Source organism: Bombina bombina, chromosome 3 (assembly GCF_027579735.1).
Source record: "Bombina bombina isolate aBomBom1 chromosome 3, aBomBom1.pri, whole genome shotgun sequence".
Classification (NCBI taxonomy): Eukaryota; Metazoa; Chordata; class Amphibia; order Anura; family Bombinatoridae; genus Bombina; species Bombina bombina.
Window position 1 is genome coordinate 836,692,697 of NC_069501.1, and position 72,089 is coordinate 836,764,785.

Genomic DNA, 72,089 nt, shown 5'->3' on the forward strand with positions numbered 1-72,089 from the left:
ACAATTTTCTGGGCGAAGTGGTGCATTATCTGACAGAAATGCAGGGGCAATATTTTTGGCCATGACTGTATATCGGTATATATGTGAGTGAATGTGTGTGTTTTATGTTTATAAAGAATAAAAAATGTTGGTTTCAGGGATTGGTGTAACAGCATTAAAGGCTCATAACCCAACTTTGAATTAATTTACTAATTAGTACACTATTTACCTAGTATTCACATATATCTATAAAATGGTGAAGAACATATGATGCAAGAATTACATATTACATAAAAACATAGAACTTAAAATGAGAAAACACTAGCATCCTTGAGATACTGCCAAGTCTACTAAATATTATACTATATAAATACATAACAAGACATAGGTTTCCTTGTATCATGCAGTTCATCTTTGGAGTAAATGAGAAGGGAGCCGACTACAACAGTGAAACTCTCGGCAGGGCCCTCTACCCAGTTGATCCCTGCAAAAGCTATCCTGTATATTGACTATGTTTACAGCGCTGCGGAATCTGTTGGCACTCTACAAATACCTGATAATAATAATAATAATAATAAAAGGGAGCAATCTTGCTTATGAGAGCCTGCAGCCACAAGTTAAGAAACAGAGATCATACAGACACTTCTTCCTAACCTTGCTGCTACCACAGAGGTGGCAGAGTTAAATCAGCCCATTCTGATTTATCCTGAAGGGTTAACAAGCCTTGCTCTGCACATTTGATTGAGTGAGAATAGGGGGGACGGCTGCACAAGCAATTGCTAATGCAATGTTTAGAATCTCAATGCAAGAGTACAGGTACCCTGGCGGATAACCTTGTCCAACTGAAAATTTGATAAATGGGGCCTGTAAACTGTTCACCATCAATAAATAAAAACTTGCAATACAATTCAGTTTTTGGTTCTGCCTTACGTAAAATGAAAAGAGTTGTACATACATCATTTGTAAAAATAAAATCAGCTATTTGTGAAGGTTCATACATGAAGGATGCTGAAATTCCAAATTAGCCAATAGAATGAGAGCTGCTTAAATCCTATTGGCTGATTTGAATAACCAATATGATTTTAGCAGCCCTAATTCCTATTGGCTGATTCACATTTTTCAGCCAATAGGAATGCAAGGAACGCCATCTTGAATTGCGTCCCTTGCATTGAAGATCCAGTGTACGGCGGTGACCATATGAAGAGGATGCTCCGCGCCTCCGGATGGACCCACTCCGCGCCTCCGGGATCAAGATAGAAGATGCTGCCTTGATGAAGATTGAAGAGGCCGTCTGGATGAAGACTTCTCGCCACTTGGATCAGGACGTCACCGCCGGGATGAAGATTGAAGAGGCCGTCTGGATGAAGACTTCTCACCACCTGGATTAGGACTTCAACTCTGGGATGAAGATTGTTCCACTTACAAAACTGTAAGTGGATCATCAGGGGTTTAGTGTTAGGCTTTTTTAAGGGTGTATTGGGTGGGTTTTATTTTTTTAGCTAGGACATGGGCAGTAAAAGAGCTAAATGCCCTTTTATGGGCAATGCCCATACAAATACCCTTTCAGGACAATGGGTAGCTTAGGTTTTTTTAGAATTAGGTTTTTTATTTTTGGGGGTTGGTTGGGTGGTGGGTTTTACTGTTGGTGGATTTTAAGGGCCATTGGTAGTTTATTGTAGGCTAGGGTTTTTTTATTTTGGGTGGGCTTTTTTATTTTGATAGGGCTATTAGATTAGGTGTAATTTCATTTTTTATTTTTGTAATTTATTGTTCGTTATTTTTTGTAATTCAGTATTTTTTTTTGTAATTAGATAGTTTGTAATTTTTAGAGTAGTGTTTTTTTAATGTGTAGTTTAGCTTAATTTAATTGGTAGTTAGTTTAATTTTAGTTTAATAATTATATTAGTTTAATTGTTAGTTTAAACTTAGTTTATTTAATTTGACAGGTAAGTTTTAATTTAATTTAAGATAGGGAAATTGCAATTTTAATATAAAGTTAGGGGGGTGTTAGGTTTAGGGGTTACTAGTTTAAATTAGTTTATTGCAATGTGTGGGGGGGGGGGTTTCAGTTAAGGGGCTAATAATTTTATTTAGTATATTTAGTTGTGGGGGGCTTTTGGTTTAGGGGTTAATAGCTTTAGTATAGTGGTGACTATGTCGGGAGCAGCAGATTAGGGGTTAATACATTTAAAATAGTGTTTGCGATGTGGGAGGGTCTCGGATTAGGAGTTAAAGGGACACTCAATCAAAATTAAACTTTCATTATTCAGATAGAGCATGTCATTTTAAACAACTTTCTAATTTACTTCCATTAACTAAATGTGCACAGTCTTTTTATTTTTAAACTTTTTGAGTCACCAGTTCCTACTGAGCATGTGCAAGAATAAGTGTGTATGCATTTGTGAATGGCTGATGGCTGTCACATGGTATGTGTATGCATTTGTGATTGGCTGATGGCTGTCACATGGTACAGGGGGAGTGGAAAAAGACATAACTTTTAAAATTGTCAGAAAAAAAATCTACTACTCATTTGAAGTTCAGACTAAGTGCTATTGCATTGTTTTGTTATCTTGCATTTGTTGATTATTCAAATCTACTGTGTTGTTTGGTCCTTTAATAAGTAGTTTATGGGTGTTTAGTGTACTTTGTAGCAGTTTAGTTTTGAGTTTTATGTTACAGCTTTGCAGTGTCACACTCATAACTACTGACTTTAGATGGCATTACAGATCTTGTAATTTTAGGCTGTAACGCTCGTTTTTTAGCCTCACCGCAAAACTCGTAATACCGGCGCCTTGGGAATCCCATGAAAAAACGTAATTTTTAGGAGTGCGGTACTGACGTTGTGGTACAGGCTAAAAGGCTTGCGGTACAGCTATACCGACAAGACTTGTAATGGCAGCATTAGGGAAAATGATGCGTTATGGGCCACAACGCTGCTATTTGACTCATAACGTAAAACTCTAGGTGATAGTCAGTAATCATAACACACAAATGCTCAGGAAGTTTATGAAGCTAAAAACTAAGGAGACAAAAATTATTTGTGATTGAAGATGAAAGAAAATATAAGTGAGGAGAGAGAAGACTTGCTTACATATTCCTCCAGGGCAGCAGTTTAAGAGTGTAGGATACATTGGTTGTGAAAGTTACCTGATTAATTGTAAATTTCCTTCAGATATGCTGAGCAGTGTAGGAGCAATTTTCAGATAATGGTAGGTGTAGGCGATATTTCAAGTTTAAATGGAACTTACATCTTTTTTTATTAGGCTGCCCGTATTTTATTTAATGAAAGGCTTTTATATAAAGTTCAGTTTTTACAGCCACATCAAATTAAAAATAATGTTCTATTAGAAATGGGAGAAAGTGGCTACTAAACAGTTTTTTTTTTTTTTTAATAAACACAAGGGTATCTTTAAAGTTGTTTAAATCAATATTAAAACAGTGGAAATGCATTTTTTGCCTAGTTTAAGAAAGAAAATGTTCATTAAGCTAATGTAAGATGTTTAATAGTGGGTGGAAAGCATTTCTCAAAAGTTTAGATGTTTTGGAAAGACATTTAGCAGTGTTTGGCATGCAGCCACATGAAATGTCTGCTAATTACAACAATATGACATATTAGCTATCCGTATAGTAGTACCAATATGTATTAAAATGGCACTTAAAGGGTCAAAATTAAACTTTCATGATTCAGATACAGCATGCAATTTTAAACAACATTCAAATTTACTTTTTCAATTTACTTTCATAATCAAATTTGCTTTGTTCTCTTGGTATTCATTGTTGAAAGCTAAACCTAGGTAGGCTCATATGCTAATTTCATAGCCCTTGAAGGCCGCCTCTTATCTCAGTATATTTTGACAGTTTCACAGTTAGACAGTGCTAGTTAATGGGTGCCATATAGGTAACATTGTTCTCACTTCTGTGGAGTTATTTATAAATCAGCGCTGATTGGCTAAAATACGTCTGTCAAAAGAACTGAGATAAAGGGGCAATCTGCAGAGACTTAGATGCAAGGTAATCACAGAGGTAAAAAGTATCTTAATATAACAGTGTGCATGGGTAATAAATGGATTATCTATTTAAACAACAACAATGTTGTTGTAGACTGTCCCTTCAAATAAACATTTTTTGTTTTCAAGATTTAGTTTGACATGTTGCAATAAATTAACATAGTCATTGAGTTTAAAATATTTTGAATGCAAATGTTTTTCGATAGCCAGTCTCCATTCACTGCTTGCCTTATTTGGAGGAGCCAATTCATACTTGTTACTTAAAGGGACAGTAAACATTTACATCTATTTCCCCTTAACTTAAATGATAGCTTATGTTAAATCCATTAGTCTAACTATGCAGAGCAAAATCGCAGTGTAAGCGTTTAAAAATGTATTTTATACTTACCCAAAAACGCATCTTCTGTCCACCTACGAATACAAACTTTTTTTTTTCAATACTTACCGTCATAGCCCCTGCAGCCAGGACCGTATTTAACACAGGGCAAAAGGGGCAGCTGCCCAGGGCCCAGTTTCTGTTGAGGGGCCCAAGAGTCCTAAAAATTTTTTTTTTTTTTTAGGTTCATACCAGACTGCTGATTTGACATGGGGAACACACACATTCAGTCCTAATACTGTCACAGTCAAAAGTACTTCTCTTATATATATATATATTTTTTTTAAACTGTGCCAGACCATGCCGGTGTCATGTGATATGCCAAGCTATTGCCATGTGCTGTTTTAGATGTGCACTGTGCAGCACTGAATGCAAAGCCCTAACTCAGCATCCAGCCATTCCCACTGCATCATAAAAGGTCCTACTGGGGTTACCACTGTTACCAGGTAACTGCTCTGGTGGTAGGGATTGTTTCTGGGTAGGGCTGACTGTAGGCGCATGCAGCAGAAAGCTGGAGCGGCAAGCATGTGAGGATTTGAGCATCTGTGCAGCTGAATACAGTGCTCTCTTCAGTCTTGAGGCTGTGTGACTCATCTCACACTGTATCCATGCAGCCTTGGACAGACAGCATCCAGTCTGCTGGTCCCCTTAGCCCTGCTCTTTCTGCTGTGGCCCTAAGATCAACTAACTGAAGTTTGTTAGGGGAACAGTGCTTTGTAGAAAGGTGTCAGTGGGAAGAATAAGTGAGCGCACACACACCCCTCCCCATGCAGCATTGTCTAGTGCAAGGTGAGAGGAAACTTGTTCCTAGCAAAGAAGTGACATGTGCTGCTGTGGCTGATGTATAGTGTCATGCTGATACTTCACACATTAATGTAAGGTTTATTTTTATAGTTTTTGTTTTCTCTCTGTCTCAGATTTTACAGCTTCCCATAGTAGTTCTGCTGTTCCAGTCAGTAAACTTATACTGCACCTCCATGCTTCCTCCTCAGTCTTTACCTTGCTTTGCTCCTGTTGGCTGCCCTAAATCTCTTTAACCAACTAACCTCACACCAGAATCACATTCAAAAGAATATTAAATGAATCCACAGTGGAGGAATTTATATATTTATTTACTTATTAGTACTGCTTAGGTTCAGTTTAACATATTGCAATTTATTTCATTTTTTAAATGATTAGCTCAGCAGTGGATAATCCACTGCTGGGCTAATAATAAAAAAAAATTGATTTAGTTGTTTTTTGGGATGTTGGGGTGGAGAGCGAAATTGCATGGGGGGGGCCCAAGAAAATTTTCGCCCAGGGTCCAGTCAATATTAAAGACGGCCCTGCCTGCAGCCAACAGCAGAGCGAACGTCCGTCTTCTACAATTTTGACAGAGCGCGTTCCCTCTCCACGTGCACATGCTCATTACACTCAACAGTCGTATACACATAATCTCAATACTTCATCGTGCATTGAGATTCTGCATATCTGAATGAGCGGTGAGTCACTCCTATTGACGAACAAGCAACTCAAATACTGTAATTAAAAAGAAAACTATATTTTCTTCTCTTTATGGAAAAAAAATATTTATTAACCACTACATGTGCTTACAAATTATTGAGAAGGAGAAAAATGGCTGTGTGAGATAATATATTTTATTTCAATTTATAAAAAAAAATTCTCATATAGCTATCTGAAATATATTTTAATGCAAAATATCTAAAGTATAATTTAACAATAATGGTATAAAATATTTATATATTGAAAAGATTCTTATATTACTTTTAATAGGGGTGATAGATGTAATCAGGGAAAGGAAATAATGAACATTCAGGAATGAAAACAATATGTCTAAATATGTATCAGTTAAAAATAATCGACTTACTAATTACAGTATTTTATTTGTATTTGCTTGTTAAAGTCTAGGGGGTTATAAGTGACTCGATAACTGTGTTCAAATTTGTTAGCGGTTAGCATCGCAATCCACTGCTTATATTGTGAAGCTGAGTGGTTCAACTGTGCATGTGCAAATGATGTGTAAATGTGCGCTCCGTATCCAAAAATGGGAGTTAGAATATGATTGATTGACAGAAGTGCCCTGCAGCACTGTCCATGAAAAAAAAATCTCGGGCTGCATGGGCGGATAATGGATTTGAAAAACTGTGATTATTTTTATAGATTTTAAAACGCTTCCGTAGTGCTTATACTCTGCAGACTGAGGTAAATATTTTATATATATATAGTGACTAAAACAATTATTGTTGTTGAGGGTTAACATTTACAGTCCCTTTAAAGGACCATTAAATACAGTAGAATTGCAAAATAAAAAGACAATGCAATATCACTTACACTGAATATCAAATAAGCAGTACATTGTTTTCTGACAAATTATTTTTCCCCATTTTCTGGCCCCCTGAATCATGTGACAGCCATCATCCAATCATGGACTAGTATAGCATACCCTGTGAAATTGTGCACATGATCAGTAGGAGCTGGTTCCTCAGAAAGTCTATATATAAAAATAATGTGCACAATTTGAAGTAAATTGGAAAGTGTCTTAAAACTGCATATTCTTTCTGAATCATAAAGTTTATTTTGACTTGAGTGTCCCTTTAAGAGAAGACAGGTCATGGCTATTATATTAGCAAAATCACACTTTTTTTTCTGTTCCTTATCTGATCAATTGAAGCCTGTCATGTGCTAATCTGGTTGCCAGAATTGAAAACTCATATAGTTTCAGACAAAGTTACTGGAAATGAGGATAACATATATTTTAAATAGAGTATAATAAAATGTTGATTTGCTACATAATAATATGTTGGTTTTTTTTTTAAATCAGACTGTTCACTGTCCATTTATATAGCTTATCAGATCAAGAAAATGTATTCAATATAATTATTTTATAGGATAGACCAACTATTCTCTTTGCTCACATACAGCTTTACATTATTATCACCTATTAACAAAGGTTTACTTGTTTAGTAGTAAGGTCTTATTTTATATAATTATAGGTATAAACCATGTGACCAATAGTGGTTTTAGAAATTAAACTATGCGGGTGAGGTACAGTGTGAGCAGAGGTGGAGTTATGGTTGCTCAAGGGTGTGGCTAGTGTTGTGATGCAAGTTTAGACAAGAAGATACATCAACAGAGATGTGCAATTTTTACCATTCTTTTTAATAAAGGAAATGGGAGGGAAATCTGACTAACTGGTATACATTTGTATCCACATGCAACCTATAAGAAGCAACAACTTCTGAATTCATGATCATAAAAACATATTTCCATATTTTAGATGGTCCTGGGAAAACAAATGGTCAGACTCTGTTATGTAATGTTGTGATGTTTTCCCCATCATTTTTTCTCCTTCTAATGTCAGTTTTAAGTGGATTTTTTTTAGTTTTTTGTTTTATCATTTTCTTAACACAAATAAGCCCTTTTAAAAGATAAAATGATCAAGAAGATTTTTTAAAAAAAAGTGAATCTCTGCATCATATTTATTTTAAAAATGCTAACTATGGTAAAAATACAATATTTCATTGCATATTTAATAAAGAAATACATTTCATAAAACTTAAATAATGTTATAAATGGAGTAAACAATATGCAAACAAGGCAAACAGCTGAAATTGTCTCATTAGTTATATTTCATGAAGTAAATTGAAGCAAATAATATTTTGTAGGTCAATTAAATCATTACAACCTGATGCACTTGAACAAGTGCCAGATGGTCTCCATAATGTGTTGCACTAAAATTACAGAATAATTCATAATGCATGCTGGGCTTTAGAAATAAAATGTGTGTTCGTTTTAAGTGTTTATGTTTTTCTTTTTCTTATGAATTAATTCATGCATGTTTGATAAACTGTTGCTCATCTACTGAAACAATAAAAATAGAGAATATTCCAGGGAAGAGCATTAATCATATGAAACTGTGGCAAAACAATTGTAAAAGAGCATTCTTTAGATTTCGCACTACCTCAGTTCACAATTATCCTGTCATTGGATTGGTAAGGTCAGTAATTTCAATGCTTAACATTGAGGAGGTTTTGCTACTCCAATAAACCTTAATTTGAGAGGGAGTTTTCGCTGCCAGGGGTTATGATTGGAATGCAAGATATATGCGTGATGACAGCTATGCATTTAGCTAGCATGTTTAAAACCATAACAAGCTACAACCTGAGGAGATTTTCAAATTGATTCTAGTTTACAATTGTGTACGTGTGTCTATGTCTGTGGCTGTGTCTATATACTCCTGTAACTCAAAACATACATGGTTTAAATGGAATAAATAAACAAAAAAATGTAATACTTATTAAGTTACAAGTAAAATGAGACATGAACAGTTAGAAATTAGGTACAGAGTTTTCATCTTGAACTTGAAAGAAATTGAGTTTATTTGTTTTGTTTTGTTTTGTTTTTCTGTGTACTTCCACTTTCATTTCAGTCAAATCTCTGTTCTTTACAAAAAAGCAGTTTAAACTTTATCCAGTGGAATGTTCTCTTAAAAAATTCCAAATAAAAAAACAAACAGTATAAAAAAATGCAAACCAAAAACAAATATAAAGTGCAAACTCTTGAGATACATATAAACCTTTTACAAAAACTGGATAACTAATCACATAGGAGGAAACCACCAGTGGAATGTAAAATAATTACTACATGGTACAAAAATATGCAAAGCTGACTCAGATAAATGATGTTTACATATTCATATCTCATGTCCAAGATAAAACAAATACTAACACATTGAGTGTGAATAAAAGCAAAAGTTTATCTGTAAGTTGTTTTTTCTTCCATAATTTAAAATAGTTTAAAAAACTTTAAACCTTTTACATCCTTACCCAGAGTCCCTTGCACCAGTGGAAACACTGTTAATTAAGTATTTCTTTGGAAATAATAATTTGCTTTGATGCACATATGTGCTACACAATACCTTATGTTATATAATTTAGTGATAGTGGGGTTGTTTTATTTTTTACTTTATAATAGTTGATAAGTAAATAATTTTAAACAAATACAGTAAATAAATAAAATATGTAATTTGTAAAGACTAATAAGATGTTTAATTAGGCAATTACTTAGCTAATAAAGCAATGAATGTGTTTGTTATATACTAGTTTTTTTACTTGAAGAAAAATATATTGTGACATGAAAAATATATGAATTTCAAATGTCAGTATCCATAAAACTTTGGAACACATTCACTCTCATTTGTTTAAGTATTGTCTGTGGTTGCTTTAGTGCTATAATGGTAGTGTTGAGTAGTTGCAGCAGAGATTGCATGTTGCAATCTAATTACTTTGTACTGCCACTTAGTGTACAGGTAGAAAACCCTTTATCCAAACTGCTTAGGACCATTTGGATTTTGGAATACTTGCATTTTAAAATCAATGGGACAGTTGGGAGACGGGATGAAACCAAGTGTAAGCAACAATAACATGTCATGTAGGCAATATTTAAATTTCATAATGCAGCTTATACATGTAACTAACGGCAGTTTTATATTTTTTTAAGACTTTTGTTACTTACAGGTAGGAAAAATAGTCATTTTGATCATTTTATTTAAAAAAAAAAATATTAGTGAAAAAGTTTGGATTTTAGAATTTTGGAATTCCAGATTTGGGAATATGTACCTATGCTACAATATATGTTGACAACACATTCTCAACTCAAAGGAGAATAATAGAAATGTTAAAAAGGAATCTTATCACAGCATCATTTCTTCACAACAATAAAAAAATGAAAATGAGACTTCAACCAATGTAAGTTTGTGAGTGGTTTGTTTGTCATTTATTTTAAATTTTGTTAATAAAGAGTTGTTGAAATTTGTTTTCTTTTGTGTTACTGATAATGTGCATAATATCTTTGATTATGCCTTTTGGCCATCAAAGCCTAAAATATTTGTTATCTGGCCCTTTACAAAAAAAAATTACAATGCTCTAGGGGAAAATTCATATGTGACTATTTTTTTACGCATAGGACACTCTATAACTAAAACAAAATAGTGTTATACTGATGCAAAGTAATGCAAGCTCCTACAACACATTTCAGCAACTTTTCATTTTTAATTTGTAAACATAATACCCTGAAATGTAAAAGTCCCTTCTACTCTGGTTTGAGTGATTTCTTATGTACTTCACCCTAAATCTTTATTGACAATATTCTCTATTATATACAGTAGGTAATTATTAAACCAATATACATATATTGGTAATTGTAATGATTGTTGGTAAATTAGACCTTTTTGGTTAGAGCCATCACATATAAAGAGCTTGCAAATTAAAAAGATATAGTTAAGAAAACATGATCAATAATTTCATTACAGTAAATCAGTCACTGAAACTTTGAAATAGATGTAATTAACTTTCAGTTTTTCAGAAAAAAAGGGCTGAAATGAGCAAATATTACATAAAAATAAATAAATAAAATAAAATTATAGATAGATAGATAGATAGATAGATAGATAGATAGATAGATAGATAGATATCAATTTAGGTGATAAAATAAACAAGGAAGTATGTTGAAAACTTAGACCGAAAAGTTATTTTAAAGTTTAGAAGAAAGGAGGCTAATCCAAGAGAAAAGAAACATAAATGTATTACTAACTACCGTAAGGAATATAACAAGATTTATTTACATAATTTGTACATTTCTAATTTTGAAGACAGATGATAAGTTATAAGATATAGTGGAAGAAGGTTGCTGTTTAGTGTATAGGAAAGCTAAAATTTTAGAGAATATGTTGTCACCTTCTATGTTACCAAGATATAAGAAAGAAAATTGGCTGATAATTAAATCAGGTTTTTACAAATGTGGTAGCAGTAGGTGTAAATCATGCACATTTGCAATATGTGGCACTGAATTTAAATCACATGTGACAGGAAAATAATATAAAATACAAATACAAATTTTGTAATATACTTTTTGACCTGCAGAGGGTGCTATAAGCAACATGTAGGTTTAATTTTTTAGAACATTTGCACGCAATAGTAGAGCCAGAATAAACCACACTGACATTGGTACATTTTAAGAAAGAACATAATTCAAGTAGCAGACTTTTAGCATTCCAGGGTATTCAGCATGTTCGAAAACACCCTAGAGGTGAAGTATTTTGGTTATTTCAACTGGATTCTAGAATGCTAAGGGACTGAATTCAGAATGGGATGTAAAATTGTTTGTGTAACATAGTATTGCTTAAATAATTACACAGTTATAGTACTCTGAAACCAGCAATTGCAGTTTTAAAAGCATATTATATTTATTTATATATATAAGAATGTCCAGAGAGAGCACTCGCCATAAAAAACAAAGGCCTAGATTTAGAGTTCGGCGGTAGCCGTCAAAACCAGCGTTAGAGGCTCCTAACGCTGGTTTTGGGCGCCCGCTGGTATTTGGAGTCAGTGATTAAAGGGTCTAACGCTCACTTTACAGCCGCGACTTTTCCATACCGCAGATCCCCCTACGCCATTTGCGTAGCCTATCTTTTCAATGGGATCTTTCTAACGCTGGTATTTAGAGTCGTTTCTGCAGTGAGCGTTAGAGCTCTAACGACAAGATTCCAGCCGCCTGAAAATAGCAGGAGTTAAGAGCTTTCTGGCTAACGCCGGTTTATAAAGCTCTTAACTACTGTACCCTAAAGTACACTAACACCCATAAACTACCTATGTACCCCTAAACCGAGCTCCCCCCACATCGCCGCCACTCGATTAAAATTTTTAACCCCTAATCTGCCGACCGCCACCTACGTTATACTTATGTACCCCTAATCTGCTGCCCCTAACCCCGCCGACCCCTGTATTATATTTATTCACCCCTAACCTGCCCCCCACAATGTCGCCGCCAGCTACTTACAATAATAAACCCCTAATCTTCCGACCGCAAATCGCCGCCACCTACGTTATCCCTATGTACCCCTAATCTGCTGCCCCTAACACCGCCGACCCCTATATTATATTTATTAACCCCTAATCTGCCCCCCTCAACGTCGCCGACACCTGCCTACACTTATTAACCCCTAATCTGCCGAGCGGACCTGAGCGCTACTATAATAAAGTTATTAACCCCTAATCCGCCTCACTAACCCTATCATAAATAGTATTAACCCCTAATCTGCCCTCCCTAACATCGCCGACACCTAACTTCAATTATTAACCCCTAAACTTCCGATCGGAGCTCACCGCTATTCTAATAAATGGATTAACCCCTAAAGCTAAGTCTAACCCTAACACTAACACCCCCCTAAGTTAAATATAATTTTAATCTAACGAAATAAATTAACTCTTATTAAATAAATTATTCCTATTTAAAGCTAAATACTTACCTGTAAAATAAATCCTAATATAGCTACAATATAAATTATAATTATATTATAGCTATTTTAGGATTAATATTTATTTTACAGGCAACTTTGTAATTATTTTAACCAGGTACAATAGCTATTAAATAGTTAAGAACTATTTAATAGTTACCTAGTTAAAATAATAACAAATTTACCTGTAAAATAAATCCTAACCTAAGATATAATTAAACCTAACACTACCCTATCAATAAAATAATTAAATAAACTACCTACAATTACCTACAATTAACCTAACACTACACTATCAATAAATAAATTAAACACAATTGCTACAAATAAATACAATTAAATAAACTAGCTAAAGTACAAAAAATAAAAAAGAACTAAGTTACAGAAAATAAAAAAATATTTACAAACATAATAAAAATATTACAACAATTTTAAACTAATTACACCTACTCTAAGCCCCCTAATAAAATAACAAAGCCCCCCAAAATAAAAAATTCCCTACCCTATTCTAAATTAAAAAAGTTACAAGCTCTTTTACCTTACCAGCCCTGAACAGGGCCCTTTGCGGGGCATGCCCCAAGAATTTCAGCTCTTTTGCCTGTAAAAGAATAAATACAATACCCCCCCCCCCAACATTACAACCCACCACCCCCCCAACATTACAACCCACCACCCACATACCCCTAATCTAACCCAAACCCCCCTTAAATAAACCTAACACTAAGCCCCTGAAGATCTTCCTACCTTGTCTTCACCATACCAGGTTCACCGATCCGTCCTGGCTCCAAGATCTTCATCCAACCCAAGCGGGGGTTGGCGATCCATAATCCGGTCCAGAAGAGGCTCCAAAGTCTTCCTCCTATCCGGCAAGAAGAGGACATCCGGACCGGCAAACATCTTCTCCAAGCGGCATCTTCGATCTTCTTCCATCCGGTGCGGAGCGGGTCCATCTTGAAGCAGGCGACGCGGATCCATCCTCTTCTTCCGATGTCTCCCGACTAATGACGGTTCCTTTAAGGGACGTCATCCAAGATGGCGTCCCTCGAATTCCGATTGGCTGATAGGATTCTATCAGCCAATCGGAATTAAGGTAGGAATTTTCTGATTGGCTGATGGAATCAGCCAATCAGAATCAAGTTCAATCCGATTGGCTGATCCAATCAGCCAATCAGATTGAGCTCGCATTCTATTGGCTGTTCCGATCAGCCAATAGAATGCGAGCTCAATCTGATTGGCTGATGGGATCGGCCAATCGGATTGAACTTGATTCTGATTGGCTGATTCCATCAGCCAATCAGAAAATTCCTACCTTAATTCCGATTGGCTGATAGAATCCTATCAGCCAATCGGAATTCGAGGGACGCCATCTTGGATGACGTCCCTTAAAGGAACCGTCATTAGTCGGGAGACATCGGAAGAAGAGGATGGATCCGCGTCGCCTGCTTCAAGATGGACCCGCTCCGCACCGGATGGAAGAAGATCGAAGATGCCGCTTGGAGAAGATGTTTGCCGGTCCGGATGTCCTCTTCTTGCCGGATAGGAGGAAGACTTTGGAGCCTCTTCTGGACCGGATTATGGATCGCCAACCCCCGCTTGGGTTGGATGAAGATCTTGGAGCCAGGACGGATCGGTGAACCTGGTATGGTGAAGACAAGGTAGGAAGATCTTCAGGGGCTTAGTGTTAGGTTTATTTAAGGGGGGTTTGGGTTAGATTAGGGGTATGTGGGTGGTGGGTTGTAATGTTGGGGGGGGGGGGTATTGTATTTATTCTTTTACAGGCAAAAGAGCTGAAATTCTTGGGGCATGCCCCGCAAAGGGCCCTGTTCAGGGCTGGTAAGGTAAAAGAGCTTGTAACTTTTTTAATTTAGGATAGGGTAGGGAATTTTTTATTTTGGGGGGCTTTGTTATTTTATTAGGGGGCTTAGAGTAGGTGTAATTAGTTTAAAATTGTTGTAATATTTTTCTTATGTTTGTAAATATTTTTTTATTTTCTGTAACTTAGTTCTTTTTTATTTTTTGTACTTTAGCTAGTTTATTTAATTGTATTTATTTGTAGCAATTGTGTTTAATTTATTTATTGATAGTGTAGTGTTAGGTTAATTGTAGGTAATTGTAGGTAGTTTATTTAATTATTTTATTGATAGGGTAGTGTTAGGTTTAATTATATCTTAGGTTAGGATTTATTTTACAGGTAATTTTGTTATTATTTTAACTAGGTAACTATTAAATAGTTCTTAACTATTTAATAGCTATTGTACCTGGTTAAAATAATTACAAAGTTGCCTGTAAAATAAATATTAATCCTAAAATAGCTATAATATAATTATAATTTATATTGTAGCTATATTAGGATTTATTTTACAGGTAAGTATTTAGCTTTAAATAGGAATAATTTATTTAATAAGAGTTAATTTATTTCGTTAGATTAAAATTATATTTAACTTAGGGGGGTGTTAGTGTTAGGGTTAGACTTAGCTTTAGGGGTTAATACATTTATTAGAATAGCGGTGAGCTCCGATCGGAAGTTTAGGGGTTAATAATTGAAGGTAGGTGTCGGCGATGTTAGGGAGGGCAGATTAGGGGTTAATACTATTTATGATAGGGTTAGTGAGGCGGATTAGGGGTTAATAACTTTATTATAGTAGCGCTCAGGTCCGCTCGGCAGATTAGGGGTTAATAAGTGTAGGTAGGTGTCGGCGACGTTGTGGGGGGCAGATTAGGGGTTAATAAATATAACATAGGGGTCGGCGATGTTAGGGCAGCAGATTAGGGGTACATAGGGATAACGTAGGTGGCGGCGTTTTACGGAGCGGCAGATTAGGGGTTAAAAAAAATATGCAGGGGTCAGCGATAGCGGGGGCGGCAGATTAGGGGTTAATAAGTGTAAGATTAGGGGTGTTTAGACTCGGGGTACATGTTAGAGTGTTAGGTGCAGACGTAGGAAGTGTTTCCCCATAGGAAACAATGGGGCTGCGTTAGGAGCTGAACGCTGCTTTTTTGCAGGTGTTAGGTTTTTTTTCAGCTCAAACAGTCCCATTGTTTCCTATGGGAGAATCGTGCACGAGCACGTTTTTGAGGCCGGCCGCGTCCGTAAGCAACTCTGGTATCGAGAGTTGCTTTTGCGGTAAAAATGCTCTACGCTCCTTTTTTGGAGCCTAACGCAGCATTTGTTTTAACTCTCGATACCAGAGTTAAATTTATGGTGCGGCCAGAAAAAAGCCCGCGGAGCGTTAACAGCCCTTTTACCGCCGAACTCCAAATCTAGGCCAAAGTGTTTAATAATAGAGTTAACGTTTTCTGGGAACAACCCCTGTCCTCAGACTCTTGTGAAAAAACAACAAGTATACATTTCACTTACCACACCGTGTCTAATAAAACCTGTGAGCAGTTCCAGCGCCATCGGCCCCCACGCTGCCGCACCGGGAGGAGCCCAGAAGTGTAGCCAAAGCATCACTACGTCATCACCTTAGCACTGGTAACGCTAGTACTGCCCCTGTGTGGTAAAGATACAAATCATTTAAAACAGTGCATTAGGTGATATTATACTTAACATACAATATTTACATATTGATAGCATATGTGTTATATGTAATATAGTACATGGGAATGTGTTGCTATGAACAATTATACTAGTGCTATAGAGGCTACAAAGGTTAAGAATGCTAGGGGAAAAAAGGGATCTGCATAGTATGTACGCATACACAGGGAAGTACGGATATTAAAGAAAACAGGCTATACTGTATATTTAGTCCATGCCGTATATTGAGTCTATATACTTAAAGGGACATAATACTCATATGCTAAATCCCTTGAAACTGATGCAGTATAACTGTAAAAAACTGACAGGAAAATATCACCTGAGCATCTCTATGTAAAAAAGGAAGATATTTTACCTCACAATCTCCTCAGCTCAGCAGAGTAAGTTCTGCATAAAAAGTTATACTCAGCTGCTGCCCAGCTGCAGGTAAAAAAAAATATATGAAGAAATGAACAGCAGCCAATCAGCATCAACTATGCTGAGGTCATGAACTCTCTTACTGTGATCTCATGAGATTTCACTTAACTCTCATAAGATTTCATTGTAAACTTCCTTACACTGCATAGGGAAATAAGTTGAGTGTGCATGAAAGCTCGCTCCTTCCGCTGTCCTGGGACAGACACACTGATTTGCTGTTTAGAAGTCCTTTACAATGGGATGTGGCTACTGAGAAACCTTTGAGGTAAAATATCTTTCTTTTTTACATAGAGATGTTCAGGAGATATTTTCTAGTCAGCTTTTTACAGCTATACTGCATCACTTTCAAGTATTTAAACATTTGGGTATTATGGCCCTTTAAGGCCCAAGGGTGGAAAGAGTTATCCTGTTACTAAGGCTATTGTAAACTGTATATACCAAGGTGATAAATGCATGGACTAGAGTTCAGATGTAGAGACTAGGGTTAATATACATGATGGACTGGAAAGTCCTGCACTTTTTTCATTAGACTAGATTAAATGCAGATAATAAAGACATGGACTGGACATTTTTGGAAATTTTGGATAGGAGCTAGCAGTTTAAGTCATGATGGAATATATAACTCTCATTATTTATAAATAACAGCGCCAGTCGAGATGGGTGTTTAATCCCTGTGGGGCCAATGTCCCCAATTCATAGGTCCACCTGGCTTCTAGCTGTAGGAGTCTATTACCCCTGTCACCCCATCTGGTGGTGGGTGGGACATGATCTATCAGAGTGTATTTTAAGTCCTTGACTTTGGAACAGCCAGTTGCCCATCATTTTCTCCAAGCTGGACACACAGTCAAGGACTTAAAATACACCCTGATAGATCATGTCCCACCCACCACCAGAGGGGGTGACAGGGGTAATAGACTCCTATAGCTAGGCATTGGCTACACCTCTGGGCTCCTCCCGGTGCGGCAGCGTGGGGGGCGGGGGGCCGAATGGCCCTTGTTCCCCTTGTTTCTGCACGAGCCTCCAAGCTCGTCGGAAACAGCAGTTAAGACCGCTGCTCCATAACTTTTTCGCTGCCTCTGAGACTGTCCGATCCTATATGTTCGGACTGATTGAAACCCCCTGCTAGCGGGGAATCTGCAGGGGGCAGCATTGCACAAGCAGTTCTGGTGAACTGCTTGTATTATGATAAATGCGGACAGCGTATACTGTCGGCATTCAGCGATGTCTGTCAGACATGATACGCTACAGTGTATCATGTCGGACAGACATTGGTAAATCTACCCCAGAGTATGTAATGTTACATGTGAACTTTTTTTACCTATAGCAAAGGAACATTTACATTTGTTTAATGAAAACAAAAGCAAATGTTCGACAAATATTTAGTATTTAATTAGTTTAAAAGGAAATTAATGCTGAATAGCAAAGCAAATATTTGAAAAACTACATTTTTCAAATATTCATTCCAAATGATTCGGATGAACCAAATATTTCTCCTTTGCATACCTCTTTTAAATTTGTTTAAAAATTATATTGTATATTTCAAGTTATTGAATGTGGAAGGGGTCAAAAGTGTTTATATATATATATATATATATATATATATATATATATATATATATATATGTGTGTGTGTGTGTGTGTGTGTGTATCTATATGTATGCATGTGTGTACATACATAATATACACATATATATAAATAAATACACATATACAGATATATATACACACGTATATATACCCCATACATGTATTTATACATATTTTTTTATATATATATATATATATATATATATATATATATATATATATATATATACTTTTGAACCCTTCCCAATAAAACAACTTGTCCAATACCATATTGCTGTTTTTAACATTACACTTTGTTTTAAGTCTCAGGCTATGCTAGTTCTTTTAGCACTATTTGGGCTTTCACTCAATTGCAAGTCATAACTTTTAACTTGTAATTAGTGGGTTCACTATTTCCATTAAAAAAAAATGGGTGTGCTAGAGCAATGTCTCCCATGCTAACCTTCTTTAGTAAATCTTTTTAACCATGGACTTGCAATATTAAGTTGTGCATTAATTTCAGCTCAGTCCAGCGATTCTGCCTATCAGGTCCTGTGATAACTTTAGAGCACGACTTTTAGTCTGGGCCTAAATGTTAAATAAATTATGCTTTTTATAATAATACATTATTATAATATATTCATATACATGGTTGAACTACTAATTATACTGATTATAAGCAAATTCATATTTTGGTTTGTCATTTTTAATTAATCTTCTTTTATTTATTTTAATCAACTGAGACCAACCTCTACAGAGCCAGATCCCCTCTGTCTAGGGCCAACATATTCTCCATCTAGGCACATGGCCCCAACTCCAGGGCCAAGGCTCTGGTCCAAGTCATATTTACTCAACTAGAGGTACAGTAGACAGCATGTAATTACAAAATGTTTCTGCAGTCTTCCAATAGATTCAAATATCAGCAGAATTTGAATTATATTTGAAGAAATGAAAACCTTGTTTGCTGAATTTCAATGGTCAAACTCCACCACCACTTTCCTTATTTGGAATAGCCATTCTAGAGTTGAGTGTGAAGATGATAAGGCATTCTACTGCCATTGTGTTAATAAAATCTCCATTGTTTGCCTTCAGCAGAAAGGGTTAGGTAACTGTAAATTAGAGACACACATGTGGAAAAGTTAGTCTTGTAAAGCCTGACAAGTGCATTTTGTATAAAGACACATTAAACTATATGTTTTATTGTGTCACATGAAGTACATTGAAAATATGTTAAAGTTTACAAATATGTGTGTTATTGGTAGGTATGTTCATTTGGGTCATTCTGCAGCTAATGATTGGGGAAGATGGCAGCCACCAGCAGCATTTGGCTCTTTTTTACAGCCTGTTCTTCTTATGACAGTGTAAAAAGCTATAATCTGTGCAAATCTTGATCCTAGTGTGTTGCATGTTCACAAAAAGAGATCATGCTCCAAAAGAACTGAATCCTACTAGCGGCTGCCATCTTCCCCAGTTATTAGCTGCTTAATGACTCAAAAGCACATCCTAGTCATTAGTTTTAAAGAAACATTAAGTATCTCTTAGATTTGTATAAAATAGTGCTTTGTTTCACACTCCCTAGAACATAATGAAAGATCTATAACCTAAGTTTTCAAAACACCTCATCAACATTTTTGTTTCTTTTCTGAGGGAGGCAGGACAGGTACAAATTTTACTAAATATGTAAAAGGTGTTTAATGTCCTTATAAAATTAATTGATTCACACGGGTCCAAATTAGAAGTGACTGAGAGATGGGAAAGGGACACATTAGAAACTTGGGAGACAGAGGACTGGAACGAGTTGTCGTTGAACTCCTACAGGGGTCTGATTAGTGCAGACATGAGAGAAAATTGTATTAAAGTAATGTACAGATGGTACCTGACACCAGTAAGGACGGCCCATTATTCTATAACGCACAACGACAACTGCTATAGAGGATGTCAAGAAAGGGGCACATTTAAACATATGTGGTGGGAATGTCAGGAAGTCCAAACACTATGGGGTAGACTCTCAGAATTGATAAGCACACTGTTGGAGGAGAGAGTGACCCTTACAATGTCACAAGCGTTACTTCATGAAAAGGTGATACCCTTTAACACAACAATTAACAAACTCATCAAAATTCTTTGCACATGTCTGAGAATCTGTATAGCCCGTCACTGGAAAGTAGGGGTACCCTCATGGCAAGAGGTAGTGGGGAAAATTACAGAGACGTACACTTTGTCAGAACTAGCCGCTTGGTCACAGGGACAGCCAGAGCAGTTTAATAAGATTTGGTTTTACTGGGTATTGAGGTCGGAGCACCATCAGAGACAGGCAGAAATAAGTTAGCAGCAGAGTTGTTAAGAATAGGAGAAGTCTATTTAGGTCGGATAGTAGAAACTAACCCAGGATGAATCCAGTACGGAAGAAGTTGAAGATAGGTACATACTGAGATATAATTTGAAGGTATTTAGCTTTTAGTACAGAAAACATGGCACCTCTTGGAGGGGGGGAGGGGGTGGATAATAGTTGGGGAAGGGGATTACAGGGTTAGGCATCTCTTGAATGCAATATGAGTACAAGATGTTATGGTTTCCGAAAAGGCTAAAGCACATATTAGTGTATAATATCAGGAGGTAACATCATATGTAAACTTTAATGTGTTTGATGTGGAATGCTAACCCTCAGAAGACACTTGTACAATTATGAAACTGTAAATGATGCTGTTTATGTTTACCTATATTATAATTAATAAAAATTATTTCAACATAAAATTAATTGATTCATGAGCACAAACATATACTTTCTGTTGGTTTTAATATCATGCAAAACAGTGTCAACATATTTTTTTATAGAATATACTTTTTTTTATTGATGCTCTTTTATGTCTACATTTATTACAAAATGCTGATTCCATTTAATCAGTTTTCACCTTTCTACATTCTAAATTGTATTTCATGCACTGTGAGCGTGTTATTTTGTATCTTACTTTAATGGGATTCTACATTGAATCTCTTATTGTGATTGTACCCTAAGATTCAGACCTGGTTGCCATGGCAATTAGACACCAATTTTATCAGAGTAGAAAACACTTAGATTTGCATTGTGTCTGATTTCTTTGTAGAAAAAAAATGTAAATTGTAAAATATTTATTTATATCTCTCTCTCTCTCTCTTTATATATATATATATATATATATATATATATATATATATATATATATATATATATTGTATATAAAACATTTACAATCACATTTACAAATATTACATGTTTTGTACATTTTTAAGTTGATCCTGTAAGAATCTATCTTCATTGCTTATTCTGCTCAGCACTGAACCCATGATACTTTTGTAGGATTTTGATTTATATTTGTGAATGTAATAGACCTACACTCAGTGGGTTACAATTTACACAAGAAATTCTTTAAAAATACAACAATGTGGCTTTTTTGTTTGCCTTCTCTATAAGGTTTTCACGTTTATATTTTATACTGCACCCTTTTACATTTGTCCTCAGCTGACATCACCTCCTGTATTTACTCTTGTATCAAAACTGTTTCATTGTGCCAGGAATGCTGATTTTACACTTGGTAAATGAAGTAATCTTTTAAAAAAATAATAATAATGTGTCTGCAGTTTTATATGTTGTTTTCTCACACTTTTATACTTATCTAAGTATATGGAATGCAATCAGTCTATCATGCTAATTACTATTTACCCAATTCTACAGTCACCTAAGTCAGATGTGTACATTGTACTTAAGTAGAGTTTAGAACCATCTACTGTCTATGAGGAGAAACTGCAGCTACAGTTTTTACTATCTTTGTTTAATGTTTCTATAAAAAAAATCAATATATTGAGATCAACATTTCCTAACCCTTAGTATTGTTCACTTTAATTGTTGTTGTCTATAATAGCTAGAATCAAAAATCTCTAAACCAACAGATGTATTTAAATTACAAAATGCAATTGCACTCAGCTCCAGATGAAATACCCAGTGGCCAGAGTCAAAAGTATCAACATTAAAGGGACACTGAACCCAACATTAAAGGGACACTGAACCCAATTTTTTTTCTTTTGTGATTCAGACAGAGCATGCAATTATAAGCAACTTTCTAATTTACTCCTATTAGCAATTTATTTTTCTTGGTTCTCTTGCTATCTTTATTTGAAAAAGAAGACATCTAAGCTTTTTTTTGTTTCAGGCCTCTGGGCGGCACTTTTTTATTGGTGGATGAATGTATCCACCAATCAGCAAGAACAACCCAGGTTGTTCACCAAAAATGGGCTGGCATCTAAACTTACATACTTGCATTTCAAATAAAGATATCAAAAGAATGAAGAAAATTTGATAATAGGAGTAAATTAGAAAGTTGCTTAAAATGTCATGCTCTATCTGAATCATGAAAGAAAAAAATTGGTTTCAGTGTCCCTTTAATTTATTAAATAATGTCAATAAAAGGACCCTCCTACCTAGTTCCTATCTGCCAATCACAATACACATTTCCATATTCCATATTATTATAGCAAACATATTAAACACTTTAAAGTGGCAGATCCTTAGTTAAATATAATTTAGTAATACCTATTTTCACTATAGCAATCTCTTTATACAGTTAAATTCACACATTATCTGCAAATCACAAGAAATAAAAGCATATATATATTTATATATATATATATATATATATATATATATATATATATATATATATATATATATATATATATATATATATATATCCAATAGTGAAATACCAGCACTCACTGTTGCAATGTGCAAGGACGGGGTGCTCTCAGAAATATGTAGAGAAAAATGTCCAGAGAGAGCACTCGCCGTGAAAAACAAAGTGTTTAATAATAGAGTTAACGTTTTCCGGGAACAACCCCCGTCCTCAGACTCCTGTGAAAAAAACAACAAGTGTACATTACACTTACCACACCGTGTCTAATAAAACCCACGAGCAGTCCCAGCGCCACCGGCCCCCATGCTACCACACCGGGAGGAGCCCAGAAGTGTAGCCAATGCGTAGCTGTAGGAGTCTATTACCCCTGTCACCCCCTCTGGTGGTGGGTGGGACATGATCTATTAGGGTGTATTTTAAGTCCTTGTCTGTGTGTCCAGCTTGGAGAAAATGACGGGCAACTGGCTGTTCCAAAGTTCCTTTATCGAGGGCTGTTCGAATTGATGATCTGTGGTTGGCCATCCTTGTGCTGAGGTCATCAGTGGTTTTTCCCACATAAAACATTCTGCAAATGCAGTGTAAAAGATACACCACATATGTGGTAGTGCACGTCATCCGATGTCTGTGGGTATATTTCTTCTTTTTATACGGATGTGAGAAGTAAGGACCTGTAATCAGTGCACTACAGGTGGTACAACCCAAGCATCTAAAGCAGCCAGTTTTTTTGGGCTGTAGCCAGGATGTCTGTTAATAACTATGGATGGACACAATGTCAAGGACTTAAAATACACCCTGATAGATCATGTCCCACCCACCATGCATTTGTTAAATCTACCCCTTAAAGTGAAGCTAAGCTTTAACGAATGAGTGACCAGTTTTTAAAAATACTATTTACATTTCACCGGTTTTGTTAAAATACTTACCTTTTCTTCTTGCAAGCCGAAGCAACGATTCCCCCCGCCTGCCGCTCGTCCCTTCAAATGCCAGCAATGAAGACATTGGCTTCCGGCGGTAAGCAATGACGTAAGAAGAGACAAGCGGTGGGGGAATCGCTGCTCCGGCTTGCAAGAAGAAAAGTTAAGTATTTTAACAAAACCTGTGAAATGTAAACTTTCATGAAAGAAAGTGCCTCTGTTTTTAATAGTATTTTTAAAAACTTTGTGAAAGTTTACATTTACTTTAATTCTAGCTCGCTGGAGAGCCTTTGTTGCAGGCCTTGCACCACGCTAAGGCTCCTATTGGCGCCCCAGGGCTGTGTGAAGAAGTATATTTAACCCCTAAGTTAATTTCAGTGAAACAAATGAATAGTGATTAATTTTGTCAGTATTTGTTTTCTTTCAAATTCATTGTGCATTTGTTAAGATATTTGTTTCGTGAAAATGAGAAAAAAATCTGTGTATAGTTAACGTATTTGCATTCATAATAAAATGAATTTCACGTCTACAATTTAATATCTTTTTATGTTTTGAATAGAAATGCTTGTAATTTCTATATTCTTCACTTAAAAGAAAATATTCTTTCTTTTAAATTTATATACAGGTATTCCCTGCTCATACAGAGGGTTAGGGAACGGAGCCCCGCTGTAAAGTGAAAACTGCCTTAAAGTGAAACAAGGAAGTTTTAGCTGTATTTTCACTTGCCAGTGTGTTTAAAAACTTGAAAACATGTTTGAACTAACATAAATTAGGTGTGCAATAGCGCTACGTTTAGTTTAACATTCGCACAGCACAGTATTCAATTAGTATTCAATAAATACTGTACCTGTAAAATAGTGACAATTACTGTAGTAAAATTTGCCAGACTATAGCACTGAGACACAGATTGCACTGTAATGCTATAAACAGAGTGAACTGCGCATAACAAAATGGTGCTAGTCACTTTTCTCACAATCTCAAAAAGATTACAGCACTGTTTACAAAATCCTTGGAGGTTGAACTTCAGCTCCACAAAGCTCTGTATTAGCGAAACGCTGTAAAGTGAAGCGCTGTAAAGTGAGGTATAACTGTAAATATATATATATATATATATATATATATATAACATAGAACATAGAAAGTTCAAGTTTTATTCATGCACCTTCATGCACCTTCAGCTTTATCGCAACTTGTAATGATTGGCCTAACCTGGGAGTGCTAATTTATACCTTGAGTGCAGCTAGGGATAAAAATTAATTGCTCCACTTGTAATCAAGGACAATCTACTCCAGAATTGTTGTTGTTTAAAAAGATTGATAATCCTTTTTATTGTCCACTAGTTGATAAGCCTGCAGAGAGGGCAGTCTATGTGTAAACAATGTAACCCCCAAACTACAAAAAATAAAAAAGTAAAAATACAGAAAAAAATAAACAACACTATCCAAAATAAAAAAATTAAACCTAATCCCTATGAAAATAAAAAAGCCCCCCAAAAGAAATCTAAATAAGTATAAACTACCAATAGCCCTTAAACAGGCTTTTTGTAAGGCATTGCTCTAAATAAATCAGCTCTTTTACATTAAAAATAAACAAAGTCCCCTCTAACAGTAAAAAACACCCCCAAAATAAAAAAAAACTAACACTAATAAATCTAAACTACCCATGGGGCATTTGTATGGTTATTGCATTCAATATTCATTATACAACGGACATCCGATGAAGAGAAGCCTCCATGTCATTGAGGATCCCCCAAAATTAAAAAAACCTAACAGTAATAAACCTAAACTAATTTGTATGAGCATTGCCCTTAAAAGGGCATTTAGCTATTTTTCATTGCCCTTAAAAGGGCATTCAGCTCTTTTGCAAATTGCCCAATAAATTCTAATCTAAAAAACAAAATAATAAAAAAAAAATAACAAATAGGTACTCATGGTTTCAGAAGTCTGGCGGAGAGGGTCTTCTTCCAGGGGGGTCCATCATCTTCATCCACAGCGAAGGCGGCGCAGAGTGGAGGTCCGGAGCGGTCTTTCTAGATGTGGTGATCCTTGGCGATGGTCATATGTGATGGTGTTGGCAATCCTCGCATCGGCGGTCCTCGTGGCGGCGGTGGCGGCGGTCCTTGTGGCGGCGAGGTCCTCGGCAGCATGGAGGCTCCTCTTCATCTGATGTCCGTCGTATACTGAATATTGAATGCAAGGTACCGCAGTCAATTTGGGGTACCTTGCATTCCTATTGTCTGCATTTTTCAAAACAGCCAATAGGACAAGAGCTGCTAAAATCCTATTGGCTGTTCAAATTAGCCAATAAAATTTCAGTAGCTCTCATCCTATTGGCTAATTTTGAAAATTTAGGAATGCAAGGTACCCCAATAAATACGGGGCACCTTGAATTCAATCTTCAGTGTGCAGCGGACGATCGTGGATGAACCTCCACGCCTTCGCTGAGGACCACCGCCGAGGAAACACCCCCGCCGATGACCACTGCTGAGGATAACCATGTCTGGGAAGACTGCTCCGGACCTCCTCTCCATGCCACCTTTGCTGTGGATGAAGATGATGGCCCTGCCTGTTAGAAGACCTTCTCCACCGGACTTCTGAAACCGTGAGTACCTATTTCGGGCTTTAGTGTTAGTTTTTTTTTTTTTTTTTTGGGGGGGTTGTTTTTTTAGATTAGGGTTTATTGGGCTAGTTGCAAAAGAACTGAATGTCCTTTTAAGGGCAGTGAAAAAAGAGCCCATACAAATACCCCTTGGGTAGTTTAGGTTTATTAGTGTTAGTTTTTTTATTTTGGGGGGTTTAGTGGGTGGGGAGTTTTACTGTTAGGGGGGACTTTGTTTATTTTTAATGTAAAAGAGCTGATTTCTTTTAGGCAATGCCCTACAAAAAGCCCTTTTAAGGCTATTGGTAGATTATACTTAGATTAGGGGTGTTTTTATTTTGGGGGGATCTTTTTTATTTTCATAGGGATTAGGTTTAAAAAAAAATATTTTGGATAGTGTTATTTATTATTTTTTGTAATGTAAGCCTTTTTATTTTCTGTAATTTTAGATTAATGTAATCTTATTTTATTTTAATTGTAATATAGCATTTTTTATGTAACTAAAGGGTTTAATTTAGGGGGTGTTAGGTTAGGGGGCTTATTCATTAAATTAGTTTTTGTGTTGTGGGATTGATGGTTTAGGAGTTCCTAGGTAAATTAGGTTTAATGCGTTGTGGGGGGTTGGCTGATTAGGGGTTAATAGATGTATTAGGTAGTTTGTGATGTTGTGGTAGGCGGATTTAGGGGGTTAATAATTTTATTGGGTATGTTTCTTAATATTTTGTGCGGACGATTAGTTTATTTTTTTCTTAATAGTTCGTACGAGCGTTTTTTTTTTATTACTTATTGCAGACTGTTATTTTTTTTTATTGCGGACGGTTAGGTTTTTTTTTTATTACTTATTGCAGGCTTTTTTTTTTAATATATCTCTTTTTATTGTGGAAAACAATTTTGTAACAATGGTATAAAACAGAATGGAGTCATGGTGATATAAAGTATACTTTTGCAGTAGTATGTCACTTTACAGAAATCAAATTAATTCAGCATTTACTCTATTTTGCATACCAAGACAAGATCACATACATTTTCTAATAAAGCATATTATATTAATAAACAAAAAAAAGTATAACATATTATATCAATAAAAAAAGAGAGTGTTCAGAGTTTTATCTGAATAGGATGACCAAACAGTGAGTCAGGTTTTTTTCTCTTATTTTGTAATTCCACAATTAACTGATTTTCCTTACAATATAAAAATAAAATAACTTAAACAAGGGGGGGGGAGGGGGAAACCAGGGAAAAACCTTCTCTCCTAATCCCCTACCCCACCTCTCTATAGTTTGAGACCCACATTGGAGGAAACTTGTTGTGCAAAACCAAATCAGCAAAACACTTACGGCTAGATTTAGAGTTTGGCGTTAGCCGTCAAAAGCAGCGTTAAGGGGTCCTAAACACTGCTTTTTACTGCCCGCTGGTATTTAGAGTCAGGCAGGAAAGGGTCTACCGCTCACTTCCTCACCGCGACTCCAGGGTACCGCAGATCCCCTTACGTCAATTGCGTATCCTATCTTTTCTATGGGATCTGCCTAACGCTGGTATTTGGAGTCTTGGAAGAAGTGAGCGGTAGACCCTCTATCGACAAGACCCCTACCGACAAAAAAAGTCAGTAGTTAAGAGCTTTATGGGCTAACGCAGGAATATAAAGCTCTTAACTACTGTGCTACAAAGTACACTAACACCCATAAACTACCTATGTACCCCTAAACCGAGCCCCCCCCCATTGCCACCACTATAATAAAAATATTTAACCCCTAATCTGCCGACCGGACATCGCCGCCACCTACATTATCCCTATGAACCCCTAATCTGCTGCTCCTAACATCGCCGACACCTATATTATATTTATTAACCCCTAATCTGCCCCCCCCCAATGTCGCCGCTACCTTACCTACACTTATTAACCCCTAATATGCCGATCGGACCTCGCCTCCACTATAATAAATGTATTAACCCCTAAACCACTGCACTCCTGCCTCGCAAACACTAGAATAAATAGTATTAACCCCTAATCTACCCTCCATAACATCGCCGCCACCTACCTACAATTATTAACCCCTAATCTCCCGCCCGCAACGTCGCCGCTACTATAATAAATGTATTAACCCCTAAACCTAAGTCTAACCCTAACACCCCCCTAACATAAATATAATTTAAATTAAACGAAATAATATTCCTATAATTAAATAAATTAATCCTATTTAAAACTAAATACTTACCTATAAAATAAACCCTAATATAGCTACAATATAAATAATAATTACATTGTATCTATTTTAGGATTTATATTTATTTTACAGGCAACTTTGTATTTATTTTAACTAGGTACAATAGCTATTAAATTGTTAATAACTACCTAGTTAAAATAAAGACAAAATTACCTGTAAAATAAATCCTAACCTAAGTTACAAATACACCTAACACTACACTATCATTAAATTAATGACATAAATTAGCTACAATTAGCTAACTAAAATACAATTAAATAAACTATTTTATAATACAAAAAAAACACTAAATTACAAAAAAGAAAAAAAAATTACAAGAAGTTTAAACTAATTACACCTAATCTAAGCCCCCTAATAAAATAAAATATCCCCAAAAATAAAAAACACCCTATCCTATTCTAAATTACAAAAGTAATCAGCTCTTTTACCAGCCCTTAAAAGGGTCAGCTCTTTTACCTGTAAAAAAAGTAACCCCCCGCAACATTAAAACCCACCACCCACATACCCCTACTCTAACCCACCCAAACCCCCCTTAAAAAAACCTATCGCTAACCCCTGAAGATCATCCTACCTTGAGTCGTCTTCACCCAGCTGAGCCAAATTCTTCATCCAAGGTGTGCCATGTAGAAGTCTTCATCCAGGCGACGTCTTCAATCTTCATCCATCCGGAGCGGAGCGGAGCCATCTTTAAAGAAGCCGACGCGGATCCATTCTCTTCAACCGACGACTTCCCGACGAATGATGGTTCCTTTAAGGGACGTCATCCAAGATGGCGTCCCTTCAATTCCGATTGGCTGATAGGATTCTATCAGCCAATCGGAATTAAGGTAGGAAAAATCTGATTGGCTGATGCAATCAGCCAATCAGATTGAAATTCAATGCAATCAGCCAATTGGAACAGCCAATAGAATGCGAGCTCAATACGATTGGCTGATTGGATCAGCCAATCGGATTGAACTTCAATCTGATTGGCTGATTAAATCAGCCAATCAGATTTTTCCTACCTTAATTCCGATTGGCTGATAGAATCCTATCAGCCAATCGTAATTGAAGGAACGCCATCTTGGATGACGTCACTTAAAGGTACCATCATTTCGTCGTTAGTCGTCGGGAAGAAGAGGATGGCTCCGCGTCGGCTCATCTGAAGATGGCTCCGCTCCGGATGGATGAAAATTGAAGACGCCGCTTGGATGAAGACTTCAATCGGATGGAAGACTTCTTCAGCGCCTCTTGGATGATGACTTCTTTTGCTCCGGATCTCCTCTTCGGTTCCATAGGTGGTCGGCTGGCTGAAGACGGCTAAAGGTAGGATGATCTTCAGGGGGGTAGTGTTAGGTTTATTTAAGGGGGGTTTGGGTTAGAGTAGGGGTATGTGGGTGGTGGGTTTTAATGTTGGGGAGGTTGTATTTTTATTTTACAGGCAAAAGAGCTGTTTTCTTTGGGGCATGCCCCGGAAAAGGCCCTTTTAAGGGCTGGTAAGGTAATAGAGCTGGTAACTTTTTAATGTAGAATAGGGTAGGGCATTTTTTTATTTTGGGGGGCTTTGTTATTTTATTAGGGGGCTAAGATTAGGTGTAAGTAGCTTAAAATTGTTGTAATATTTTTGAAATGTTTGTAAATTATTTTTTTTATTTTTTGTAACTTAGCTTTTTTTATTTTTTGTACTTTAGTTAGTTTATTTAATTGAATTTAATTGTAGTTATTTGTAGCTAATTTATTTAATTAATTTAATGATAGTGTAGTGTTAGGTTTAATTGTAACTTAGGTTGGGATTTATTTTAAAGGTAATTTTGTATTTCTTTTATCTAGGTAGTTATTAAATAGTTAATAACTATTTAATAACTATTCTAACTAGCTAAAATAAATTCAAAGTTACCTGTAAAATAAATATAAATCCTAAAATAGCTACAATGTAATTTTTAATTACATTGTAGCTATCTTAGGGTTTATTTTACAGGTAAGTATTTAGTTTTAAATAGGAATAATTTATTTAATTAGAGTGTAGTGTTAGGTGTAATTGTAACTTAGGTTAGTTTTCATTTTACAGATAAATTTCTCTTTATTTTAACTAGATAGCTATTAAATAGTTAATAACTATTTAATAGCTATTGTACCTAGTTAAAAAAAAATGAAATTTGCCTGTAAAATAAAAATAAATCCTAAGATAGCTACAATATAATTATTATTTATATTGTAGCTATATTAGAGTTTATTTTAAAGGTAATTATTTAGTTTTAAATAGGATTAATTTAGTTAATAAGAGAAATATTATTTAGATTTATTTAATTAATATTTAAGTTAGGGGTTGTTAGGGTTAGTGTTAGACTTAGGTTTAGGGGTTAATAATTTTATTATAGTGGCGGCGGTGTAGGGGGGCAGGATAGGGGTTAATAAATTTATTATAGGTGGCGACGGTGTAGGGGGGGCAGATTAGGGGTTAATAAGTTTAATATAGGTTGCGGCGGGGTCCGGGAGCGGCGGTTTAGGGGTTAAACTATTTATTTAGTTGCGGCGAGGTCTGGGATCCGCAGGATAGGGGTTAAGAATTTTATTATAGGTGGCAGCGGTATAGGGGGGGCAGGATAGGGGTAACTAGGTATAATGTAGGTTGCAGTGGGCTCCGGGAGCTGCGGTTTAGGGATTAATACATTTATTATAGTTGCGGCGGGGTCTAGGAGCGGCGGTTTAGGGGTTAATAACTTTATTTAGTTGCGGGGGGCTCCGGGGACGCCGGTATAGGGGGTAGAACAGTGTAGTTAGTGTGGGTGCTTAGTGACAGCTTGTCAATAAAGCTGTTAAAAAGCAGAAGAGCAGCAAGATCGGATGAGTGATAACTATCACCGTCCGCTGCTCATCGCTCCATACTTGGTGCGTGGCTTTTTGACAGATTTATTGATAACTTTGGCGAGATTTTTCAGGTCCACTGCGGCGATGGTAGGCGAGCTTAGGCGGGCGTATTGGGTCAGCGAAGGCAGGTAAAATAGACGCGTTGATAACTATAAGCCTTTGGCTTTATCTCAGAAAATCAAACATTTTGCAAACAGAATGCAAGACGTGGGGCAAAGGGTATCAGACCTGGAAGATCAAACCACATTACACAGCTCAAATCTACAAATCACAAACACAAGTATTCGCAAAATGTAGGCTAGAATAGAGGACATAGAAAACCGCTCTAGAAGAAATAATATCAGAATTATTGGAGTCCCAGAGGATAAACAATATGAAAATTTGAGCACCTTTATCTCAGAGATGCTTGTTCAGGCTCTTAAAATTCCCCTTACATATCAACAAATTATAGTTGAAAGAGTGCAATAGAATAGGGGAATCTCGGATAGATAATAGGGAAATAGCAGACCCAGACCTGTGATAGCAAAACTTTTAAACTACCAAGACAAGTTGATTTTACTTCAACACTTTCGTAAACATCAACCTCTCAATGTTAGAGGTGCTAAAATACTCATATTTCAGGACTTCTCAGCTGCAACAGCTGCAAAGAGAAGGGAACTGGCCCCAGTCTGTACCAAATTCATACAACAGGGCTTTCGTGCCACTATAATTTATCCCTCAAAGTTGAAGATTTTCGTTAAAGAAGTTACTCATTTTTTTTATAAAGCCCATGAAGCTGAAAAATTTCTATGTGAGCTAGAATGAGTTAGATTCTTTCTGATGGCTGGCTGAGCTAGCTAAATGTTATGTTATGTTTTGTACCAATATAGTACAGGCCCCGAATAGGGACATTTTGTCTCCCCCTTCCTTTTTCTTAAATTTTTCTTTTTTTTTTTCTCCTTCCTCCCTGGCCTCGTGTCTTTTTCTCTTTCCAAACAAATGGCAAGCGAGATGGATAAATTTAAATTAGTCTCCTGGAACGTGCGAGGTATCTCAACTCCCATTAAAAGGAAAGCAATCGTTTCTCATATGAAAAAGATTCATGCAGATATAGTATTCCTCCAGGAAACACATTTAAACTTAGATGAAGCAAATAAATTGAAGATGGCATGGGTTAAAGAAGTTTTTGCTGCACCTAGCTCCAAGAGGAAAAGAGGGGTGGCCATACTGATAGGGAAAAAGATTAATTTAGAAATTTTGCACTCTAAGGTGGACCCAGGGGGGAGATTTGTTATGTTGAAAGTTAAAATTGCTAAAGTAATTTACATGCTTTGTAACCTTTATGCGCCTAATGTCTTTGATCCAGAGTTTTGGGATCTCCTTCAGACAAAACTGGTACTAGTTCTTGGGGGTGACTTCAATATGGCCCCACAGTGGCCTTTAGGCAGAGTTTCAAACAGCAAAAACATAAGAGAGATAATTTAGAATATAATATGTTCAAAAAAATTAAGCAAAATTTAGTAATAAAGAATTCAGAACCCTGATATACAGGATTTTACTTGTTTATCTAAGGCTCATAAAACATTATCTAGAATTGACCTATTTCTTATAGATGAACGGTTATGTACAATGCAGGCAAAGGCAGGACTAATGCCTGTTTTTATATCAGATCATGTGCCTATTTTTTTAGAGATTACGCTCAACTCCTTAAAATTTAAATCTTCACGCTCCATCTTCCCTCGCTTTCTAGTAACTGACTTAAAATTTAAAAGATTAAGGATAAATAGGATAGGCTTAAGGATAAATTTGAAGAATACATCCATTTTAACTATTCTTACACAGACCAACCTGCATTATTCTGGGAAGCTGCAAAGGCAGTGCTTCTGGGGGAAATAATAGCTTATAGTTTGATGATAACTAAAAAGCTGAAGATAAGGCAGAAAGAAGTACTTAAATCTGTTACTAACTCTTATAATCGATATTTACTTGAAAAAAACCTCCTAAAATTTGGGCAAAATATATCAAGGCTAAGAAGGAAAGAGACACTTTTGTATTATTTCAAGAAACACAAAAAGAGCTTAGATTTCAAGCTAAAATGTTCAGATTTGGAAACAAATCTGGGAAACTTTTAGCGAACTTGGTTAATAATGATAAGAAATCACCTCTGATTGAGAATCTTCTGTACAAAGGAAAGACCCTTTTGAAACCTGAAGAAATTTCAGATGCATTTGTAGAGTATTACCAAGATCTTTACTCCTTCACAAGGGCTGACAAGGCAAACTCGGCTGACTTCTGGAGCAGAATTATTTGCCCCATAATTACAGCGGAAGCGGCCGAAATCCTTAACACTCCGATCACTGAGACGGAAATCAAAAACGGTATTACTGCTCTGTCTTTAAATAAAGCAGCAGGCCCAGATGGGCTACCCAATGAGTTTTTTAAGATTCTCTCTTCAGAGATTGCTCCATATCTATGTAAATTTTACAACGACATATATGTCAATGGTAAAGCAGTACCATCCTCCTTTTCCGCTTCTTACACAACGCTGGCCCTTAAAGGAGGGAAAGATCATACCCAAAAGGAGTCTTATACACCTATAGCCCTCTTAAATTCAGACTATAAGATACTAACCTCTATTTTAGCAGATAGGCTTCAGACAATTCTCTCAAATATTATTCACACAGATCAAGCAGGGTTTCTGTACAAACAAAATTCTTCAGCGAAAATAAGAGAGGTATTGGTTATAATGGAGTACTTTGTGAATCTCTCCCTGATCTTGCTATTGTCTCAATTGATGCTGAAAAAGCCTTTGATTCAGTGTATTTTGTTCAAATAACCACCTCCCTGGATAAGTTAGGGATTAGGGGGAAGTTCCTTAAATTCATTGGTAATTTATACACTGAACCCCATACGAGGTTAATAGTTAACAACATCCTCTCTTCGGAGATTACATTCGGTAGAGGGACACATTAGGGATGTCCTCTTTGCCTCCTCCTTTTTGATATTGCTATTGATCTGTTAGCCATCATGGTCAGACATTGTTTAGAGGGCATTAAAATAGGCAAATATAAGCTGAAAATTGCACTATATGCGGATGACATTCTCCATTATCTAGCAAATACTAAAACTAGTATACCTGAACTTCTCCGGATAATTGAATAATTTGGATCCTTTTCAGGCTGCAAAATCTTAATTATTGTGGCTTAGGAAAAACCATGATTCTATCCCTAACATTCCCTTTAAAACAGTAAACAATGCTTTTAAATATATAGGCCTAGATTTGGAGTTCGGCGGTAGCCGTCAAAACCAGCGTTAGAGGCTCCTAACGCTGGTTTTGGCCGCCCGCTGGTATTTGGAGTCAGTGATTAAAGGGTCTAACGCTCACTTTTCAGCCGTGACTTTTCCATACCGCAGATCCCCCTACGCCATTTGCGTAGCCTATCTTTTCAATGGGATCTTTCTAACGCTGGTATTTAGAGTCGTTTCTGAAGTGAGCGTTAGAGCTCTAACGACAAAATTCCAGCCGCCTGAAAATAGCAGGAGTTAAGAGCTTTCTGGCTAACGCCGGTTTATAAAGCTCTTAACTACTGTACCCTAAAGTACACTAACACCCATAAACTACCTATGTACCCCTAAACCGAGGTCCCCCCACATCGCCGCCACTCTATTTAAATTTTTAACCCCTAATCTGCCGACCGCCACCTACGTTATACTTATGTACCCCTAATCTGCTGCCCCTAACCCCGCCGACCCCTATATTATATTTCTTAACCCCTAACTTGCCCCCCACAACGTCGCCGCAAGCTACTTAAAATAATTAACCCCTAATCTTCCGACCGCAAATCGCCGCCACCTACGTTATCCCTATGTACCCCTAATCTGCTACCCCTAACATCGCCGACCCCTATATTATATTTATTAACCCCTAATCTGCCCCCCTCAACGTCGCCAACACCTGCCTACACTTATTAACCCCTAATCTGCCGAGCGGACCTGAGCGCTACTATAATAAAGTTATGAACCCCTAACCCGCCTCACTAACCCTATCATAAATAGTATTAACCCCTAATCTGCCCTCCCTAACATCGCCGACACCTAACTTCAATTATTAACCCCTAATCTGCCGACCGGAGCTCACCGCTATTCTAATAAATGTATTAACCCCTAAAGCTAAGTCTAACCCTAACACTAACACCCCCCTAAGTTAAATATAATTTTTATCTAACGAAATAAATTAACTCTTATTAAATAAATGATTCCTATTTAAAGCTAAATACTTACCTGTAAAATAAATCCTAATATAGCTACAATATAAATTATAATTATATTATAGCTATTATAGGATTAATATTTATTTTACAGGCAACTTTGTAATTATTTTAACCAGGTACAATAGCTATTAAATAGTTAAGAACTATTTAATAGTTACCTAGTTAAAATAATAACAAAATTACCTGTAAAATAAGTCCTAACCTAAGATATAATTAAACCTAACACTACCCTATCAATAAAATAATTAAATAAACTACCTACAATTACCTACAATTAACCTAACACTACACTATCAATAAATTAATTAAATACAATTCCTACAAATAAATACAATTAAATAAACTAGCTAAAGTACAAAAAATAAAAAAGATCTAAGTTACAGAAAATAAAAAAATATTTACAAACATAATAAAAATATTACAACAATTTTAAACTAATTACACCTACTCTAAGCCCCCTAATAAAATAACAAAGCCCCCCAAAATAAAAAATTCCCTACCCTATTCTAAATTAAAAAAGTTACAAGCTCTTTTACCTTACCAGCCCTGAACAGGGCCCTTTGCGGGGCATGCCCCAAGAATTTCAGCTCTTTTGAATGTAAAAGAATAAATACAATACCCCCCCCCCCAACATTACAACCCACCACCCACATACCCCTAATCTAACCCAAACCCCCCTTAAATAAACCTAACACTAAGCCCCTGAAGATCTTCCTACCTTGTCTTCACCATACCAGGTTCACCGATCCGTCCTGAAGAGCTCCTCCGATGTCCTGATCCAAGCCCAAGCGGGGGCTGAAGAGGTCCATGATCCGGTCAAAGTCTTCATCCAAGCGGGGCAGAAGAGGATCTTCCATCCGATTGAAGTCATCATCCAGGCGGCATCTTCGATCTTCTTCCATCCGGAGCGAAGCGGCAGGATCCTGAAGACATCCAGCGCGGAACATCCATCCGGACCGACGACTGAACGACGAATGACTGTTCCTTTAAGGGACGTCATCCAAGATGGCGTCCCTCGAATTCCGATTGGCTGATAGGATTCTATCAGCCAATCGGAATTAAGGTAGGAATTTTCTGATTGGCTGATGGAATCAGCCAATCAGAATCAAGTTCAATCCGATTGGCTGATCCAATCAGCCAATCAGATTGAGCTCGCATTCTATTGGCTGATCGGAACAGCCAATAGAATGCGAGCTCAATCTGATTGGCTGATTGGATCAGCCAATCGGATTTAACTTGATTCTGATTGGCTGATTCCATCAGCCAATCAGAAAATTCCTACCTTAATTCCGATTGGCTGATAGAATCCTATCAGCCAATCGGAATTCGAGGGACGCCATCTTGGATGACGTCCCTTAAAGGAACAGTCATTCGTCGTTCAGTCGTCGGTCCGGATGGATGTTCCGCGCTGGATGTCTTCAGGATCCTGCCGCTTCGCTCCGGATGGAAGAAGATCGAAGATGCCGCCTGGATGATGACTTCAATCGGATGGAAGATCCTCTTCTGCCCCGCTTGGATGAAGACTTTGACCGGATCATGGACCTCTTCAGCCCCCGCTTGGGCTTGGATCAGGACATCGGAGGAGCTCTTCAGGACGGATCGGTGAACCTGGTATGGTGAAGACAAGGTAGGAAGATCTTCAGGGGCTTAGTGTTAGGTTTATTTAAGGGGGGTTTGGGTTAGATTAGGGGTATGTGGGTGGTGGGTTGTAATGTTGGGGGGGGGGTATTGTATTTATTCTTTTACAGGCAAAAGAGCTGAAATTCTTGGGGCATGCCCCGCAAAGGGCCCTGTTCAGGGCTGGTAAGGTAAAAGAGCTTGTAACTTTTTTAATTTAGAATAGGGTAGGGAATTTTTTATTTTGGGGGGCTTTGTTATTTTATTAGGGGGCTTAGAGTAGGTGTAATTAGTTTAAAATTGTTGTAATATTTTTATTACGTTTGTAAATATTTTTTTATTTTCTGTAACTTAGATCTTTTTTATTTTTTGTACTTTAGCTAGTTTATTTAATTGTATTTATTTGTAGGAATTGTGTTTAATTTATTTATTGATAGTGTAGTGTTAGGTTAATTGTAGGTAATTGTAGGTAGTTTATTTAATTATTTTATTGATAGGGTAGTGTTAGGTTTAATTATATCTTAGGTTAGGACTTATTTTACAGGTAATTTTGTTATTATTTTAACTAGGTAACTATTAAATAGTTCTTAACTATTTAATAGCTATTGTACCTGGTTAAAATAATTACAAAGTTACCTGTAAAATAAATATTAATCCTATAATAGCTATAATATAATTATAATTTATATTGTAGCTATATTAGGATGTATTTTACAGGTAAGTATTTAGCTTTAAATAGGAATCATTTATTTAATAAGAGTTAATTTATTTCGTTAGATAAAAATTATATTTAACTTAGGGGGGTGTTAGTGTTAGGGTTAGACTTAGCTTTAGGGGTTAATACATTTATTAGAATAGCGGTGAGCTCCGGTCGGCAGATTAGGGGTTAATAATTGAAGTTAGGTGTCGGCGATGTTAGGGAGGGCAGATTAGGGGTTAATACTATTTATGATAGGGTTAGTGAGGCGGATTAGGGGTTAATAACTTTATTATAGTAGCGCTCAGGTCCGCTCGGCAGATTAGGGGTTAATAAGTGTAGGCAGGTGTCGGCGACGTTGAGGGGGGCAGATTAGGGGTTAATAAATATAATATAGGGGTCGGCGATGTTAGGGCAGCAGATTAGGGGTACATAGGGATAACGTAGGTTGCGGCGGTTTACGGAGCGGCAGATTAGGGGTTTAAAAAAATATGCAGGGGTCAGCGATAGCGGGGGCGGCAGATTAGGGGTTAATAAGTTTAAGGTTAGGGGTGTTTAGACTCGGGGTACATGTTAGAGTGTTAGGTGCAGACGTAGGAAGTGTTTCCCCATAGGAAACAATGGGGCTGCGTTAGGAGCTGAACGCTGCTTTTTTGCAGGTGTTAGGTTTTTTTTTCAGCTCAAACAGCCCCATTGTTTCCTATGGGGGAATCGTGCACGAGCACGTTTTTGAGGCCGGCCGCGTCCGTAAGCAACTCTGGTATCGAGAGTTGCATTTGCGGTAAAAATGCTCTACGCTCCTTTTTTGGAGCCTAACGCAGCATTTGATTAAACTCTCGATACCAGAGTTAAATTTATGGTGCGGCCAGAAAAAAGCCCGCGGAGCGTTAGCAGCCCTTTTACCGCCGAACTCCAAATCTAGGCCATAGGGATTTGGATCCCGGTCACTCCAGGTGACTTATATAATCTTAACATCCATCCAATTATTACAAGCATTAGGGAGAAACTAAAAATGTGTCAAAATCTGCCATTATCTATCTCTGGGCGGGTAGCATTATTCAAGATGATATTTCTCCCGAAATTGCTCTATGTTTTACAGAATATCCTGATACTTCTTTCTGAAAAAGATATTTGTTTACTTAACACTGCGATTAGACGGTTCATATGGCAGGGGAAAAGATCCAGGATATCCCTATCTAAACTTTCTCTTTCAAAAGAATATGGGGGCCTTGCCCTGCCGGATGTAAGGCAATATAATTTGGTTTTTCTAGCACGCATAGTGGCATACTGGATTTTTTCCAGCAACTATGTTCTTAATAACGCGTTGGAAGAAAATATGTGTAACCCATTTCTTCCAATAGCACTAACTCACTGCGATATAAAAGAGCTACCAATGGAAATTAAGAGACAAAACTATTTTCAACCCACTAAAGGCTTGGTGGAAATTATGCAGTCTCTTATCAATTAATTACAAGGCCTCCCAATACTTGTCTTTAACAGGGAATCCAAAATTTCAAGCAGGCCTAAATTCAGCAGTTTTAAAAAAAAAATAGCATCACTAATAAAGACTTCTTTGCATACTTGCAAATAAGACATATTCTAGAATTAACTAAAGATGTAGGCTGGACTTGGGCCTTGGGCAAGCTAGATAGCTGGCTCACGTTAGTCAAGAATGGATATATGTCTATTACTCTGTGTCATCACATCCTCGGTGCTAGTAAAGGAGCTTCAATTCTAGATAAGATCGCTTCTGATTGGAATCTGCTGTTACCACAGAATAACATTGTATCAAAATCTCTCCAAGTATCGATAGATAAAATAGCACAGACCACCTTGTCTGCTACCTGGAGAGAATCTCATGTTAAACTTTTACATAGAACATATTTTACCCCTGAAAAAGGTTTCAAACTCTGCAATTTAAGTTTTAATAAATGCCCTAAATGTTCCTTTTCTGCGGCAGACCTCTTGCACATGCTATGGAAGTGCCCAAAAATTAGACATTTCTGGTGTAAATTAGAATATTGGTTGAATAATTCACTAAAAAAACTGAATTTATGCTTACCTGATAAATTACTTTCTCTTGTGGTGTATCCAGTCCCCGGATTCATCCTTTACTTGTGGGATATTCTCATTCCCTACAGGAAGTGGCAAAGAGAGCACACAGCAGAGCTGTCCATATAGCTCCCCCTCTAGCTCCACCCCCCAGTCATTCGACCAAAGGTTAGGAAGAAAAAGGAGAAACCATAGGGTGCAGTGGTGACTGTAGTTTAAACAAAAAATTTTTACCTGACTTAAATGCCAGGGCGGGCCGTGGACTGGATACACCGCAAGAGAAAGTAATTTATCAGGTAAGCATAAATTCTGTTTTCTCTTGCAAGGTGTATCCAGTCCACGGATTCATCCTTTACTTGTGGGATACCAATACCAAAGCTTTAGGACACGGATGAAGGGAGGGAACAAGACAGGTACCTTAAACGGAAGGCACCACTGCTTGCAAAACCTTTCTCCCAAAAATAGCCTCCGAAGAAGCAAAAGTATCGAATTTGTAAAATTTGGCAAAAGTATGCAGTGAAGACCAAGTCGCTGCCTTACAAATCTGAAAGCCCATGTGGATGCCACTGCTCTGGTAGAATGAGCAGTAATTCTTTCAGGAGGCTGCTGGCCAGCAGTCTCATAGGCCAAACGGATGATGCTTTTCAGACAAAAGGAAAGAGAGGTAGCAGTCGCTTTCTGACCTCTCCTCTTACCAGAATAGATAACAAACAAGGAAGATGTTTGTCTGAAATCCTTAGTTGCTTGTAAATAGAACTTTAAAGCCCGAACTACATCAAGATTGTGTAAAAGACGTTCCTTCTTCAAAGATGGATTAGGACACAGAGAAGGAACAACTATTTCCTGGTTAATATTCTTGTTAGAAACAACTTTAGGAAGAAAACCAGGCTTGGCACGCAAAACTACCTTATCTGCGTGGAACACCAGGTAAGGTGAATCACACTGTAAGGCAGATAATTCTGAAACTCTTCGAGCAGAAGAGATAGCTACCAAAAACAAAACTTTCCAAGACAACAACTTAATGTCTATGGAATGTAAAGGTTCAAACGGAATCTCTTGAAGAAATGAAAGAACTAGATTCAAACTCCATGGAGGAGCCACAGGTTTAAAGACAGGCTTGATTCTGACTAAAGTCTGAGCAAACGCTTGAACGTCTGGTACCTCTGCCAGACGCTTGTGTAACAGGATAGACAAAGCAGATATTTGTCCTTTTAAGGAACTAGCTGACAATCCTTTCTCCAATCCTTCTTGGAGAAAGGACAATATCCTGGGAATCCTAATCTTACTCCATGAGTAACCCTTGGATTCACACCAACAAAGTTATTTCCGCCATATCTTATGGTAGATTTTCCTGGTGACAGGCTTTCTAGCCTGAATCAGAGTATCTATAACTGACTCAGAGAACCCACGCTTTGATAGAATTAAGCGTTCAATCTCCAAGCAGTCAGACGTAGAGAAACTAGATTTGGATGCTTGAACGGACCCTGTATTAGAAGATCCTGCCTCATTGGCAGTGTCCATGGTGGGACAGATGACATGTCACCTAGGTCTGCATACCAAGTCCTGCGTGGCCACGCAGGCGCTATCAGAATCACCGAAGCCTTCTCCTGCTTGATTCTGGCGACCAGACGCGGGAGGAGAGGAAACGGTGGAAAAACATAAGCCAGATTGAAGGACCAAGGCGCTGCTAGAGCATCTATCAATACTGCCTTGGGGTCCCGGGACCTGGACCCGTAGAGAAGAAGTTTGGCGTTCTGACGGGACGCCATCAGATCCAATTCTGGAGTGCCCCATAGCTGAGTAAGCTGAGCAAATACCTCCGGGTGGAGTTCCCACTCCCCCGGGTGAAAAGTCTGACGACTTAGAAAATACGCCTCCCAGTTGTCTACTCCTGGGATGTGAATTGCTGAGAGATGGCAGGAGTGATCCTCCACCCACCTGATTATTTTGGTTACTTCCGTCATCGCTAGGGAACTCTTTGTTCCCCCCTGATGATTGACGTAAACTACTTTCGTGATGTTGTCCGACTGAAATCTGATGAATTTGGCCGCAGCTAGTTGAGGCCATGCCTGAAGAGCATTGAATATCGCCCTCAGTTCCAGAATGTTTATCGGGAGAAGCGTTTCTTCCTGAGACCATAAGCCCTGAGCTTTCAGGGAGTCCCAGACCGCACCCCAGCCTAACAGACTGGCGTCGGTAGTTACAATGACCCACTCTGGCCTGCGGAAACATATTCCCTGAGACCAGGTAGTCCTGAGACAACCACCAGAGAAGAGAATCTCTGGTCTCCTGGTCCAACTGAATTTGAGGAGACAAATCTGCATAATCCCCATTCCACTGTTTGAGCATGCATAGTTGCAATGGTCTGAGGTGTATCCGAGCAAAAGGGACTATGTCCATTGCCACTACCATTTATCCGATTGTCTCAAAGCACTGAGCCACAGATGGCCGGGGAATGGAATGAAGAACTCGGCAAGTAGTTAAGAGTTTTAATTTTCTGACCCCCGTCAGAAATATTTTCATTTCTACCGAGTCTATTAGAGTCCCTAGGAAGGGAACCCTTGTGAGAAGGGAAAGAGAACCCTTTTTGATGTTCACCTTCCACCCGTGAGACCTCAGAAAGGCCAATACAATCTCCGTGTGAGACTTGGCTCTTTGTAAAGACGGCGTCTGAATTAAAATGTCATCTAGGCAAGGTGCCACTGCTATGCCCCGCGGTCTTAGTACCGCCAGAAGGGACCCTAGCACCTTTGTGAAAATTCTGGGAGCAGTGGCTAAGCCGAAAGGAAGAGCCACAAACTGGTAATGCTTGTCCAGAAAGCCAAACCTGAGAAACTGGTGATGATCTTTGTGGATAGGAATGTGTAGGTATGCATCCTTTAGATCCACGGTAGTCATATATTGAAATTCCTGGATCATTGGTAAGATTGTCCGAATGGTCTCCATTTTGAATGATGGGACTCTGAGGAATCTGTTTAGAATTTTTAGATCCAGGATGGCTCTGAAAGTTCCCTCTTTTTTGGGAACCACAAACAGGTTTGAGTAAAAACCCAGCCCTTGTTCCATGATTGGAACTGGGTGGATCACTCCCATTGCATGTAGATCTTCTACATAGCATAAAAATGCCTCTTTCTTTGTCTGATCTGTAGCCAGACGTGAAATGTGGAACCTCCCCCTTGGAGGAGAACCCTTGAATTCTAGAAGATATCCCTGGGATACAATATCTAACGCCCAAGGATCGTGTACATCTCTTGCCCAGGCCTGAGCGAAGAGAGAGAGTCTGCCCCCTACTAGATCCGGTCCCGGATCGGGGGCTACCCCTTCATGCTGTCTTGGTGGCAGCTGCAGGCTTTTTGGCCTGTTTCCCCTTATTCCAGCCCTGGTAAGGCTTCCAAGTTGCCTTGGGCTGTGAAGCGTTACCCTCTTGCTTTGCAGACAGAGAGGATGAAGCAGGGCCGTTTCTGAAATTACGAAAGGAACGAAAATTAGCTTTGTTCTTTGTCTTAAAGGACTTGTCCTGAGGGAGAGCATGGCCTTTTCCCCCGGTGATTTCTGAAATAATCTCTTTCAATTCAGGCCCGAAGAGGGTCTTTCCTTTGAAAGGGATGTTCAAAAGCTTGGATTTAGACGACACATCGGCTGACCAGGACTTTAGCCATAGCGCCCTGCTCGCCAAAATGGCGAAACCTGATTTTTTTGCCGCTAACTTAGCTATTTAGAAAGCGGCGTCAGTGATAAAAGAATTAGCTAGCTTTAGAGCCTTAATTCTATCCATAATTTCCTCATATGAGGTCTCCGTCTAGAGCGATTCTTCCAGCGCCTCAAACCAGAAAGCGGCTGCAGTAGTTACAGGAATAATGCAGGCAATAGGCTGGAGAAGAAAACCTTGCTGAACAAAAATTTTCTTAAGTAACCCCTCTAACTTCTTATACATAGGGTCTTTGAAAGCACAACTGTCTTCAATTGGTATGGTTGTGCGTTTAGCAAGTGAAGAAACAGCCCCCTCCACCATAGGGACCGTCTGCCACGAGTCCCGCACAGGGTTAGATATGGGGAACATTTTCTTAAAAACAGGAGGGGGAACAAAGGGAACACCTGGTCTATCCCACTCCCTAGTAATGATATCCGCAATCCTCTTAGGGACCGGAAACGCATCCGTGTAAACAGGGACCTCTAGGTACTTGTCCATTTTATACCATTTCTCTGGGATCACCAAAGGGTCGCAGTCATCCAGAGTAGCTAATACCTCCCTAAGCAAAACGCGGAGGTGTTCTAGTTTAAATTTAAAAGCCAATGTATCTGAATCTGTCTGAGGAGGAACCCTTCCTGAATCAGAGACTTCTCCCTCAGACATCAAATCCCTCGCTCCCACTTCAGAGCGTTGTGAGGGTATATCGGATACGGCTACCAAAGCGTCAGAATGCTCATAATCTGTTCTTAAAATGGAGCTATCATGCTTTGCAGGTAACACGGGCAGTTTAGATAAGAAGGCTGTAAGGGAATTATCCATGACTGCTGCTAAGTCTTGTAATGTAAAAGGGTTAGACTCACTAGAGGTACTAGGCGTCGCTTGCGCGGGCGTAACTGGTTATGACACTTGGGGAGAGGCATACGAGCTACGCTCGTTACCTTCAGTCTGAGAATCATCTTGGGCCACATTCTTAAGTGCAACAATATGATCTTTAAAGTGTATAGACATATCAGTACAAGTGGGACACATTCTGAGAGGGGGTTCCACCATGGCTTCAAAACACATTGAACAAGGATTTTCCTTAGTGTCAGACATGTTTAACAGACTAGTAGTATACACAAACAGGCTTGGAAATCACTTTAATCAAATAAAAAACACAATTTGAAAAAACGTTACTGTGCCTTTAAGAGATAAAAAGCACACAATTTTACAAAACAGTGAGAAAATGCTATGTACCTAAATCCTCAATAAGATTGCACCACAAGTTTCAGAACGATTAACCCCTTAAGGCCCAAACCGGAGCAGCCTAAAGCCAACACCCGGTTAAACAGCAGCAGGATCCTCCATGTGAAGCAGCATGAACTTCTCTGCAATTCTAAGTGCGCATCTGAGGCGCAAAATTAGGCCCCTCCCACTCTACTCCGGAGCTGTGAGGCCTACTAAATCACTCCTAAGTGAATAAAAAACAGCCATGTGGTTAATAACCCGAGAAAGAACCCAAAAGGGCTTTCAAATGGCTAGATTTAGAGTTTTGTCGGTAAGGACCCGCGTATCTAACGCTGGCTTTTTTCTGGCCGCACCTTTAAAATAACTCTGCTATTGAGAGTCCACAGAATGGCTGCGTTAGGCTCCAAAAAAGGAGCGTAGAGCATATTTAACGCAACTTCAACTCTCGTTACCAGAGTTGCTTACAGACGCGGCCAGCCTCAAAAACGTGCTTGTGCACAATTCCCCCATAGAAAACAATGGGGCTGTTTGAGCTGAAAAAAAACCTAACACCTGCAAAAAGCCGCGTTCAGCTCCTAACGCAGCCCCATTGTTTGCTATGGGGAAACACTTCCTACGTCTGCACCTAACACCCTAACATGTACCCCGAGTCTAAACACCCCTAACCTTACACTTATTAACTCCTATTCTGCCGCCCCCGCTATCGCTGACCCCTGTATATTATTTTTAACCCCTAATCTGCCGCTCCGTAAACCGCCGCTACTTACATTATCCCTATGTACCCCTAATCTGCTGCCCCTAACACCGCCGACCCCTATATTATATTTATTAACCCCTAATCTGCCCCCCACAACGTCGCCTCCACCTGCCTACACTTATTAACCCCTAATCTGCAGACTGGACCTGAGCGCTCCTATAATAAAGTTATTAACCCCTAATCCGCCTCACTAACCCTATAATAAATAGTATTAACCCCTAATCTGCCCTCCCTAACATCGCCGACACCTAACTTCAAACATCAACCCCTAATCTGCCGACTGGAGCTCACCGCTATTCTAATAAATGTATTAACCCCTAAAGCTAAGTCTAACCCTAACACTAACACCCCCCTAAATTAAATATAATTTTAATCTAACGAAATTAATTAACTCTTTTTAAATAAATTATTCCTATTCAAAGCTAAATACTTACCTGTAAAATAAATCCTAATATAGCTACAATATAAATTATAATTATATTATAGCTATTTTAGGATTTATATTTATTTTACAGGTAACTTTGTAATTATTTTAACCAGGTACAATAGCTATTAAATAGTTAAGAACTATTTAATAGCTAAAATAGTTAAAATAATTACAAATTTACCTGTAAAATAAATCCTAACCTAAGTTACAATTAAACCTAACACTACACTATCAATAAATTAATTAAATAAACTACCTATAATTATCTACAATTAAACCTAACACTACACTATCAATAAATAAATTAAATACAATTCCTACAAATAAATACAATGAAATAAACTAACTAAAGTACAAAAAATAAAAAAGAACTAAGTTACAAAAAAATTTAAAAATATTTACAAACATTAGAAATATATTACAACAATTTTAAACTAATTACACCTACTCTAAGCCCCCTAATAAAATAACAAAGCCCCCCAAAATAAAAAATTGCCCTACCCTATTCTAAATTACTAAAGTTCAAAGCTCTTTTACCTTACCAGCCCTGAACAGGGCCCTTTGCGGGGCATGCCCCAAGAAGTTCAGCCCTTTTGCCTATAAAAAAAAACATACAATACCCCCCCCAACATTACAACCCACCACCCACATACCCCTAATCTAACCCAAACCCCCCTTAAATAAACCTAACACTAAGCCCCTGAAGATCTCCCTACCTTGAGTCGTCTTCACCCAGCCGAGCCAAATTCTTCATCCAAGCGGAGCAAGAAGAGGTCCTCCATCCGGTAGAAGTCTTCATCCAAGAGGCATCTTCTATCGTCATCCATCTGGAGCGGAGCGGCAGCATCCTGAAGACCTCCGACGCGGAACATCCATCCTGGCCGACGACTGAACGACGAATGACTGTTCCTTTAAATGACGTCATCCAAGATGGCGTCCCTCAAATTCCGATTGGCTGATAGGATTCTATCAGCCAATCGGAATTAAGGTAGGAAAAATCTGATTGGCTGATTGAATCAGTCAATCAGATTGAGCTTGCATTCTATTGGCTGATCGGAACAGCCAATAGAATGCAAGCTCAATCTGATTGGCTGATTGGATCAGCCAATCGGATTGAACTTGATTCTGATTGGCTGATTCCATCAGCCAATCAGAATATTCCTACCTTAATTCCGATTGGCTGATAGAATCCTATCAGCCAATCGGAATTCAAGGGACGCAATCTTGGATGACGTCATTTAAAGGAACCGTCATTCGTCGTTCAGTCGTCGGCCAGGATGGATGTTCCGCGTCGGAGGTCTTCAGGATGCTGCCGCTCCGCTCCGGATGGATGACGATAGAAGATGCCTCTTGGATGAAGACTTCAATCGGATGGAAGACCTCTTCTGCCCCGCTTGGATGAAGACTTCTACCGGATGGAGGACCTCTTCTTGCTCCGCTTGGATGAAGAATTTGGCTCGGCTGGGTGAAGACGACTCAAGGTAGGGAGATCTTCAGGGGCTTAGTGTTAGGTTTATTTAAGGGGGGTTTGGGTTAGATTAGGGTTATGTGGGTGGTGGGTTGTAATGTTGGGGGGGGTATTGTATGTTTTTTTTACAGGTAAAAGAGCTGAACTTCTTGGGGCATGCCCCGCAAAGGGCCCTGTTCAGGGCTGGTAAGGTAAAAGAGCTTTGAACTTTAGTAATTTAGAATAGGGTAGGGCATTTTTTTATTTTGGGGGGCTTTGTTATTTTATTAGGGGGCTTAGAGTAGGTGTAATTAGTTTAAAATTGTTGTAATATATTTCTAATGTTTGTAAATATTTTTTAATTTTTTGTAACTTAGTTCTTTTTTATTTTTTGTACTTTAGTTAGTTTATTTCATTGTATTTATTTGTAGGAATTGTATTTAATTTATTTATTGATAGTGTAGTGTTAGGTTTAATTGTAACTTAGGTTAGGATTTATTTTACAGGTAAATTTGTAATTATTTTAGCTATTTTAGCTATTAAATAGTTCTTAACTATTTAATAGCTATTGTACCTGGTTAAAATAAATACAAAGTTACCTGTAAAATAAATATAAATCCTAAAATAGCTATAATATAATTATAATTTATATTGTAGCTATATTAGGATTTATTTTACAGGTAAGTATTTAGCTTTAAATAGGAATAATTTATTTAATAAGAGTTAATTAATTTCGTTAGATTTAAATTATATTTAATTTAGGGGGGTGTTAGTGTTAGGGTTAGACTTTAGGGGTTAATACATTTATTAGAATAGCGGTGAGCTCCGGTCGGCAGATTAGGGGTTAATGTTTGAAGTTAGGTGTCGGCGATGTTAGGGAGGGCAGATTAGGGGTTAATACTATTTATTATAGGGTTAGTGAGGCGGATTAGGGGTTAATAACTTTATTATAATAGCGGTGCGGTCCGGTCGGCAGATTAGGGGTTAATAAGTGTAGGCAGGTGGAGGCGACGTTGAGGGCGGCAGATTAGGGGTTAATAAATATAATATAGGGGTCGGCGGTGTTAGGGGCAGCAGATTAGGGGTACATAGCTATAATGTAGGTGGCCCCCGCTATCGCTGACCCCTGCATTTTATTATTAACCCCTAATCTGCCGCTCCGTACACCGCCGCAACCTACATTATAGCTATGTACCCCTAATCTGCTGCCCCTAACATTGCCGACCCCTATATTATATTTATTAACCCCTAATCTGCCACCCCAACGTCGCCGCTACCTAACTACACTTATTTACCCCTAAACTGCCGACCGGACCTCGCTAGATTAGATTTCTAACGCTCACTTCAGACACGACTCTAAATACCGGAGTTAGAAAGATCCCATTGAAAAGATAGGATACACAATTGACGTAAGGGGATCTGCGGTATGGAAAAGTCGCGGCTGAAAAGTGAGCGTTAGACCCTTTTTTGAGTGACTCCAAATACCGGCGGTAGCCTAAAACCAGCGTTAGGATCCTCTAACGCTGGTTTTCACGGCTACCGCCAAACTCCAAATCTAGGCCAAAGTGTCTTGCAAAACGATTTTTCCTTAGCTAAACAATCGATTGCCCTGAATAAGTGTCAACCAGTATATTAGCCCTATTATGTAAGCATTCAATTCCTTACTAAGTCTGTGAACATAGCTTAACCTCCCCTCATGGGGATATTGTCAGTCTCTTCTAGCATTATCTCAGTCTTGTCTAGAAATAAATGACTGAACATACCTTATTGCAGATCACCCTGCAAACTGTTCCCCCCAACTGAAGTTTTCTGGTACTCCCCAGTCCTGTGTGGGAACAGCAGTGGATTTTAGTTACAACACGCTAAAATCATTTTCCTCTCAGCAGAAATCTTTATCACTTTTCTGCTAGAGAGTAAATAGTACAAACCGGTACCATTTAAAATAACAAACTTTTGATTGAAGATAATAAAACTACAATTCTAACACCACATTCACTTTACCCTCCCGAGAGAGACCCTAGTGCTTAGAGCCGGCAAAGAGAATGACTGGGGGGGTGGAGCTAGAGGGGGAGCTATATGGACAGCTCTGCTGTGTGCTCTCTTTGCCACTTCCTGTAGGGAATGAGAATATCCCATAAGTAAAGGATGAATCCGTGGACTGGATACACCTTGCAAGAGAAATCTCCCCTCTGGTTCTAAAACCAATGCAGATTATATTTTGCCTGAACAATAGTTTTGGCAATCAGCATAATGAAAAAAATAATAACTTTATCCATACTAGCAGATAGGTACTTAATCTTTAAAAAATGGAAAATGAGAACTATTCCAAGTATTCCAGAGGTCAGGAACTCATTAAAGAAGCATTGTATACTGGAACAAAATGATACTAATATAAACAATGAAATAGACATTAGACAATTTTTTAACAAATGGTCTGTATTTATCAAAACATTTCTGGCCACGGAAATAGACTATACGATTTCCCCATTTAGGAACTCTGAGTTAGTTTTACTGGATATTTGGTAATATAGCAGGACAAGCCGGAAGATGTTGATTTACTCTTTTTTTTTGCCTCGGGTCTCCTGACTGAGTTCCCCTCCCCCTTCTTTTTTTTTTTTGTGTTGTTTGGTTGGTTATGGGTAGAGGGTATTATAGGATATAAAATGACTCAGCAGTTTAAAAGAGAAATTCAAGGTCGTTTTTGTTAACTATTTAAACTAGTCAAGTTGCAATTTAAACTATGTTAATGTTACACTATGTTATGTTTTTTATGACCATATCTATTACTGGCCTTGCATGGCGTAAACTATTTGTTTAAACATCATCATGCTGAATAAAATAAAAAGGAAAAAAAATGTTGGATTGAAATATTTAGGAACAAAATGACTCCCTTGTTGCTATTAACTATGTACAAAATAGAAAATGACACAAAATTGTTGTTTTTTTCCATATTACGGTATTTCTGAAAACAATGGTTATTATTTAAAAATGCTTGGTTTGTTTAAAAAAAAAAAAAAAAACAAGTATAAGTTGTGTGGTTGCCTAACAGAAAAAATACTAGAAAACTATGTGTAAATGCAATGATGACCAAATAACTAAAAACACCATTACCTCAGGGGCGTCAAAACAGCTCAGAAGTGAGAAGTAGTGATGTCACGAACAGTTCTGCCGTGAATAGTTCGCAGCGAACATAGCATGTTCGCGTTCGCAGCGGACGGCGAACATATGCGATGTTCGATCCGCCCCCCTATTCGTCATCATTGAGTAAACATTGACCCTGTAGCTCACAGTCACAAGACACATTCCAGCCAATCAGCAGCAGACACTCCCTCCCAGACCCTCCCACCTCCTGGACAGCATCCATTTTAGATTCATTCGGAGCCTGCATTCTTAGTGAGAGGAGGGACAGTGTAGCTGCTGCTGATTTAATAGGGAAATCGATAGCTAGGCTAGTGTATTCAGTGTCCACTACAGTTCTGAAGGACTCATCTGATCTCTGCTGTAAGGACAGCACCCCAAAAAGCCCTTTTTAGCGCTAGAACATCAGTCTGCTTTTTTTTTCCCCCTGTGTAATCTAATTGCAGCCTGCCTGCCAGCTCAGGCTCACAGGGTATACTATGCCCACTTGCCCAGTGCCACCACTCATATCTGGTGTAACAGTAGTGTACATTTAAAAAAAATCAAAAAACTTTTTTTAATTTGAAATAATAGCAGTCATTTTCCTTCACACGTGTGCGTTTGAGGTCCTGCCAGGGCACAGTGTGACACCAGTACAAGTCATATCTGGTAAAAAAAAGTAGTGTACATTTAAAATAAAAAAAAAACCTTTTTTTAATTTGAAATAATAAGTCATTTTCCTTCACACGTGTGCGTTTGAGGTCCTGCCAGGGCACAGTGTGACACCAGTGCAAGTCATATCTGCTAAAACAGTAGTGTACATTTAAAAAAAAAACCTTTTTTATTGTGAAATAATAGCAGTCAGTTTCCCTCACACGTGTGCGCTCCAGGTCCTGCCAGAGCACAGTGTCACACCAGTGCAAGTCATATCTATTAAAACAGTAGTGTACATACATTTAAAAAAAACAAAACCTTTTTTTACTGTGAAATAATAGCAGTCAGTTTCCCTTAAAAGTATGCGTTCCACAGTGTCACACCAGTGCAAGTCATATCTGCTAAAACAGTAGTGTACATACATTAAAAAAAAACAAAACCTTTTTTATTGTGAAATAATAGCAGTCAGTTTCCCTCACACGTGTGCGCTCCAGGTCCTGCCAGGGCACAGTGTCACACCAGTGCAAGTCATATCTACTAAAACAGTAGTTTACATACATTTAAAAAAAAAAAAAAACTTTTTTTTACTGTGAAATAATAGCAGTCAGTTTCCCTCACACGTGTGCGCTCCAGGTCCTGCCAGGGCACAGTGTCACACCAGTGCAAGTCATATCTGCTAAAACAGTAGTGTACATTTAAAAAAAAAAAAACCTTACACTACCTGAACGATACAACATCATACCTGATGTTTTAAAGCACGTTATTCCAAACAATTTAGGAATGTTAGGTGATTTATGCCCTTTATGGATTAAAACCAGACTCTGCATCAACTATGTAATTTTCCATGGGAGTTTGCCGTGGATCCCCCTCCGGCATACCACAGTCCAGGTGTTAGTCCCCTTGAAACAACTTTTCCATCACTTTTGTGGCTAGAAAGAGTCCCTGTGGGTTTTAAAATTCGCCTGCCTATTGAAGTCTATGGCGGTTCACCCGGTTCGCCGGTTCGCGAACTTTGTGGAAGTTCGCCGTTCGCGAACGCAAAATTTTAGGTTCGCGACATCACTAGTGAGAGAAATGTTTTGCAATTTTGAGAAGTGATTGAGCATATTGAAGACTTCACAAGCCTATCCCTGGCACATATGTGTCCCTAGTTGGCTTTAGCAGAGATGATAAGAAAATAATTACAAAACAATAAGGGTTTGGTAAAATAATGACAGTTGCAAACCTTGTCTACTCCAGCATCCAGTCTGGGTTGGCTCCTCCAAATAAGACAAGTGGGGAGTAGAGTTTGTTGTTGAAAAACATTTGCAACAAAAAGGGTGTTTATGTGTTCCAACTATTGCAAAACTCAATTTTCTCACTGTACAGACATGGATTGCGGGATGAAACTGCAGTTTTGTAAGAATAAAGTGGCTCATTTGCTTCACTAGTAGAATCTTTGACCTAGATTACGAGTTGTGCGTTATCCTTAAAAAGCAACTTTGACCGGTCCCAACGCTGCTTTTTAACGCCCGCTGGTATTATGAGTCTTGCAGGTACAGGTGTACCGCTCACTTTTTTGTGCAGACTCTGAAATACCGCAAATCCACTTACGTCAATTGCGCATCCTATATTTTCAATGGGACTTGCATAGCGCCGGTATTACGAGTCTGACTAAAAGTGAGCGGTAGACCCTCTCCTGTCAAGTCTGGTACCGCATTTTAAAGTCAGTAGTTAAGAGTTTTACACTACAACGCCGTAGCATAAAACTCTTAACTTAAGTGCTAAAAAGTACACTAACACCCATAAACTACCTATTAACCCCTAAACCAAGGCCCCCCCCACATCGCAAACACTAAAATATATTTTTTAACCCCTAATCTGCCGAACAGGTCATCGCCGCCACTATAATAAATATATTAACCCCTAAATGGCTGCACTCCCGCATCGCAAACATTAGTTAAATATTATTAACCCCTAATCTGCCGTCCCTAACATCGCCGACACCTACCTACATTTATTAACCCCTAATCTGACGCCGCCAATGTCGCCGCCACTATAGTCAAGTTATTAACCCCTAAATCTAAGTCTAACCCTAACACCCCCTAACTTAAATATAATTTAAATAAATATAAATAATATTACTATAATTAACTAAATTATTCCTATTTAATTCCTAGTTACAATGTAGCTATCTTAGGGTTTATTCTTATTTTACAGGCAACTTTGTATTTATTTTAACTAGGTACAATAGTTATTAAATAGTTATTAAATATTTAATAACTACCTAGTTAAAATAAAGACACATTTACCTGTAAAATAAAACCTAACCTAAGTTACAATTACACCTAACACTACACTACAATTAAATTAATTACCTAAATTAAATACAATTAATTACAATAAAATAAAATTATCTAAAGTACAAAAAAAAACAACTAAATTACAGAAAAATAATAAAGAAATTAAACTAATTACACCTAATCTTATCCCCCTAACAAAATAAAAAAGCCCCACAAAATAAAAAAACCCTACCCTAAACTAAATTACAAATAGCCCTTAAAAGGGCCTTTTGCGGGATATTGCCCCAAAGTAATCAGCTCTTTTACCTGGAAAAAAAATTACAATTCCCTCCCCCAACATTAAAACCCACCACCCACAGAACCAACCCTACTCTAAAACCCACCCAATCCCCCCTTAAAAAACCTAACACTAACACCCTGAAGATCACCTTACCGGGAGACGTCTTTACCCAGCCAGGCTGAAGTCCTCAATGAAGCCGAGAGAAGTCTTCATCCAAGCCGGGCGAAGTGGTCCTCCAGATGGGCAGAAGTCTTCATCCAGACGGCATCTTCTATCTTCATCCATTCGGCGTGGAGCGGGTCCATCTTCAAGAATTCCGACGCGGAGCATCCTCTTCAAGCGACGGCTAAACACAGAATGAAGGTTCCTTTAAATGACGTCATCCAAGATGGTGTCCCTTCAATTCCGATTGGCTGATAGAATTCTATCAGCCAATCAGAATTAAGGTAGAAAAAATCCTATTGGCTAATGAAATCAGCCAATAAGATTTAAGTTCAATCCTATTGACTGATTGCATCTGTGTTTATCCGTCGTTTGAAGAGGATGCTCCGCATCGGATGTCTTGAAGATGGACCCGCTCCACGCCGGATGGATGAAGAAAGAAGATGCCGTCTGGATGAAGACTTCTGCCCGTCTGGAGGACCACTTCACCCGGCTTGGATGAAGACTTCTCTCGGCTTCGTTGAGGACTTCGGCCCGGTTGGGTGAAGACGTCTCCCGGTAAGGTTATCTTCAGGGGGTTAGTGTTAGGTTTTTTTAAGGAGGGATTTGGTGGGTTTTAGAGTAGGGTTGGTTGTGTGGGTGGTGGGTTTTAATGTTGGGGGAATTGTAAAATTTTTCTGGTAAAAGAGCTGATTACTTGTATTGTTAGGTGTAATTGTAACTTAGGTTAGGTTTTATTTTTCAGGTACTTTTGTATTTATTTTAGCTAGGTAGTTATTAAATAGTTAATAACTATTTAATAACTATTGTACCTAGTTAAAATAAATACAAAGTTGCCTGTAAAATAAAAATAAACCCTAAGCTAGCTACAATGTAACTATTAATTATATTGTAGCTAGCTTAGGGTTTATTTTACAGGTGAGTATTTAGTTTTAAATAAGAATTATTTAGTTAATTGTAGTAATTTTATTTAGATTTATTTAAATTATATTTAAGTTAGCGGGGGTTAGGGTTAGATTTAGGATTAGGGGTTAATATGTTTATTATAGTGGTGTTGGGGCGACATTGGGGGCAGCAGATTAGGGGTTAATAAATATAATGTAGGTGTCGGCGATGTTGGGGGCAGCAGATTAGTTCATAAGTATAATGTAAGTGGCAGCGGTGTCCGGAGCGGCAGATTAGGGGTTAATAATATAATGCAGGTGTCGGCGATGTTGGGGGCAGCAGATTAGGGGTTAATAAGTTTAAGATTAGGGGTGTTTAGACTTGGGATTCATGTTAGGGTGTTAGGTGTAGACATAAATGTATTTTCCCCATAGGAATCAATGGGGTTGCATTAGGAGCTTTACACTGCTTTTTTGCAGGTGTTAGTTTTTTTTTCAGCCAGCTATCCCCCATTGATTCCTATGGGGAAATCGCGCACTAGCACGTTTAGCCAGCTCACCGCTAACGTAAGCAGCGCTGGTATTGAGGTGAGATGTGGAGCTAAATTTTGCTCTACGCTCACTTTTTTGCGGTTAACGCCGGGTTTGTAAACTAACACCCATAAACTACCTATTAACCCCTAAACCAAGGCCCCCCCACATCGCAAACACTAAAATATATTTTTTAATCCCTAATCTGCCGAACAGGTCATCGCCGCCACTATAATAAATATATTAACCCCTAAATCGCTGCACTCCCGCATCGCAAACATTAGTTAAATATTATTAACCCCTAATCTGCCGTCCCTAACATCGCCGACACCTACCTACATTTATTAACCCCTTTATTAACCCCTAATCTGACGCCGCCAATGTCGCCGCCACTATAGTCAAGTTATTAACCCCTAAATCTAAGTCTAACCCTAACACCCCCTAACTTAAATATAATTTAAATAAATATAAATAATATTACTATAATTAACTAAATTATTCCTATTTAATTCCTAGTTACAATGTAGCTATCTTAGGGTTTATTCTTATTTTACAGGCAACTTTGTATTTATTTTAACTAGGTACAATAGTTATTAAATAGTTATTAAATATTTAATAACTACCTAGTTAAAATAAAGACACATTTACCTGTAAAATAAAACCTAACCTAAGTTACAATTACACCTAACACTACACTACAATTAAATTAATTACCTAAATTAAATACAATTAATTACAATAAAATAAAATTATCTAAAGTACAAAAAAAAACAACTAAATTACAGAAAAATAATAAAGAAATTAAACTAATTACACCTAATCTTATCCCCCTAACAAAATAAAAAAGCCCCACAAAATAAAAAACCCTACCCTAAACTAAATTACAAATAGCCCTTAAAAGGGCCTTTTGCGGGGCATTGCCCCAAAGTAATCAGCTCTTTTACCTGGAAAAAAAATTACAATTCCCTCCCCCAACATTAAAACCCACCACCCACAGAACCAACCCTACTCTAAAACCCACCCAATCCCCCCTTAAAAAACCTAACACTAACACCCTGAAGATCACCTTACCGGGAGACGTCTTTACCCAGCCAGGCCGAAGTCCTCAATGAAGCCGAGAGAAGTCTTCATCCAAGCTGGGCGAAGTGGTCCTCCAGATGGGCAGAAGTCTTCATCCAGACGGCATCTTCTATCTTCATCCATTCGGCGCGGAGCGGGTCCATCTTCAAGAATTCCGACGCGGAGCATCCTCTTCAAACGACGGCTAAACACAGAATGAAGGTTTCTTTAAATGACGTCATCCAAGATGGTGTCCCTTCAATTCCGATTGGCTGATAGAATTCTATCAGCCAATCAGAATTAAGGTAGAAAAAATCCTATTGGCTAATGAAATCAGCCAATAAGATTTAAGTTCAATCCTATTGACTGATTGCATCTGTGTTTATCCGTCGTTTGAAGAGGATGCTCCGCATCGGATGTCTTGAAGATGGACCCGCTCCACGCCGGATGGATGAAGAAAGAAGATGCCGTCTGGATGAAGACTTCTGCCCGTCTGGAGGACCACTTCACCCGGCTTGGATGAAGACTTCTCTCGGCTTCGTTGAGGACTTCGGCCCGGTTGGGTGAAGACATCTCCCGGTAAGGTTATCTTCAGGGGGTTAGTGTTTGGTTTTTTAAGGGGGGATTTGGTGGGTTTTAGAGTAGGGTTGGTTGTGTGGGTGGTGGGTTTTAATGTTGGGGGAATTGTAAAATTTTTCTGGTAAAAGAGCTGATTACTTGTATTGTTAAGTGTAATTGTAACTTAGGTTAGGTTTTATTTTACAGGTACTTTTGTATTTATTTTAGCTAGGTAGTTATTAAATAGTTAATAACTATTTAATAACTATTGTACCTAGTTAAAATAAATACAAAGTTGCCTGTAAAATAAAAATAAACCCTAAGCTAGCTACAATGTAACTATTAGTTATATTGTAGCTAGCTTAGGGTTTATTTTACAGGTGAGTATTTAGTTTTAAATAAGAATTATTTAGTTAATTGTAGTAATTTTATTTAGATTTATTTAAATTATATTTAAGTTAGCGGGGGTTAGGGTTAGATTTAGGATTAGGGGTTAATATGTTTATTATAGTGGTGTTGGGGCGACATTGGGGGCAGCAGATTAGGGGTTAATAAATATAATGTAGGTGTCGGCGATGTTGGGGGCAGCAGATTAGTTCATAAGTATAATGTAAGTGGCAGCGGTGTCCGGAGCGGCAGATTAGGGGTTAATAATATAATGCAGGTGTCGGCGATGTGGGGGGCGGCAGATTAGGGGTTAATAAGTTTAAGATTAGGGGTGTTTAGACTTGGGATTCATGTTAGGGTGTTAGGTGTAGACATAAATGTATTTCCCCATAGGAATCAATGGGGCTGCATTAGGAGCTTTACACTGCTTTTTTGCAGGTGTTAGTTTTTTTTCAGCCAGCTATCCCCCATTGATTCCTATGGGGAAATCCGCACTAGCACGTTTAGCCAGCTCACCGCTAACGTAAGCAGCGCTGGCATTGAGGTGAGATGTGGAGCTAAATTTTGCTCTACGCTCACTTTTTTGCGGTTAACGCCGGGTTTGTAAAAACCTGTAATACCAGCGCTGTCTGTAAGTGAGCGGTGAGCATAAACTGCTCGTTAGCACCATACAGGCTCTAACACAAAACTCGTAATCTAGGCATTTGTCTTTTTAGAAACAGTTTTAGAATTTAAGCAATGTATAAAAAAACAACTTTTCTAAAAGGGAAAAGCATCTTGGTTCTAGGCCAAAATCTCTAGAAATCAAAAACAATGGCCCAGATTACGAGTTTTGTGTTAGAGGCTGTGCGGTGCTAACGAGCAGTTTTCCCTCACCGCTCACTTACATGCAGCGCTGGTATTACGAGTTTTCAGAAACACGTCGTTAAAAGACAAGAAGTGAGTGTTGAGCAAAATTTTGCTCATTACCGCACTCCAATACCAGTGCTGCTTAAGTCAGCGGTGAGCTGGTCGTACGTGTTCGTGCACGATTTCCCCATAGGAATCAACAGAGAGAGCTGGCTGAAAAAAAGTCTAACACCTGCAAAAAAGCAGCGTAAAACTCCTTAACGCAGCTCCATTGATTCCTATGGGGAAATAAAAGTTATGTCTACACCTAACCCCCTAACATGAACCCCGAGTCTAAAAACCCCTAATCTTACACTTATTAACCCCTAATCTGCCGCCCCTGACATCGCCGACACCTGCTAATCTGCCGCCCCTGACATCGCCGACACCTGCATTATATTATTAACCCCTAATCTGCTGCTCCGGACACCGCTGCCACCTACATTATACTTTTGAACCCCTAATCTGATGCCCCCCCCACATCGCCGACACCTACATTATATTTATTAAGCCTTAATCTGCCGCCCCAAATGTTGCCGCAATTTACCTACATTTATAAACCCCTAATCTGCCGCCCCCAAAGTCGCCACCACTATATTAAAGTTATTAACCCCTAAACCTAAGTCTATCCCTAACCCTAACACCCCCTAACTTAAATATAATTACAATAAATCTAAATAAATATTCCTATCATTAAATAAATTATTCCTATTTAAAACTAAATACCTGTAAAATAAACCCTAAACTAGCTAAAATAGCTAACTAATAGTTACATTGTAGCTAATATAGGGTTTATTTTTTATTTTACAGGCAAGTTTGTATTTATTTTAACTAGGTAGAATAGTTATTAAATAGTTATTAACTATTTAATAACTACCTAGCTAAAATAAATACAAAAGTACCTGTAAAATAAAACCTAACCTAAGTTACACTAACACCTAACACTACACTATACTTATTGGCTGATTGGATCAGCCAATAGGATTGAACTTCAATCCTATTGGCTGATTGCATCAGCCAATAGGATTTTTTCTACCTTAATTCTGATTGGATGATAGAATTCTATCAGCCAATCAGAATCTAAGGGACGCCATCTTGGATGACGTCACTTAAAGGTACCTTCATTCTGCTTTAGTCGTCGGATGAAGAGGATGCTCTTGAAGATGGACCCGCTCCGCGCCAGATTTATGAAGATAGAAGATGCCGTCTGGATGAAGACTTCTGCCCGTCTGGAGGACCACTTCGCCCGGCTTGGATGAAGACTTCTCCCGGCTTCGTTGAGGACTTCCGTCCGGCTTGGATGAAGACTTCTCCCAGTAAGTTGATCTTCAGGGGGTTAATGTTAGGTTTTTTTAAGGGTGTATTGGGTGGGTTTTATTTTTAGGTTAGGGACTTTGGGCCTGCAAAAGAGTTAACTGCCCTTTTAAGGGCAATGCCCATCCAAATTACCTTTTCAGGGCAATGGGGAGCTTAAGTTTTTTAGATAGTATTTTATTTGGGGGGTTGGTTGTGTGGGTGGTGGGTTTTACTGTTGGGGGGTTGTTTGAATTTTTTTTTATTATTATTTTCTGTAATTTAGTGTTTTTTATGTAGTTTAGCTAATTTAATGTAATTTAGGTAATTGTATTTAATTTAGTTAATTTATTTAATTATAGTGTAGTGTTAGGTGTTAGTGTAACTTAGGTTAGGTTTTATTTTACAGGTACTTTTGTATTTATTTTAGCTAGGCAGTTATTAAATAGTTAATAACTATTTAATAACTATTCTACCTAGCTAAAATAAATACAAACTTGCCTTAAAATAAAAATCAACCCTAAGATAGCTACAATGTAACTATTAGTTATATTGTAGGTAGCTTAGGGTTTATTTTACAGGTAAGTATTTAGTTTTAAATAGGAATAATTTATATAATGATAGGAATATTTATTTAGAATTATTGTAATTATATTTAAGTTAGTGGGTGTTAGGTTTAGGGTAAGACTTAGATTTAGGGGTTAATAACTTTAATATAGTGGCGGCAACGTTGGGGCGGCAGATTAGGGGTTAATAAATGTAGGTAGGTGGCGGCAATTTTAGGGATGGCAGATTAGGGGTTAATAATATTTAACTAATGTTTGTGTGATGGGAGTGCGGCGGTTTAGGGGTTAATATATTTATTATAGTGGTGGCGAGGTTGGGGGCTGCAGATTAGGGTTTAAAAAGTGTAGGTAGGTTGCGGCGACATTGGGGGTGGCAGATTAGGGGTTAATAGATATAATGTAGGATATAATGTAGGTGTCGGCGATGTTGGGGGCAGCAGATTAGGGGTTCATAAATATAATGTAGGTGGCGGCGGTGTCCGAAGCGGCAGATTAGGGGTTAATCATTTTATTATAGTATTTGCGATGTGGGAGGGCCTCAGTTTAGGGGTTAATAGGTAGCTTATGGGTGTTAGTGTACTTTTTAGCACTTTAGTTATGAGATTTATGCTACAGCGTTGTACCATAAAACTCATAACTACTGACTTTTAAATGCGTTAGGGTTCTTGATAGGGTAGGGTGTACTGCTCACTTTTTGGCCTCCCAGGACAGACTCGTAATACCGGCGCTATGGAAGTCCCATAGACAAAAGACTTTACGAAGTTTACGTAAGTCGTTTTGCAGTAAGGCCAAAGAAGTGTGCGGTACACCTATACCTGCAAGACTTGTAATACCAGCGGGTGTAAAAAAGCAGTGTTAGGACCTCTTAACGCTGCTTTTTTACCCTAATGCACAACTCGTAACCTAGCCGACAGTTTTTACACTTAACAAGTAAGAGAAAATGTATAACACAATTTTACAGTATAATACATATGAATAATACTTTATACATGCATGCATTGTTTACTCATAAAACCCGAGCTCAAATGGATAAAGCAATAACGCATTTGTTGTTAAACAAATGCCATTGATTTCACAACCTCTAAATAGATATGTTATTATCACCATAGCACAATATGAAATACTGTTTACACAAGAAAGTTTAGAAGAAATCACACTTCCATTGGGGGTTGGGACAGTACTGTCTCCACTGTGCATACAGTGAGAGAAAAGATAAGCAGGATTTTCTTTAAATATAATGAAATGCTAATGAGGCCTCAATTAGCAGGGACCGCTATTTCATTTACAGGAATATACCTGTAGGACCAATTTCCAATATATTTCAAACTCTACAACTGGTATTTCAAGTCATTGTAAACACTTTAAGGGGAACCAAGTTTACAGGTAACTGTCCCTTTGAGAACATCTAAAATAGCACTATTGTGTTTTGTCTATGTTATTGGTTGTGCAAAAGAAGGAGGTGGCATTAAACACTCAATTGAGTGTGTACTGATACATCCGCAAGGCCGGCTCAACAATGGGACCAAGTGGGTTCACTGGATCCAGGTACCACTTGACAAGGGGCAGCACTTCAGTGACCACTCTTGTCCTTTGTCTCTCTGGGAGAAGTCACAGGCTCCCAGCATAAAGACACAGAACTGGTCAGGGGCGACATTCAAGGTGGAACCAGTGCATCTCTTTCATAACCTCCTTCCCACGTATTGCACAAATGTGCATAAGCATTGGCTGCTTGCAGGAATACAAGCAGGCTTAGTAAGGTCAGCGACCAAGCTAGTAGGTTGATATGCTAATCAGTAGTGTTGCAATATCTTAAACCAGCCCTGTACATGTGAAGCTGGGCGCATAGGGCGCATAGGTTCTTAACTTAGTACATTGGGCCCTTAATGTTATTATTGCTATTGTTATTATTGCTTGAGTGCAAGGGTTTCTGTTTTGTACTTGTCATAAGTATAGAGAACTTAGTTATCATGAACTCAAACAAGTAAGGTCTATTGGTAAAAATATTGCAACCTCGTTTTCACTCCTCACAGCATCAATTGTGCTAAACTTATAATCTAGGCCTTAATATTTATGATATAATTATTTTAGAACTCTAAAAACGAGGAAACATTTGCCTGATATTTAATGTTAGTATATCCTAAACAGAAAATGTGCTTTACCTATTCAGAGATATGCAGTTTATTCTTTTTAATGGTGCTGTGCTATATTTAATGAGACTCTACACACGATATTTTAAAGTGATTGTATTCTAAAATAACATCTGGTTGCTATGGCGATGACCTAGGGACTCATTTTAAAACAGTGAGAACGTACAAAACACAGGGGTATGTGCACTGTTTTATTTTAGATTTTGAAAACAATGTACAACAAACTATGAAACAATTGTATAAAATAAAGCAGAGATATATATTTTCAAGTCCTGGGAGAGGTCATTTGGTGAGAATTCTGTCTGTATATATCTTATTGTACAAAAGGTCTAGTTTACGTTTTCTTCATAAATATTAATGTTATACTTTTTATAAATCTCACTATGTGCCTAGAGGCATACAGCTGCACTTTAGTGGCCTAGATTTATTAAAGCTCACTGGGACTGTGTGATCTTCAACTATGATATTACACAGAAGTTTGAGGTACCTAGGAGAATTCATTAAATGGGAATTTTGCAAGGACAACTATGTATTTCACTAAGGGGTGTTACATTTCTTCATGAGAAGAAGATACAAATGCAGTACAATACTATTCTCATTTAATGAAATGCAAATTCTATTCACATTAGAAATTGTATTTTTTATTTTGTGCATAATTATAAATAATGTATTTGATCATTTTTGCTAAAAAAAAGTGTATAAAGATTCATAATGGATTTATTTGCCTAATTCATTATTTTTTCTAATTTTTTTTACTATTATATAAAGGACTGAATTTATAAATATGAATTTTAAAAAATCCAGTTTAATTTGCCTTTTCTATAATAAAAAAGTGTAGTGGACATGTGGGCCTTGATCCGATATGCAATGTCACCCGCAAAAGCCGGCAACGCCAAATTATTTCTGCCTTCGGCCGTAGTTTTTTGGCCCATAGACAGGTATACCAAACCAGCGCAGTTTGGTATCCAATATACAAATAAAATCTAACACCTAACGCATGCGCAATGTCTATCTACCTGTCAACCGCGATCCCCCGCCGCAATCCCTAATAAAGTATTTAACCCCTAAACCGCCGCTCCCGGATCCCGCTGCCACCTACATTAACTACCCCCTAATGTGAGCCCCTTACTCCGCCGCCACCTACATTACCTACCTCCTAATGTGAGCCCCTTACACCGCCGCCACCTATATTAACTACCCCCTAATGTGAGCCCCTTACTCCGCCGCCACCTACATTACCTACCCCCTAATGTGATCTCCTTACACCGCCGCCACCTACATTACCTACCCCCTAATGTGAGCTCCTACCCCGCCGCCAGCTATATTAAAATTATTAACCCCTAATCTAATCCCCCTACCCCGCCGCCAGCTATATTAAAATTATTAACCACTAATCTAATCCCCATACCCCGCCTCCAGCTATATTAAATTAATTAACCCCTAAAATACTAAAATATCCCTACCACTAAACCTAAGTCTAACCCTACAAATAGCCCTGAAAAGGGCTTTTTGCGTGGCATTACCCCAAAGTAAACAGCTCTATTGCCAGCCTTTAAAAGGGCCTTTTGCGGGCCATTGCCCCAAAGTAATCAGCTCTTTTACTAGCCCTTAAAAGGGCTTTTTGCGGGGCATTGTCACAAAGTAATCAGCTCTTTTGCCTGTAATCTAAATCCCCCTACACCGCCGCCACCTATAATAAATGTATTACCCCCTAATCTTATCCCCCTACACCGCCGCAACCTATATTAAAATTATTAACCCCTAATCTAATCCCCCTACACTGCCGCCACCTATATTAACTATATTAACCCTAATTATATTAGGGTTAATATAGTTAATATAGTTATTATATATATTAACTATATTAACCCTATCTAACTCTAACACCCCTAACTTAATTATTATTAAAATAAATCTAAATAATATCAATAATATTAACTAAATTATTCCTATTTAAAACTAAATACTTACCTATAAAATAAACCCTAAGATAGCTACAATATAATTAATAATTATATTGTAGCTATTTTAGGGTTTATATTTATTTTACAGGTAACTTGGTATTTGATTTAACTAAAATACAATTAAATACACTAAACTAAATTACAAAAAAAAAACCCCACTAAATTACAAAAAATAAAAAAAGATTACAAGAATTTTAAGCTACTTACACCTAATCTAAGCTCCCTAATAAAATAATAAAGCCCCCAAAATAAAAAAGTAACCAGCTCTTTTACCAGCCCTTAAAAGGGCTTTTTGTGGGGCATTTCCCCAAAGTAATCAGCTCTTTTGCCTGTAAAAAAACACAATACCACCCCCCAACATTACAACCCACCACCCACATACCCCTACTCTAAACCCACCCAAACCCCCCTTAAAAAACCCCCAGAAGATCTCCCTACCTTGAGTCGTCTTCACCCAGCCGGGCCGAACTCTTCATCCAGATGTGGTCCTCCATCCCATTCTCCAAGCAGCAAAGAAGAGGTCTTCCATCCCGGCGATGTCTTCATCCAAGCGGCAAAGAAGAGGTCTTCCATCCCGGCGATGTCTTCATCCAAGCGGCAAAGAAGAGGTCCTCCATCGGGGTGAAGTCTTCCTCCAAGCGGCATCTTCAATCTTCTTTCTTCCGGCTTCTTCCAACCTCCTACGCGGAACATCCAGATTGCCCGACGACTGAACGACGAATGAAGTTTCCTTTAAATGACGTCATCCAAGATGGCGTCCCTTGAATTCTGATTGGCTGATAGGATTCTATCAGCCAATCGGAATAAAGGTAAGAAAATCTGATTGGCTGATTCAATCAGCCAATCAGATTCAAGTTCAATCCGATTGGCTGATCCAATCAGCCAATCAGATTGAGCTTGCATTCTATTGGCTGTTCTGATCAGAGCGGCGGGGTAGGGGGCTCACATTAGAGGGTAATATAGTTAAAATAGGTAGCGGCAGGGTAGGGGGCTCACATTAGGGGGGTAATATAGTTAAAATAGGTAGCGGCGGTGTAGGGGGCTCACATTAGGGGGTAATATAGATAATGTAGCTGGCGGCGGGGTCATGGAGCGGTGGTTTAGGGTTTAATACATTTATTGTTAGGAGTGAGAGGGGGGACTGAGGATAGAGGGGTATACGTGTCGGGCTATGTTTGGGAGGTGTGTTAGACAGTACGGGTGATTTAATAACTTAGTCAGGTTTTTTTATGCGGCGGCAGTTTCTAAAGTGCCGTAAGTCACTGGCGACTCCAGAAATTTGTACTTACGCAGATTTCTGGACATCGCTGGTTTGTCAGACTTACGGCACTTTAGCATCTGACGGCGCTGTATATGGGATAGCTCGAGTTGTGAGCTGAAACTACGGGTGGCGCAGGTTTCCATGCTTGCACCAAAACCTGCACCGTATATCGGATCACGCCCGTGGAGGTTACATTTTTCCAACAGGTATTAATTTATGCAATAAGCCATGTTACTTCAACAAGACTTGCTGATCTGCCACTATTTCTATTTTTACAGGGCTGGTTTGTAAACAGGGACCAACATAATAAATATCCCAAAAACATGTTAATAAATGTGATTGTTTTTATTGCTTTATTTTAATAAAAACTAAAAATGTTCCTTGAGTCACACTTTTAAAGAATGTACTCAAATTTGTATTGTGTTTAGGTTTTATGCTGCCCTAAGCACTCACAATTCTGTGAATGTGTACTTGTGTGTGTGTTTAGTGAGTTTGTGTATAGTGCAATGTGTATGTGTAGTGAGACTCAAAATGTGCTGCCCTAGACAAGTGCCTTGTTTGCCTAGGCCAAAATACTCCCCTCAAATTAAATATGTTTATCAGATTGTGCATTTATGAGTATAGTAAATTATGTGGATGTTTTTAAACATTTAGGGCCAGATTACAGGTGGAGCAGTATTTAACGTTCCTGCTCACATGCTAGCTCTGCTAGAAGCAAGCTTTTTGCGCACTCCAGGTAGCACTAGTATTACAAGTTGAAAGTAAACTGTTTTTGCACGAGCGCTAACTCGATGCACACAAAAAGCCAAACTTAGGATATTGCAATTCTGTTAATGTATTCCCCCATAGAAGTCAACGGAGCAGAAAATGTGGGGAAAAAAAACAAGCGTACTATCAAGTACGCTAACCTGACGTGAAAACATGAATATTTCACATGCAAATTTTTGTTACATAGAATAGGTTATATTTATTAATAAATACATAACATATATCTGATGGTATTTTGGTACAATATATATCTATATCTTCTGCTATATATTCTGCTATGTGTAGCACATTGGAATCGGAAAATACAGTAAATACACAGTTTAACACTTTATTAAATATGAATATAGCATACATATGTTTTTTCATGTTTTCATCTACTTAACTGCAATGGGCCAGAATGCACTTATATTTATCTCTATATGTGTGCACTTATGTATTTATGTGTGTCTATGTGTATATATGTCTGTAAAGGCATATTTACACATATAAATACATAAATACATCTGTACACACACACACACACTCACATATATATATATATATATATATATATATATATACACATACTTTCACGCCGTGCTGCTCTAGCCGTTGCTAGGGGCACAGCATCTCCTTCCCTGCTGTTGCCAGGGGCTGTGCCGCACGCTCCTCTCTCTCAGATGCCGGTCCGGATTTCTCTGGCGTGAATCCTGCGCCTATGTAAGTCGCTCAATAACGATCTATCACTGCCCAAGTATAGGTGTTACTTTGTGTGCTCCTGGGTGTGATAGATCGTTACTACTGTTTTCCCTTTATGTGGTTGAACCCAGCCTGTCTGACTACTCTGCCTGTTATACCCCTGAATTGCTGGATTGATATACTGCTGCTGAACTCTGCCTGTCTGACTACTCTGCCTGTTTAACCCCTAAATTGCTGGATTTATATACTGCTGCTGAACTTTGCCTGTCTAACTACTCTGCCTGTTTAACCCTTAAATTGCTGGATTGATATACTGCTGCTGCACCCTGCCTGTCTGACTACTCTGCCTGTTTAACTCCTGTTGTTCTGGATTGCCTCTTTGTTGCCGAACCCTGCCTGAACATTCTAGCGGTGTACCCTTGAACTGCTTTACCGTTGCCAAACCCTACCTGCCTGACAATTCTAGTGGTTTGCTCTTGGACTGCTTTAGTGTTGCCAAATCCTGCCTGTCTGATCATTCTAGTGATTTGCCTTGGACTGCTCTGCCATTGCCACTGGGAACTGTCCTGCCTGTGGTGAGTGCAGCCCTCCTCATCTTTCTAACTTTCTCTGCTCTGGGATATTCCCTATCATTCCGGCTCAACGCAGGGATAACAAGACTACTGGCCGAGTTTGGTCTGATAGAGGAGTATCCCACGAGAAAACACAGGTCAAATTTATTGACATTTCGGGGTCACACTTAACCCCTTCTTCCTATTTAGACATGTATATATTTGTATCTCCATGTTAAAGCCCTTTGCAAAAGTTTGAGCCTTTATAATATTTTTTTTGTGCAATATATTTTTTAAAATAATTTTTATCAGATATTGTTTTATGAGTGTGACTGTACTTTATAATTTTTTTTGATTTTTTTTCACACTATTTTGTTTCACGAAAATGGTATGAAATTATTCAGTGCAAATATAGCATTCATTGATATTAACGACTAAAGGCTAGATTACAAGTGGCACGCACACTGCTGCAAAAAGGAACTTTGTGTATCTGTAGTAAAATGTGTATTACAAGTTGAAACACGTTTGCTTGAGCACAATTTAATTTGACGCATGTATACATATATATCTATGTGTACATATGTATTTATGTATTTATATTATTATTATACTTTATTTATGAAGTGCCATCATATTCCGCAGCGCTGTCCATGGATAAAGTTCATTTAAATAAAACAATAATATAAAACTTCTAAGAGACAGGACAAAATTAAAAACACATACAGTAGGAATTGAGGGCCCTATTCCTGTGTGAATTTACAATACATACGTGTGTATATGTGTGAATATGTAAACACATTCGGCTAGATTTAGAGTTTTGTCGGTAAAGACCCGCGTAGCTAACGCCGCTTTTTTTCCCAACACACCCTTAAGACAATGCTGGTATTGAGAGTTGTCTGAAGGGCTGTGTTAGGCTCCAAAAAAGGTGAGTTGAGCCTAATGTACCGCCACTTCAACCCTCAATACCAGCGTTTCTTACGGTAGCGGTAAGCAGCTAAAACATGCTAATGCACGATTCCCCCATAGGAAACAATGGGGCAGTTTGGGATGAAAAAAAACCTAACACCTGCAAAAAAGCATTGTTCAGCTCCCAACGCAGCCCCATTGTTTCCTATGGGGAAACACTTTCTAAGTCTGCACCTAACACCCTAACATGAACCCCAAGTCTAAACACCCATAACCTTACACTTATTAACCCCTAATCTGCTGCCCTTGCTATCGCTGACACCTGCATTATATTATTAACCCCTAATCTGCCGCTCTGTACACCGTCGCAACCTACATTATCCCTATGTACCCCTAATCTGCTGCCCCTAAAATCGCCGACCCCTATATTATATTTATTAACCCCTAATATGCCCCCCCAATGTCGCCGCTACCTTACCTACACTTACCCCTAATCTGCCGACCGGACCTCGCCGCTACTCTAATAAATGTATTAACCCCTAAAGCTAAGTCTAACCCTAACCCTAACACCCCCCTAAATTAAATATAATTTTAATCTAACGAAATAAATTAAATATTATTAACTAAAGTATTCCTATTTAAAACTAAATACTTACCTGTAAAATAAACCCTAATATAGCTACAATATAACGAATAATTATATTGTAGCTATTTAAGGATTTATATTTATTTTACAGGCAACTTTGTATTTATTTAAACTAGGTACAATAGCTATTAAATAGTTATTTACTATTTAATAGCTACCTAGTTAAAATAATTACAAAATTACCTGTAAAATAAATCCTAACCTAAGTTACAATTAATGTAATTAATACATGCTAGGGAGCGCCAATACAGACAGAGATAGAATATTTAAAAGACAATGGCCTAGATTTGGAGTTTGGCGTTAGCCGTGAAAACCAGCGTTAGAGGCTCCTAACGCTGGTTTTAGGCTACCTCCGGTATTTGGAGTCACTCAAAATAGGGTCTAACGCTCACTTTTCAGCCGCGACTTTTCCATACCGCAGATCCCCTTACGTCAATTGCGTATCCTATCTTTTCAATGGGATTTTTCTAACTCCGGTATTTAGAGTCGTGTCTGAAGTGAGCGTTAGAAATCTAACGACAAAACTCCAGCCGCAGGCAAAAAAGTCAGTAGTTAAGAGCTTTCTGGGCTAACGCCGGTTTATAAAGCTCTTAACTACTGTACTCTAAAGTACACTAACACCCATAAACTACCTATGTACCCCTAAACCGAGGTCCCCCCACCATCGCCGCAACTCGATTAAATTTTTTTAACCCCTAATCTGCCGACCGCCAACTACGTTATCCTTATGTACCCCTGATCTGCTGCCCATAACACCGCCGACCCCTATATTATATTTATTAACCCCTAATCTGCCCCCCACAACGTCGCCGCCAGCTACCTACACTTATTAACCCCTAATCTGCCGACCGCAAAGCGCCGCCACCTACGTTATCCTTATGTACCCCTAATCTGCTGCCCCTAACACCGCCGACCCCTATATTATATTTATTAACCCCTAATCTGCCCCCCACAACGTCGCTGCCAGCTACCTACACTTATTAACCCCTAATCTGCCGACCGCAAAGCGCCGCCACCTACGTTATCCTTATGTACCCCTAATCTGCTGCCCTTAACACCGCCGACCCCTATATTATATTTATTAACCCCTAATCTGCCCCCCTCAACGTCGCCTCCACCTGCCTACACTTATTAACCCCTAATCTGCCGAGCGGACCGCACCGCTACTATAATAAAGTTATTAACCCCTAATCCGCCTCACTAACCCTATAATAAATAGTATTAACCCCTAATCTGCCCTCCCTAACATCGCCAACACCTAACTTCAATTATTAACCCCTAATCTGCCGACCGGAGCTCACCGCTATTCTAATAAATGTATTAACCCCTAAAGCTAAGTCTAACCCTAACACTAACACCCCCCTAAATTAAATATAATTTTAATCTAACAAAATTAATTAACTCTTATTAAATAAATTATTCCTATTTAAAGCTAAATACTTATCTGTAAAATAAATCCTAATATAGCTACAATATAAATTATAATTACATTGTAGCTATTTTAGGATTAATATTTATTTTACAGGCAACTTTGTAATTATTTTAACCAGGTACAATAGCTATTAAATAGTTAAGAACTATTTAATAGCTACCTAGTTAAAATAATTACAAAATTACCTGTAAAATAAATCCTAACCTAAGTTACAATTAAACCTAACACTATACTATCATTAAATTAATTAAATAAAATACCTATAATTACCTACAATTAAACCTAACACTACACTATCAATAAATTAATTAAATACAATATCTACAAATAACTACAATGAAATAAACTAACTAAAGTACAAAAAATAAAAAAGAACTAAGTTACAAAAAATAAAAAAAAAATTACAAACATAAGAAAAATATTACAACAATTTTAAACTAATTACTCCTACTCTAAGCCCCCTAATAAAATAACAAAGACCCCCAAAATAAAAAATGCCCTACCCTATTCTAAATTACTAAAGTTCAAAGCTCTTTTACCTTACCAGTCCTGAACAGGGCCCTTTGCGGGGCATGCCCCAAGAAGTTCAGCTCTTTTGCCTGTAAAAAAAAAACATACAATACCCCCCCCCCAACATTACAATCCACCACCCACATACCCCTAATCTAACCCAAACCCCCCTTAAATAAACCTAACACTAAGCCCCTGAAGATCATCCTACCTTGTCTTCACCTCACCAGGTATCACCGATCCGTCCTGGCTCCAAAATCTTCATCCAACCCAAGCGGGGGCTGGCGATCCATCATCCGGTGGCTGAAGAGGTCCAGAAGAGGCTCCAAAGTCTTTATCCTATCCGGGAAGAAGAGGCGATCCGGACCGGCAACCATTTTGATCCAAGCGGCATCTTCTATCTTCATCCGATGACGACCGGCTCCATCCTGAAGACCTCCACCGCGGACCCATCTTCTTCCGGCAACGTCCAACTGAAGAATGACGGTTCCTTTAAGGGAAGTCATCCAAGATGGCGTCCCTCGAATTCCGATTGGCTGATAGGATTCTATCAGCCAATCGGAATTAAGGTAGGAATATTCTGATTGGCTGATGGAATCAGCCAATCAGAATCAAGTTCAATCCGATTGGCTGATCCAATCAGCCAATCAGATTGAGCTCGCATTCTATTGGCTGATCGGAACAGCCAATAGAATGCGAGCTCAATCTGATTGGCTGATTCCATCAGCCAATCAGAATATTCCTACCTTAATCCGATTGGCTGATAGAATCCTATCAGCCAATCGGAATTCGAGGGATGCCATCTTGGATGACGTCCCTTAAAGGAACCGTCATTCTTCAGTTGGACGTCGCCGGAAGAAGATGGGTCCGTGGTGGAGGTCTTCAGGATGGAGCCGGTCGTCATCGGATGAAGATAGAAGATGCCGCTTGGATCAAGATGGTTGCCGGTCCGGATCGCCTCTTCTTCCCGGAT